Source organism: Mustela putorius, unplaced genomic scaffold (assembly GCF_011764305.1).
Source record: "Mustela putorius furo isolate JIRA1106 unplaced genomic scaffold, ASM1176430v1.1 tig00000238_pilon_pilon_pilon, whole genome shotgun sequence".
NCBI classification, from domain to species: Eukaryota; Metazoa; Chordata; class Mammalia; order Carnivora; family Mustelidae; genus Mustela; species Mustela putorius.
In genome coordinates, this window is record NW_025421324.1 from 1,324,494 (window position 1) to 1,396,582 (window position 72,089).

The 72,089-nt window shown below is 39.0% G+C and overlaps 3 protein-coding genes across 3 annotated transcripts; 1 reads left to right on the forward strand and 2 right to left on the reverse strand.

The window, feature by feature from the left end:
• Positions 1 to 14,433: 14,433 nt before the first annotated feature.
• LOC106004698 (olfactory receptor 2D3-like) lies at positions 14,434 to 15,366 on the reverse strand. The gene has a single exon (XM_013050983.2). It carries the CDS (start codon positions 15,364 to 15,366, stop codon positions 14,434 to 14,436), a length of 933 nt encoding a protein of 310 aa, XP_012906437.2.
• Positions 15,367 to 24,928: 9,562 nt separating this feature from the next.
• On the reverse strand, positions 24,929 to 25,830 carry LOC123391548 (olfactory receptor 2D3-like). Its single transcript, XM_045078275.1, is given in 2 exon segments — positions 24,929 to 25,113; positions 25,116 to 25,830. Coding segments are annotated over 2 exon segments (900 nt in total).
• Positions 25,831 to 33,142: 7,312 nt separating this feature from the next.
• On the forward strand, positions 33,143 to 34,075 carry LOC123391549 (olfactory receptor 2AG1-like). Its single transcript, XM_045078276.1, has one exon. It carries the CDS (start codon positions 33,143 to 33,145, stop codon positions 34,073 to 34,075), a length of 933 nt encoding a protein of 310 aa, XP_044934211.1.
• The last annotated feature ends 38,014 nt before the right edge of the window (positions 34,076 to 72,089 follow it).

Here is a 72,089-nt window from a genome sequence, read left to right on the forward strand (position 1 = left end):
GTGTTTAAGGAGATATTTCATTATGAAATGCTCTTTTAAATCTTTTTCCATCTGGTTATTTATAAGAAAAATTATTCACAGTCTACTTAAAATTTTCTGTCTGTTTTCACATGTAGCTACTGAGTTAAATGAGCCCAGGTGCTTTTACAAGTTTTGGACTGACAGACCTCTGACTGGGGAGTCCATACTAGACCAACATATGAACCAAAGAAAAGAAAGTTTCAAATGGGAAGCCTAAGCAAGCCCCATGTCAGGGGAGCAGACCTTGAGATTTGCACTAATTTTAGACCAACTGACCCTGTTAAATGATCATGTAGGCAGTCTAATTAACTACTAATAGTTTATATGCATTTCTGTCATGTTCTCTCCTTTTTCCAAGCAGCCTTCACAGAAAACACCTGGATTTTCTGACAGGTGTTATTGTTTGTCTTTTTTTTTTTTAATTAACATATATTCTTTGTTCCAGGGTACAGGTCTGTGATTCATCAGTCTTACACAAGTCACAGCATTCACCATAGCACATACCCTCCCCAATGTCCATCACCCAGCCACCCTACCCTCTCACCCCCCTCTCCTCCAGCAACCCTCCATTTGTTTCCTGAGATAAAAGTTTCTTATGGTTTGTCTCCCTCTCTGCTTTCCTTTTGTTTCATTTTTTCCTCCATTCCCCTATGATCCTCTGTCTTGTTTCTCAAATTCCTCAAATCAGTGAGATCATAAATGATAATTGTCTCTCTCTGATTGACTTATTTCACTTAGTACAATACCCTCTAGTTCCATCCACCATGTTGCAAATGGCAAGATTTATTTTGTTTGATGGCTGCATAATATTCCGTTGTATATACCACATCTTCTTTATCCGTTCATCTGTTGATGCACATCTAGGCTCTTTCCATAGTTTAGCTATTTTGGAAATTGCAGCTATAAATATTCTGGTGCAAGTGCCCCTTCAGATCCCTACATTTGAATCTTTATGGTAAATACCCAGTGTCATATGGTAAACACGCAGTGTCCATTGCTGTGTCATAGGGTATCGCCATTTTCAACTATTTTGAGGAACCTGCATAATGTTTTCTAGAGTGACTGCACCAGCTTGCATTCTCGCCAACAGTATAGGAGGGTTCCCCTTTCTTTGATCCTTGACAACACCTGTCATTTCCTGACTTGTAAATTTTAGCCATTCTGACTGGTTTGAGGTGGTATCTCACAGGTTTTTTAAAATTAATTTTTATATAAACATATAATGTATTTTTAGCTCCAGGGTATAGGTCTGTGAATGAATCGCCAGGCTTACACACTTCACAGCACTCACCATAGCACATACCCTCCAAATGTCCATGACCCCACCACCCTCTCCTGACCCCCCTCCCCCAGCAACCCTCAGTGTATTTTATGAGATTAAGAGTCTCTTATGGTTTGTATCCCTCCCAATCCCATCTTGTTTCATTTATTCTTCTTCTACCCCCAAACCCATGTTGCATCTCCACTTCCTCATATCAGGGAGATCATATGATAGTTGTCTTTCTCTGATTGACTTATTTCGCTAAGCATGATACGCTCTAGTTCCATCCATGTTGTTGCAAATGGCAAGATTTCATTTCTTTTGATGGCTGCATAGTATTCCATTGTGTATATATACCACATCTTCTTGATCCATTCATCTGTTGATGGAGATCTTGGTTCTTTCCATAGTTTGGCTATTGTGGACATTGGGGTTATAAACATTTGGGTGCACGTGCCCCTTCAGATCACTATGTTTGTATCTTTAGGGAAAATACCCAGTAGTGCAATTGCTGGGACATAGGGTAGCTCTGTTTTCAACTTTTTGAGGAACCTCCATGCTGTTTTCCAGAGTGGTTGCACCAGCTTGCATTCCCACCAACAGTGTAGGAGGGGTCCCCTTTCTCCACATCCTCACCAGCATCTGTCATTTCCTAATTTGTTAATTCTAGCCATTCTGACTGGTGTGAGGTGGGATCTCATTGTGGTTTTGATTTGTATTTCCCTGATGCCAAGTGATGTGGAGCATTTTTTCATGTGTCTGTTGGCCATCTGGATGGCTTTTTTGCAGAAATGTCTGTTCATGTCCTCTGCCCATTTCGTGATTGGATTATTTGTTCTTTGGGTGTTGAGTTTGCTAAGCTCTTTACAGATTTTGGATACTAGTTCTTTATCTGATAGGTCATTTGCAAATATCTTCTCCCATTCTGTCAGTTGTCTTTTGGTTTTGCTAACTGTCTCCTTTGCTGTGCAAAAGCTTTTGATCTTGATGAAATCCCAATAGTTCATTTTTGCCCTTGCTTCCCTTGCATTTGGCGATGTTCCTCACTAGGTTTTGATTTGTATTTCTCTGATGCCGAGTGATGTGGAGCACTTTCCATGTGTCTGTTGGCCATCTTGATGTATACTTTGAAGAAATGTCTGTTCATGTCTTCTACCCATTTCTTGATTGGATTAATTGGCCTTTGGGTTTTGAGTTTGATTAGTTCTTTATAGATTTTAGACACTAGCCCTTTATCTGATATGTCACTTGCAAATATCTTCTCCCGTTATGTTTATTGTCTTTGTTTTCATTGGCTGTTTCCTTTGCTGTGCAAAAGCTTTTGATCTTGATGAAGTCCCACTAGTTCATTTGCCTTTGGTGATGTTTCTGGGAAGAAGTTGCTGTGGCTGAGATAAAAGAAGTTGCTGCCTGTGTTCTCCTCAAGGATTTTAATGGATTCCTGTGTCACATTGAGGTCTTTCATCCATTTTGTGTTTATTTTTGTGTGTGCTATAAGGAAATGGTCCAGTTTCATTCTTCTGCATGTGGCTGTCCAATTTTGCAACGCCATTTGTTGAAGATGCTGTCTTTTTTCCATTGGACATTCTTTCCTGCTTTGTCAAAGGTTAGCTGAACATAGAGTTGAGGGTTTATTTCTGGGCTCTCTATTCTGTTCCACTGATCTATGTGTCTGTTTCTGTACCCGTACCATACTGTCTTGATGATGACAGCTTCATAATAGAGCTTGAAGTCTGGAATTGTGATGCCGCCAACTTTGGCTTTCTTTTTTGACATTCTTCTGGCTCTTCATGGTCTTTTCTGGTTCCATATAAATTTTAGGATTATTTTTTCTGTTTTGTTGAGAAAATTGATGGTATTTTAATGGGGATTGCATTAAATGTGTAGATTGCTCTAGGTAGCATAGATGTTTTCATGATATTTGTTCTTCTGGTCCATGAACATGGAATGTTTTCCCATTTCTTTGTGTCTTCCTCAATTTTGTTCATGAATAATCTATAGTTTTCTGAGTACAGATTCTTTCCTCCTTTGGTTAGATTTATTTCAGGTATCTTATGATTTGGGTGCAATTGTAAATGGGATCAACTCCTTAATTTCTCTTTCTTCTGTCTTGTTGTTGGTGTATAGAAATGCAACTGATTTCTGTGCATTGATTTTATATCCTGACAATTTTGAATTCCTGCATGAGTTCTAGCAGTTTTGGAGTGGAGCCTTTAGGGTTTTCCACATATAGAATTATATCATCTTCAAAGAGTGAGAGTTTGATTTCTTTGCTAATTCAGATGGTAGGCATGCATTTTATTGAATTGATATATGCACGTAAAATAGAGCTTTTTTTTACTTATTAATACATAGTGAATTTCCCCCCTACATTATATGACAGCTATGTAGGGCAGTGACAAAGAGAGTCTGGGGTCACTTGTCAGAGTTCCAAGGTTTGAATCCAACATCCCCACTTACTTATATAACTTACAGCATGTTTCATTTTTACCTTTTTTATTTTATATTATTAGCCCCAGGGGTACAGGTCTGTGAATCATCAGGCTTACACATTTCACAACACTCATCATAGCACATACCCTCCCCAAAGTCCATAACCCGAGCACCCTCTCCCTACCCTCCTCCCCCCAGCAATCCTGTTTGTTTTGTGAGATTTAGAGCTCTTTATAATTTGTCTCCCTCCTGATCCCATCTTGTTTCATTGTTTCCTTTCCTACCCCCTACTTTGCTCCCCAATTCCTTATATCCTTATTATCATATGATAATTGTCTTTTTCTGATTGATTTATTTCTTTGACCACGTTTCTAAACCTCTCTGTACCAGTATGCACACAGGTGCAGACTGGAAGAGATGCTGAGTGAAATAAGTCAGGCAGAGAGAGTCAATTATCATATGGTTTCACTTATTTGTGGGGCACAAGAAATAACATGGAGGACAAGGGGAGACAGAGAGGAGAAGGGAGTTGAGGGAAATTGGAAGGGGAGGTGAACTATGAGAGACTATGGACTCTGAAAAACAATCTGAGAGGTTAGAAGTGGCCGGGGGTGGGAGGTTGGGGGGTTCAGGTGGTGGGTATTGGAGAGGGCACAGATTGCATGGAGCACTGGGTGTGGTGAAAAAATAACGAATCCTGTTTTTTCTGAAAATAAATAAATTAATTTAAAAAATAAAATAAAATAAAATTAGCAATGCTGGCCATTGGGTATATGACTGATTCTTTTTTTAAATTAAATTAATTAATGTATTTCCAGAAAACAGTACTCATTGTTTTTTCACCACACCCAGTGCTCCATGCAATCCGTGCCCTCTATAATACCCACCACCTGGACCCCAACCTCCCATCCCCCGCCCCTTCAAACCCCTCAGATTGTTTTTCAGAGTCCATAGTCTCTCATGATTCACCTCCCCTTCCAATTTACCCCAACTCCCTTCTCCTAACTCCCCATGTCCTCCAGGCTATTTGCATATGCTCCACAAATAAGTGAAACCATATGATAAGGGACTCTCTCTGCTTGACTTATTTCACTCAGCATAATCTCTTCCAGTCCCGTCCATATTGCTACAAAAGTTGGGTATTCAAATCTCAGTGTGCGATTGCTGCTTGGAACCTCTCTGGGGGTCTGGAGCTGCCCAGACAGCCACCACTGCCTTGACTTTGGGTACAAACAAAAGATCCTGCATCCCCAGGGATGGTGACTTGGAACCTGCTCTGCCAGTGGCCAGGAGGGAATTTACATAGGCTCTGCAGCCAGACTGAGACTTCTCTCTGAGAGGGAGGTCAGGGTGCGGTTTGTTTTCCTCTAAAACTACAAAAACCATCAAAAGTGGTCAAGGTGAGAGAGAAAAAGAAGTGAACAAACAAAAAAACCGCCTGAGATCAAAAGCCTGAAAAAAACCAGTTTCCTCAGAGCCCACCCCCTGGAGGGGGGCGGGAGGACTTAAGTCAGGGAACATCATTGACTGGAAACCTACGTGGCAGGCCCCTCCCCCAGAAAATAAACCAAGAAAGAAAAAAAAAAAGAGAGAGAGAAAAAATAAAGGACTACAACCACTACTTCATAGGAATTTTTTTTTTTTTTTTACTCATTCCCACTATTCTGGTTCATTTTTATTTATATATAGATTTTTTTAACCTATTTACCATCACAGCGAGCTGCCCAGTACATCAAATTCCATAATAACCTTCTAATCTGAACTTTTTGATACATACACCTATGTTTTTCTTTTGCATTTCTATTTTTTGAATTCCTTTTTTTTAAATTTTAGTTTAGTTTAGTCTAGTTTATTCCTTTTTATTTTTATTTTCTAATATTCATATAGAGTTAAACTTCAAAGTAATCCCCTTTCCCCAGTCAATACTACCCCTATAGATAAACCAATTTTTAATCCCCCTTTATCTTAGGAAAGTTGAGTCCTTTAACAAAGATACCAAGATATATCCAGGAAGAATCAAAACAATCTTCCTCACACACACTGGGAATTTATAACCACTCTCCCATCTTTTTCTTCCACCAGTGTTTCTGTGTTTTTGTGTTTGTCCTGATAGCATATAAATCTTACACTTGGGGTTCTTTTTGACGAAGTTCTTCCTTTGTTTGCATATATATATATATATATATATATATATATATATATATATATTTCTCTTGTCATATACTTTTACCAGTCTTTTTGTTTATCTGCGTTTGTTTGTTTACTTCATAAATCTTACCTTGGGGCCCATTTGGGCTGAACCTTCTCTATCATCTTTCCTTTCTTTCCTGTCTCTCTCTCTCTCTCTCTCTCTTTTTTCTTTTGTCTCATTTGGGCAGGGAATCCTGATGCTCAGAAGCGTTCCAGGGTGCACCTTGACTACACCATGGTCGATACATCCAGCTTCATCTGTTCAGCCATCTCTCACCAAAATGACTAGGAGGAGGAATGCCCAACAGAAGAAAATATATTTTTCTTTTTGAGTTGTTGTAGTTCCTTACAGATTAGGAACATTAATACTTTGTTATACTTGTGCTAATAACTTCATGAACTTTTATTTTTTAATATCTCCGTTCTAAAATCCATGGTAAGGATTTTTAAACAAAGTGCTGAAAATATTTATGTAGTGAAATCTATCTTTTCTTTCCTGTTTTCTTTAAAATTTATTTTTTATTTTCAGCATAACAGTATTCATTATTTTTGCACCACATTCAGTGCTCCATGCAATCCATGCCTTCTGTAATACCCACCACCTGGTACCCTGACCTCCCACCCCCCGCCCTGTCAAAACCCTCAGATTGTTTTTCAGAGTCCATAGTCTCTCATGGTTCACCTCCCCTTCCAATTTCCCCCAACTCCCTTCTCCATTCTAACTCTCCATGTCCTCCATGCTATTTGTTATGCTCCACAAATAAGTGAAACCATATGATAATTGACTTTCTCTGCTTGACTTATTTCAGTCAGCATCATCTCTTCCAGTCCTGTCCATGTTGCTACAAAAGTTGGGTATTTGTCCTTTCTGATGGAGGCATAATTTCTACTCTACTCTCTCTTTAGGTAACTACACACACACACACACACACACACATTTATATGTATATATTTTCTTCCTAATTTATAATTTGGATTTAACTTTTGGAATAAATTTCTAGGTGGTGGGTATTAGAGAGGGCACGGATTGCATGGAGAAGTGGGTGTGGTGCAAAAATAATGAATACTGTTACGTTGAAAATAAATAAAAATAAATTTTAAAAATTTCTAATTTATCTTTACATGGTGAAGTTTTAACTTTTTTTCAAAGTTGCCACCTTAGTTATATTTTAAAATAATTCTTCTCCATTGATTTCTTCTATTTTTAAAATCATATATTATGTCTCATTAATGTGGTATTAAGCTACATTTCTTGGCTATTCTGTTTGGTGTTAGCTTCTTCGCCCTTTACTCTTTCTGAAGATATTTGATTCTGTCATCTACACCTTTAAAACCCGCTGGTAATTTGATCATGAGTGTATTCAACTGGTAAAGTAATTTTTAGTTTAAGCATTGTTTTGCAATCCTCAGCCATGCCTTCCAGAATACAGTATACTGCAGCACCTTTTGAACCCAGTCTTATTTCCTTTCTGAAAATGACTATTTCACACCTTCAGTTTCAGCTGACAACTGTACCCCATATGTGCTCCACTTGGAACGGAAAATGAAGTATGTGGTAAGAAGGGCAAGGGAAGTGAGAAATGGTAGCCTCTTATATTCCCCTCTTCAAACCTCCCACCCACTTGTATGAATATGCACTTTCATTCAGATTTTCTCCTGTAGAACTGTCTATTAAAGGCTGACCCCTTCACTTGTACTCTGAATCCTGGTCTAACTCATCTACCAAAGATTTTGTTCCTGCAGAATCTCATTAATCTGAAACCATTTCCTTCTTCTCTTCTGGGTGATAACCAGAAGGATACAAATATGCTCTGATTATCCCAACATAAAGAACCCTTTACATGGCTCCATATCCCCTTCAGTTACTGATCCATTTTTTTTAAAGCTTCTCTTCAGGGGGAAAAAAAAAAGAGAATCTTAAATGGTGTGTCTATGCCCACTTCCTCTTCTGCTGACTTTCTGTTCACATATTAGCCCATTTCCAATCAAGCTCTGATTTCTTCCCATGGATCTGTTCTTTGTCAGAGTCATTATTGTTGTTTCAAATAAAGTGGTCATTTTTTTCTTTCCTTTAAAAAAAAAAAGAGATGTATTTGTTTATTTTAGAGAGTGAGAGAGTGCAAGTGGGAGGGGGAAAGGAAAGGAGAAGAGGCAAGGGGGAGATAACTTCAGGCAGACTCCCTACTGAGCGCACAACCCAACACACAGGGCTCAATCCCAGGACCCTGAGATCACAATCTGAGCTGAAATCAAGAGTGGGGAGCTTAAGTGAATGAGCCACCCAGGCAAACCTAAAGTGGTTATTTCTATATCTTCCTTTTTGAACTTTCAGCAACTTAGACACAGTTGACTATTTCCTTCTTCTTGAAACCATTTCTTCTCTTGGCTTCCAGATTCCACACACACTTGGTTTTTCTCCTTCTTCCCTTAACTCTCTTCGCCTGTTGAATTCCCTTGTCTTTCTGAATTTAGAACTTCCCCTGGGTAAAAACATGGACCTCTTTTTCTTCTCATTCAATAAGCTCTTCCTGAGTAATTAATCTATTTGCATCGGTTTAAATATCATCTACACACTGTTGATGGCCAAAGACCTGACTACTTCCATAAACCACAGGCTCATATATCTAATTGTCCATTTGCCATGTCTAATAGAAATTTCAAACTTAATCTAAAACATAACTCTAGATACATTCTCCTGGCAGCCTGTTCTTCCCTCATTCGTTTTTGTTTTTGTTTTTGTTTTTGTTTTTTGGTGCAGGAAAGCAGTGTTTTTAAGGATTTTATTCATTTATTTTTATTATTTTAAAATTTCTTTTCAGCGTAACAGTATTCATTGTTTTTGCAATACACCCAGTGCTCCATGCAATCCATGTCCCCTCTAATACCCACCAACTTGTTCCCCCAACCTCCCACCCCCCACCCCTTCCAGACTCTCAGGTTGTTTTTCAGAGTCCATAGTCTCTCATGGTTCATCTCCCCTTCCAATTTCCCTCAACTCCCTTCTCCTCTCAATCTCCCCATATCCTCCATGTTATTTCCTATGCTCCACAAATAAGTGAAACCATATGATAATTGACTCTCTCTGCTTGACTTATTTCACTCAGCACAATCTCTTCCAGTCCCATCAATGTTGCTACAAATGTTGGGTATTCATCCTTTCTGATGGAGGCATAATACTCCATAGTGTCTATGGGCCACATCTTCCTTATCCATTCGTCCGTTGAAGGGCATCTTGGTTCTTTCCATAGTTTGGCGACTGTGGCCATTGCTTCTATAAACATTGGGGTACAGATGGCCCTTCTTTTCACTACAATTGTATCTTTGTCCTCCCCCTTATTCTTATTCGATGCCTTCTTACCTTTTACATCCTACCACACGTTTACCTGATTAACTCTTTCATTCTTCAGTTTTCAACTCAAAATCACCTCTTCAGGAATTATTCTGTATGCTTTTTAAAAGTCTGCAACTATATGCAAATTCAGTAACTTTTTATCAAAATATACAAGTCTGAGACATTTGAGAAATCTTTCCCGGTAGGCCTCTCCTCTTGCCCCTTCTGACAACACATTTATTTAGCTTCTCTTTCTATTCCTCTGATTTTTGATCCTCTGGGCCTGATTTGCTACTCTTCATCCACCTTGACACATTGATAACTCCAAGGTTCCATCTCGTATTCTTTCCTACTGTCTCTGACACCATGTCTCATCCAGGACTGCACTTCAGAATTATCTTGGGATATTTTTGCAAGATGTAAGTATTGCTAAAACCCTTGGTGTGTCAAAACTTGCATTTATATGAAGTAAATTTCGAAATCTATTTCTCCAGCCCATATCTCTCTCCTAAACTCAAACTTTATTTATTAATTTAAAATTATATTTCTTGAGTAATAGCAATGGCTGGACTTTTTTTCTACAAGTATAATGCAGGATCAACAAATCAGTCACAGTCTTTATTGCCATGGAATTTACATGGTAATGGTGGAATCAGACATTAAGCAAAATAATCACACAATTCTTTTAAATAAAAGCCATCCCACTGCCTAAAAAGCAGCATATAATTTTATTGTGCTGAAGAATCACATGGGACTTGTTACAGATGGAGATTCCTGAGATTGACTAACCTACCCAATCCTATACTGAGAAATATTTTCAACTATCAACCCAGGGATGGCTTCAAGTCATGATACAAAGCAATGGTCTATATTATAAATGCCCTACGAAGGCATAAAGTAGGTGTTCCTGCCCTCCATTTTTTAACGTATCCTCATTTTTATTGCTGTCCCATGAATTCCCCAATCTTCATCATTCTAAGTATTACATATGGGGCAAATTCTTCAGTATTGAATTCAAAGCATTTCTCACTCTTTGGCTTTGCAGCTCACTATTTTCTTTTCTTTTTTTTTTAAATTTATTTTTTATTTATTTTCAGCATAACAGTATTTATTATTTTTGCATCACACCCAGTGTTCCATGCAATCTGTGCCCTCTATAATACCCACGACCTGGTACCCAGACCTCCCACCCCTCTCCTCTTCATAACCCTCAGGTTGTTTTTCAGAGTCCATAGTCTCTCATGGTTCACTTCCCCTTCCAATTTCCCCCAACTCTCTTCTCCTCTCTATCTCCCAATGTCCTCCATGTTATTTGTTATGCTTCACAAATAAGTGAAACCATATGATAATTGACTCTCTCTACTTGACTTATTTCACTCAGCATAATCTCTTCCAGTCCCGTCCATGTTGCTACAAAAGTTGGGTATTAGTCCTTTCTGATGGAGGCATAATACTCCATAGTGTATATGGACCACATCTTGCTTATCCATTCGTCTGTTGAAGGGCATCTTGGTTCGTTCCACAATTTGGCGACCATGGCCATTGCTGCTATAAATATTGGGGTACAGATGGCCTTTCTTTTCACGACATCTGTATCTTTGGGGTAAATACCCAGTAGTGCAATGGCAGGGTCATAGGGAAGTTATATTTTTAATTTCTTTTTTTTTTTTTACTCTTTTTAAATTTATTTTATTTAAATTCAATTAGTTAACATATAGTGTAACATTAATTTTCAATGTAGAGTTGTTATTCATCCATTGCATGACTTAATGTCTACTAAGTGCCCATTATATGAAGTACCCTCCTTAATGCCCATCACCCAGTTACCCCATCCCCTCACCCACCTCCCCTCCAGTAACCCTCAGTTTGTTTCCTAGAGTTAAGAATCTCATGGTTTTTCTCCCTCTCTGATTTCATCTTATTCTATTTTTCCCATCCTTCCCCTATGATCCTCTGTTTTGTTTCTTAAATTCCACATATGAGTGAAACCATATGATAATTGTCTTTCTCTGATTGACTTATTTCACTCAGCATAATTCCCTCCAGTTCCATCCACATCCATGTAAATGGTAAGATTTCATCTTTTTTGTTGGCTGGGTAATATTCCATTGTGTGTGTATGTGTGTGTGTGTATATACACACACACACATATATACCATCTCTTCTTTATCCATTCATCTGTCAATGGACATCTTGGCTCTCTACATAGTTGAGTTATTGTGGACATTGCTACTATAAACATTGGGGTGTGGGTCCCCCTTCAGATCACGATGTTTTTTTTTTTCTTTTGGGTAAATACCTAGTATTGCAATTGTTGGGTTGTAGGGTAGCTCTATTTTTAACTTCTGGAGGAACCTCTGTACTGCTTCCCATAGTGGCTGTACCAGCTCACATTCCCACCAACAGTGTAAGAGGGTTCCCCTTTCTCCACATCCTCACCAACATTGTTGTTTTCTGTTTTCTTAATTTTAGCCATTCTGACTGGTATGAGGTGGTATCTCATTGTGGTTTTGACTTGTATTACCCTGATGCCAAGTAATGTGGAGTAATTTTTCATGTCTTCATGGGAGAAGTGTCTGTTCATATCTTCTGCCCATTTTTTGATATGATTGTCTGTTTTGTGCGTGTTGAGTTTGAGGAGTTCTTTATAGAACTGGATATCAACCTTTTGTCTGTACTGCCATTTGCAAATCTCTTCTCCCATTCCATGGGTTGCTTCTTTGTTTTCTTGACTGTTTCCTTTGCTGTGCAGAAGCTTTTGATTTTGATGAAGTCCCAAAAGTTTATTTTCACTTTTGTTTCCTTTGCCTTTGGAGACCTATCTTGAAAGAAGTTTCTGTGGCTGATATCGAAGAGATTACTGCCTATGTTCTCCTCTAGGATTCTGATGGATTCCTGTCTCACATTGAGGTATTTTATCCATTTTGAGTTTATTTTTGTGTACGGTGTAAGAGAATGGTCGAATTTCATTCTTCTACATATAGCTGCCCAGTTTTCCCAGCACCATTAATTGAAGGTCCTCCCAATTGATGCAGAAAAAGCATTTGACAAAATCCAGCATCCGTTCCTGATTAAAACGCTTCAAAGTATTGGGATAGAGGGAACATTCCTGAGCTTCATCAAATCTATCTATGAAAGACCCACAGCAAATATCAGTCTCAATGGGAAAAAGCTTGCATCTTTCCCGTTGAGATCAGGAACACAACAAGGATGCCCACTCTCACCACTCTTGTTCAACATAGTATTAGAAGTCCTAGCAACAGCAATCAGACAACAAAGAGAAAAAAAAAGTATCCAAATTGGCAATGAAGAAGTCAAACTCTCTCTCTTCACAGATGACATGATTCTTTATATGGAAAACCCAAAATACTCCACTCCCAAACTACTAGAACTCATACAGCAATTCAACAACATGGCAGGATACAAAGTAAATGTACAGAAATCAGTGGCTTTCTTATACACTAACAATGAAAATACAGAAAGGGAAATTAGAGAATTGATTCCATTTACTACAGCACCAAGAACCATAAGATATCTGGGAATAAACCTAACCAAAGAGGTAAAGGATCTGTACTCGAGGAACTACAGAACACTCATGAAATAAATTGAAGAAGACACAAAAAGATGGAAGACCATTCCATATTCTTTGATCTGAAGAATAAACATTTTAAAAATGTCTATACTGCCTAGAGCAATCTATACTTTTAATGCCATTCTGATCAAAATTCCACCGGTATTCTTCAAAGAGCTGGAGCAAATAATCCAAAAATTTGTATGGAATCAGAAGAGACCCCGAATCGCTAAGGAAATGTTGAAAAACAAAAATAAAATAGGGGGCATCATGTTACCTGATTTCAAGCTTTACTACAAAGCTATGATCACCAAGACAACATGGTAATGGCATCAAAACAGACCCATAGACCAGTGGAACAGAGTAGACAGCCCAGATATGGACCCTCAACTCTATGGTCAAATAATATTCAACAAAACAGGAAAAAATATACAGTGGAAAAAAGACAGTCTCTTCAATAAATGGTGCTGTAGCTCACTACTTTCTTATATTACACATACTCTTAGAAAAATTCTACTATTCTTATTCCTTAAATGTACTTTATTTTACATCTCAGAAATTATTAAATTGAGAATTTAAGGCCATGTTAGAACTAAACATCATGAAGACCTTACTTTTCATGTCTATATACACAGCTTCTAGAAATGCTCCTCTTCAAAATATATTTGATGAATATATTCATCAAACACCCGGTGCTTATCACAAGTGCACTCCTTAATCCCCTAACCCTTTTCCCCACTGTCCTTCCCTTCTATACTTCTTGTCTGTGTCTATTAAGGTGTCTTACATTGACTAGGCCCTTTACTAAGTTTATTTTAGAAGAGACATAGGAAAAAAGGAGAAGGAAAAGAAGTGGAGGAATGGGATGAAAATGGGAAGTTTTACAAAAAACTCACTTCTCTCTACATCCTTAAAACTGTCATGATTAAAGATCCCCACCTTGCAAGTTGGTGCAGCCTCCTTGGAGAATAGTGTGGCTATTCCTCAAAAAATTAAAAATAGAACTTCCCTATGACACTGCCATTGCAATACTGGGTATTTACCCCAAAGATACAGATGTCGTGAAAAGAAGGGCCATCTGTACCCCAATGTTTATAGCAGCAATGGCCACGGTCGCCAAACTGTGGAAAGAACCAAGATGCCCTTCAATGGACGAATGAATAAGGAAGATGTGCTCCATATACACTATGGAGTATTATGCCTCCATCAGAAAGGATGAATACCCAACATTTTGTAGCAACATGGACGGGACTGGAAGAGATTATGTTGAGTGAAATAAGTCAAGTAGAGAGAGTCAATTATCATATGGCTTCACTTATTTGTGGAGCATTACAAATAGCCTGGAGAACATGGGGAGTTAGAGAGGAGAAGGCAATTGAGGGAAGTTGGAAGGGGAGGTGAAGCATTAGAGACTATGGACTCTGAAAAACAACCTGAGGGTTATGAAGAGGCGAGGGGTGGGAGGTGGGGGTAACAGATGGTGGGTATTATAGAGGGCACGGATTGCATGGAGCACTGGGTGTGGTGCAAAAATAATAAATACTGTTATGCTGAAAATAAAGAAAAAATAAATTAAAAAAAAATGACTTACTGAAAGCCAAAAAAAAAAAGAAAAGATTCCCACCTTCAAAAAGATGATCTTGCAGTCACTCTTCTGAGAGCCCCTTTGACATCCTTGTTTCTCAGACTGTAAATGATGGGGTTCAGCATGGGTGTCACTGCTGAGTAGAACACAGAGATCATTTTATCCCTTTCATTCATTATCTTGGAGTTTGGCCTCATGTAGGCAAATATTGCTGATCCATAGAAGAGGACAACAACAATGAGATGGGAGCCACAGGTAGAGAAAGCCTTGAACCTCCCCTCCCCAGAATGCATCTGGATTACTGTGGAGATAATATTCCAGTAGGAGACAAGGATCAGGCAGACAGGAGCTAAGAGGATGACCACACCCATTGTAAAGATGGCCATTTCTGTGCTGTAGGTATTTGTTGAAGCCAGCTTCAAGAGGGCAGGAGGTTCACAAAAAAAATGGTTGATAATATTGTTCCCTGTGTAGGGCAGACGCAGTGTGAATGTGGTGTCCACCAAAGACACAAACGCTCCGCTGACCCAGGACCCTGTGGCCAGTTGGACACATAACCAATGTGTCATGATGGTGGAGTAGTGCAGGGGCTTGCAGACAGCCACATAACGGTCATAGGACATCACCGCCAGCAATGCACATTCTGTACACCCAACTAGAAGTAAAACAAATATCTGTGTTGAGCATCCAGCAAAAGAAATGGTTTTCCTCTTTATGAGAAAGTGGACAAGCACCTGGGGCACTGTGGTCGTAGAAAAACAGAGATCAGCAAAGGACAAGTTTCTAAGGAAAAAGTACATGGGTGTGTGGAGTCTAGAGTCTATGTGAATGAGCAAAATGATAAGCAGATTTCCCAGTACTGTCAGCAGGTAGATGATCAGAAAAAGGAAAAAGAGCAGGACTTGTGTCTGTGGATCTTGTGAGAGGCCCAGGAAGACAAATTCAGTCACATAGGTTTGGTTTTCTTCTCCCATGAAAATTTATTACTGTTTATATGTCAGCACCAAGAAAAGAAACACATATTGTCCAGTTATAAAAATTATATCTGAGTAACTTAGGTATTAATAAGCATCAGAACTGGGCTGTTGATTTCCATCTCCTAACAGATTTCCTGTCAGAAGAGAGAATTCTCTTTTTACTTAGTATTTTTGACAGATGAAAGTCATTTCTGATTTGCTCTCCCTTTGAATCTTTCAGTTGCTCCAGAGGGCCAGAAATAATCCTGAATATGCTACATGACCAAACTTCAGCAGGACTACATATAGTCATGATAAGACTATAGTGCTGCTCACAGTGCATCCTTCATTTTATGTAGGTTTGGAAGCAAACAAATTGACGTTGCTTTAAACTAGTTAGGTTTTTATGCTGCAAACTATCTGATAAAACTATCTGATAACATTAAGAAAGCTGATTTTTTTGAATATTTTTGCAAAATAATCCTAAAGAAGCACTCTGAGCAAGAACTAGTAAATTAAAGGATGATGTAGTAGTCTGTGATCCTGGTCCTTAATTAAATTCTTCCTTTATCTGTTTTTAGTGTGAAGAGGATGTTGAGGAACATCAGTTAAGAAAAAAAAAAGCTGCCTCATTGATTGTTGCACTCAGAAGCATCCTTTAAACATGACTTAATCTGTCCTCCACACTTTATCTCTTTTTGCACAAGGTCCTTTGGCAATAATAATACTAATTTCCATGTGTTGGGCCCTCGTGCCAGAAATTGTTTGTGTACACTTATTTTTAACTTATTTTATCTTTACATAGATGATGAAACAAAGGTTCAGAAAAAATTTTGTTTTCTCAGTCTTTCTGTATCCTGCGATTCTTTTTCTTTCTTACTCAAAAACTCATAGTAGAGAAGGCTAAACTTTCACCCAGTTATATCTGTCTATTTCCCATATCCACTCTGAGAAGACCAATCCATCGACCTTCATTTTATGGGTTTTAAAGCTAATCCACTGTGGCAGAGCTATCTTTAGTCACAAAAACAATCAGGCATACATGCACAGATATTTTAAAATAATTTCGGGTGGTCTTGGCCAACAGACACATGAAAAAAATGCTCATTGGCATCAGGGAAACACAAATCAAAACCACAATAAGATACCACCTCACACCTGTTAGAATGGCTAAAATTAGCAAGTCAGGAAACACCAGATGTTGGCAAGGGATGAGAGAAAGGGGAACTCTCTTACACTGTTGGTGAGAATGCAATGTGGTACAGCCACTCTGGGAAACAGTATGGAGGTTCCTAAAAAGTCAAAAAGTTAAAAATAGTGCAATAGACTCAGAAGTTGCATTATTGGGTATTTACCCAAAGGATACAAACAGTGATTCAAAGGAACACTTGCACCCCAATGTTTATAGCAGCAATGTCCACAATTGCCAAACTATGAAAGGAGCTGAGATGTTCATCATCAGATGAATAGATAAAGAACATGTGATATATATATCTCAGTATCTATATAATGAAATATTGCTCAGACATCAAAAAAATGAAATCTTACCATTTGGAATGACGTGGTTGGAAATAGAGGGTATTATGCTAAGTGAAATAAGTCAATCAGAGGAAGACAATTATCATATGATTTCACATATGTGTTGAATTTAAGAAATAAAATGGAGGATCATAGGGGGAAGAGAGGGAAAAATAAAATAAGGTGAAACCAGAGAGGGAGACAAACTATAAGAGACTCTTAACTATAGGAAACAAACTGAGGGTTGCTGGAGGGAAAGTGGGGAAGGGGGAATGGGATAACTGGGTGATGGGCATTAAGAAGGGCACTTGATGTAAAGAGTTATATGCATTTGATGAAACACTAAATTGTACCTTTGAAACTAATAATAAACTAATAACAGTGTATGTCAACTACATTGAATTTAAATAAAAAAATTAAACAACCTAAGATAAAGTAAGTACGTTAAAGCTTATTTTAGACATTTATTGGGTGGTTAAATTCAGAGGGGCTAGAATGGTCCTGTGAAGGAATTTGAAGTTTATTTTGTTTTCCTTTTCTTTCTTTTTTCTTTCTTTCTTTCTTTCTTTCTTTCTTTCCTTCTTTCTTTCTTTTTCTTTCTTTCCATCTCCCTGACTGTTTTTTCTTCAAAACAGTAAAGCATATGTCACTTATCTTTATTATCTGTTTATTCCTACCATCTGAGACATAGCAGAGGTTGTCTGCTATGTGTTGGGAACGATGCCTGACTGGCTCAGTTGGTAGAGCATGTGACTCTTGATTTTGAGGTTGTGAGATTGAGCCTCATGTTGGATATAGAGATTACTTAAAAATGAAATATTAAAAAAAAGTTAAGTTGAATGGGTGAACAAAGCATGCTGACACTCCACACCAAAACATTTGCCATTAGCACACCAACATATTCCCTTTCGCAAGAGAAATGTAAGTTAGAAGAAAGGACTATGTTGGCAGTTGAGATGTTGAATTCTGATCTGGGATTAGGACAATCTTGGTTTAGAAGATCCCAGGACTGATCACCTGGCTAAAGAGAGTGAATGAACTGACCATTACCCACATCCAAACAAGGAAGGGTGAGTTCAATATGAGAGGGGGCAAGATACCTGGATTTGTGTATACCTGCACATTCAAATTAGCATACTCACACAGTCTTTTGTTTCATCCAGGGATGTCTGGCCACAAGAAGATTCTGCCTGTGTGCCTAGGACAGGTGGTCAAGGTCCCCTCCTGGTCCTGCCTACTCACACTGTCCAAACCCAGTGGCTAAATGGAACAAGGAGGGAATCCCTGAAAAGAGAATATTGAGACAACAAGAGGCCAAGGAGAATCTGGCAGATTAGCTTTTGGTGCAAAATGAGAGATAGGACGAGAGGAGAAAGGAGTTGGGGGAAAATAGAAGGGGAGGTGAACCATGAGAGACTATGGACTCTGAAAAGCGATCTGAGGTTTTTGGCAGGGAGGGGGGTGGGAGGTCATGGTACCAGGTGGTGAGTATTATAGAGGGCACGGATTGCAAGGAGCACTGGGTGTGGTGCAAAAGTAATGAATACTGTTATGCTGAAAATAAAAAATAAAGTTAAAAAAAAAAAAAAAGGAGAGACAGGGCTTATTCACAACCCTTGAAGTCACGCAGGTATCCTGGGTGAGTAGCTTAATCCTCTCCAGAGGAGTTGTAAAACAGGGTGAATGAGGCTATCACTCAAGACAATCAGTAAAAAAGAAGAGCATGTATTCTCTGTCGAAGCCAGATAAAAAAGAGATGGGAGTGAAAGGCGGAGTCCATCCCAATGACAGAATCAAAATTTCAGACTCTCTAAAAGGATTAAGTCCCCCTAATTACCTTATCTGCTCTCACCTGGTGGACTGGCAAGAGACAAACACAGGACATTGGGTGCAGTGATGAAGCAGAAGTTAATCAATGAAGGAAGTTATGGTTTCTGTAGTCTGTTAATCCATAGCCGAATAGGCAACTTCCATTGCTTTTACCACATATCTTGAAGGTTGGAACATCGTCTTGTCTACAAGTCCTGTTATACCCAAAGCCAATGAGAATGATTGTATTAAAATCCCCAATTCACCAAGAAACATGCCTTAAGGATTTTCCTGGGTTTAAGTCTTTAAGCCTGAGTTCCTAAGAGCTATTGTAAACAGGGAAGTCCCTGGAGCAATTTGTGCTATTAACTTTTTAAAACATTTCTACAATAAGAGATACCCTGGGGGCATTTTTCATTCTACTCATATACTGAAATATCTGAATCTTATCTGGTAATCAGGTGCTACTCTACTGTTTCTCAAACCAGTCTAAGGACCACTTGTGTCTCTAAATTGTTAGTATTTTTAAAATGGAGGTTTTAATAATGATGGTAACATAAAAGACAAAAGTACATTTTGCATCATTTGGTTGATGACTACCAAAATTACTGCTACCAAGGACTTCAGAACCCATGTGTGCAACTGTACTCAAAATGCTTTAATTAAAATCTTCAGCTAATGGAAATGGTGATGGGGTTGCGGCAAAGCTCTAAACTACAGATGGGTGATGCAGTTTAAGATATCAGGACTGTTTAAATGAAGGCTTTATTGTAGCTATTCAAATATAGAAGGGTGGTGTGAGAACAAAGTCAGCATATAACAAAGGGCCATGTAAAAAAGTCCAGAAGAGAATTCTTGGTTTCCTCAACCTCCCTTTTTGAGTCTCTCCCATCATCTACAGAATTGCTCAGGCCAAAGACTTAGGGATATTTCATTACTCACTTTTTAAATCTTGTATAAATGATCTACTCAGATATCTTACCATCACCTCTGGCTCCCCATTGCTACAACCCTAGCTAAGACCAGTATCTCTTTCCTGGGCTACTGCAATAAAACTCATTCTTATTGATTGTTTTTTTTTGTTTCCATACTTGTCCACTTATAATCCACTTCCCATACAATACTCAATGTGACCTTTAGAAGTATATTATCAAGATGGCTTTCTTTGAAAACTAAAATAAAATCAATTGCCTTTTCAGAACTTCCAAGCTTGCAATGGGTTGAATTGTAACCCCCAAAATATGTCCACTTGGAACCTCACAACACGATCATATTTGGTATAACGACCTTTGCCGCTGTAGTTATATTCAAAATGAAATCATCCTGGAGTAGGGTGAATGCTAACCAGTGACATATGTCTTCTTAAGAAAATGGGAAGAAGGGGCACATGGGTTAAGACTTCTTTTTTTTTTTAATTTTTTATTTTATATGAACATATATTTTTGTCCCCAGGGGTACAGGTCTGTGTATCACCAGGTTTACACACTTCACAGCACTCACCAAAGCACATACCCTCCCCAATGTCCATAATCCCACCCCCTTCTCCCAAACCCCCTCCCCCCAGCAACCCTCAGTTTGTTTTGTGAGATCAAGAGTCACTTATGGTTTGTCTCTCTCCCAATCCCATCTTGTTTCATTGATTCTTTTCCTACCCACTTAAGCCCCCATGTTGCATCACCACTTCCTCATATCAGGGAGATCATGATAGTTGTCTTTCTCTGCTTGACTTATTTCGCTAAGCATGATACGCTCTAGTTCCATCCATGTTGTCGCAAATGGCAAGATTTCATTTCTTTTGATGGCTTCTGCCTTCGGCTCAGGTCATGATCCCAGGGTCCTGGCATAGAGCCCTGCATTGGGCTCTCTGCTCAGCGGGGAGCCTGCTTTCCCTCCCCCCCCTCCCCCCCCCCCGCCCTGCATGCCTCTATGCCTACTTGTGATCACTTTCTGTCAAATAAATAAATAAAATATTTAACAAAAGCGAAAAGAAACTTTTGGGACTCCATCAAAATCAAAAGCTTCTGCACAGTAAAGGAAACAGTCAAGAAAACAAAGAGGCAACCCACGGAATGGGAGAAGATATTTGCAAATGACAGTACAGACAAAAGGTTGATATCCAGGATCTATAATGAACTCCTCAAACTCAGCACACATGAAACAGGCAAACATATCAAACAATGGGCAGAAGATATGAACAGACACTTCTCCAATCAAAACATACAAATGACTATCAGACACATGAAAAAATGTTCATCATCACTAGCCCTCAGGGAGATACAAATTAAAACCACATTGAGATATCACCTTACACCAGTTAGAATGGCCAAAATTAACAAAACAGGAAACAACATGTGTTGGAGAGGATGTGGAGAAAGGGAACCCTCTTCCACTGTTGGTGGGAATGCAAGTTGGTGCAGCCTCTTTGGAGAACAGTGTGGAGATTCCTCAAGAAATTAAAAAGAGAGCTTCCCTATGACCCTGCCATTGCACTACTGGGTATTTACCCCAAAGATAAAGATGTCGTGAAAAGAAGAGCCATCTGCACCCCAATGTTTATAGCAGCAATGGCCACTGTTGCCAAACTATGGAAAGAACCAAGATGCCCTTTAACGGACGAATGGATAAGGAAGATGTGGTCCATATACACTATGGAGTATTATGCCTCCATCAGAAAAGACTAATACCCAACATTTGTAGCAACATGGATGGGACTGGAAGAGATTATGCTGAGTGAAATAAGTCAAGCAGAGAGAGTCAATTATCATATGGTTTCACTTATTTGTGGAGCATAACAAATAGCATGGTGGACATGGGGAGTTAGGAGAAGGGAGTTGGGGTGAATTGGAAGGGGAGATGAATCATGAGAGACTATGGACTCTGAAAAACAATCTGAGGGGTTTGAAGTGGCAGGGGGATGGGAGGTTGGGGTACCAGGTGGTGGGTATTATAGAGGGCACAGATTGCATGGAGCACTGGGTATGGTGAAAAAATAATGAATACTGTTTTTCTGAAAATAATTAATAAAAATTAATTAATAAAAAAAGAAGAAAAGAAAAGGGGAATATAGGGACACCTGGGTGGCTCAGTTGTTTGAGCATCTAACTCTTTGTTTTAGCTCAGGTCATGATCTCTGGGTCATGAGATCAAGCACTAAGTTGGGCTCCATGCTCAACAGGGAGTTTGCTTGAAATTCTCTCTCCCTCCCACTCTGCCCCTCTCTTTGCTTGTGTGCTCTCTCTCTCTCAAATAAATAAATAAATAAATACTTAAAAAAAAAAGAAGTGGGACGGACACAGAGGGAGGGAAGGTCATATTAAGGCAGAGGCGGAGATTGGAATTATACTGCCACAAACTAGGGAACACTTCAGTGCCAAAAGCTTGAAGAAGCAAGGAAGGGTTCTCTCCCAGAGCCTTGGGAGGGAGTATAGTCTACAAGATGGAGCAAGTTAGACAAAACAAGACAAATACCATATGATTTTACCTATATGTGGAATTTAAGAAACAAAACAAATAAAATGAGAGAGAGACCGACTCATAAATACAGAGAAAAATCTAGTGATTGCCAAATGGAAGAGGGTAGGGGAGATGAAATTGGTGAAAGGGATAAAGAGGTACAAACATTCGGTTATAACATCACTAAGTCATGAAGTGTAAAGTACAGCATAGGAATCTAGCCAACAATACTATAATAACTGTCAGGTGGCAGATGATATCTACATTTATTATGGTAAGCATTATGTAATGTATATAAATATCAAATCATTATGTTGTACACCTGAAACTAATATAATATTGTATGTCATCTATACTTCAATTAAAAAATATAAATTATTTTATTTACATCATAGCCTCTCAAAGAATCTGTAGTACAAGATCAGTTTTTTGTTTCCTTGCATAAGATCATGTTGATACATATAATCTGAAAATAATACAACTCACAGCTGCCTAGTGAATCTATTATTGCATACATTTATTCTCCCATGCAGAGTCATTACGCACACAATGTATTCAATTCAGCAGGGACATCATGACACATAATGATGAGCAATGGATGCCCAGAACAAGCCAGGGACACTGAAGCTGGAGCAACCAGATCTCAGTGTGGCAAGCTTGATTTTCATCAAGATCTCCTCATTTTCTCTGGCTCCTGCCATACTTCATCCATAATAACTTTGTTTATAGATGGTCATGAAGTCATAGCAGAACTCCAAGTTGAAATTTTTCTTGGTAAAAGATAAAATTTTCTATATTCTTCTTGCTGTGTGAAAGGAGGGTTTGGCTATGGTCAGCAGCACTCTTCTATATGACAAGAATCCCTACAAGATGCTCCATGGAAGATGGGGTGTGACAATCAGGGGATATTTGTAAGTCTGGGAAATGAAGTACAAATGGTACATGTTTGTGACTTAGGACTTCTGCCATGAGAAAGAAAAAATCATGCGGGGGAAATGGACAGAACTTTGATGGTCCCCAGCTACGTTTTTTCATGGCTCACAGGCTCTGCAGCCAGGCATGGAAATTGGTAGTGTTTCTACATGCCAATGAAGAGTTGGGTCAATTCCACTTAATACTTGCAGGTAGAGATTTAGCTGAGGGTAAAGAACAACAGTGGATTTCCTTCTAAGGGAGTGGCAGTGCACACACTGACCATCAGTGAGTAGCCACAAGCATTACCAGTAGTGCTTTTGCCAAAAATTTTTGGCAAGTTGTGAAAAAGGATAATGGGGCCATTTAATCCCACAGAATAAGTTACATCTTCTGGGATTGCTTCTCATATGTCAGCCATCCTTTTCCACTTTCCAAAAAGGAGAACTTAATGGATACTGGCACAATCAAACCTGCAGAAGAGGGAGGAGCATGTCTGAGGAGGGAACAGCTGTGATGTATTAGTGTCACAGATGTTTCTGATAAGAGAGTTCTGATGTAGGCACATTGCTTCTTAATTCTCGTTCCTTCAACCCAACAATTGTTCTTGGAGAGAAGGAGTGTGTGATATGTGAAAATGTATGTTGGACTATGAGATCCCACACATTATTGTCTAAGCCAGTAGCTCCCCCATGTGTAGTTGAATTAACTATAGCAGTATTTTGGGACTCTACAGCAAAACAACACAACCCCTACAAACAAAACAAAATAAGAAAGAGGCTTCCATATCAGAGTTTTAAGGTAAAAAAATAATTGATATTTTTCACATGAAATTATAGAATTTAGCATATTTTTTTCATTTATTTATTTTCAGCATAACAGTATCATTATTTTTCCACCACACCCAGTGCTCCATGCAATCCATGCCCTCTATAATACCCACCACCTGGTACCCCGACCTCCCACCGCCCCCCCCACTTCAAACCCCTCACACTGTTTTTCAGAGTCCATAGTCTCTCATGATTCACCTCCCCTTCCAATTTACTCCAACCTCCTTCTCTCTAACTCCCCATGTCCTCCATGCTTTTTGTTATGCTCCACAAATAAGTGAAACCATATGATAATTGACTCTCTCTGCTTGACTTATTTCACTCAGCATAATCTCTTCCAGTCCCATCCATGTTGCTACAAAAGTTGGGTATATATGGACCACATCTTCCTTATCCATTCATCCGTTGAAGGGCATCTTGGTCCAGCATCTGTGGATGACTGTAGATGTTAGCATGGGATGAGGCTGACAACAAGCAATGGAGTTTAGAAGCAAAAGTATTATCTCTGGGTGAAAATGAATTAGTGACTTAGGAATGCAGTATAAATGAAGTTCCTCTTTGATGTATAAAAATATTAATATAATATGATATAAATATATAACTTATATTATATGTAATGCAGTAGCAAAAAAGCGGTTATGAGGCAAGTGAGCCATAACCACAGAGAAGAATCTTGGAACAACATGCAGGTGACAAACTTGAAAACATCCTTGATATACAAGCATTACCCTTATAGATGTATCAGCCTAGGGATAGTTCAGAGAGAAAGCTGTTAAAAATGTCAAATCAGGGGGTGCCTAGGTGGCTCAGTGGGTTAAAACCTCTGCTTCAACTCGGGTCATGATCCCAAGGTCCTGGGATCGAGCCCCATATCGGGTTCTCTCCTGTGCAGGGAACCTGCTTCCTCCCCTTTCTCTCTGCCTGCCTCTCTGCCCACTTGTGCTCTCTGTCTGTCAAATAAGTAAATAAAATCTTAAAAAAAAAATGTTGAATCAGTTTGGAATGTCTTCATTCCCAAAGCTGTATATCAATATAAAGATTCTTGCCTCTGAGAGGGTTTATCTTCCAAATATTTTCATAAATGCCTCCTTCACATCCTTGTTTGGGTTCATCATGGATGTTACAACTGAGTAGAACACAGAGATCACCTTATCCCCTTCACTTATGTTCTTGGAATTTGGACGCATGTAGGTAAATATTGTTGAGCCATAGAAGAAGACAACAACAGTGAGATGAGAACCCAAGTAGAAAAGACCTTGGGCCTCCCCTCTCCTAACTGTATCTGAATCACAGTGAATATAATATTCCAATAGGAGAAAAGGATGAGGGAAAGAGGACCAAGGAGAATTACCACACCTATTGCAAAGATGGCAATCTCAGCTTTGTAGGTTTCTTCTGAAGCCAACTTCAGGAGTGCAGGAGGTTCACAAAAATAATGATTAATTATGTTCTGTCCGTGGTATGACAGACATAAAGTAAATGTTGTGTCTACCAGAGATACAAATGCTCCAGTGGCCCAGGACCCTATGCTCAGCTGTATACACACCCTCTGGGTCATGAGCATGGAGTAGTGAAGGGGCTTACAGACAGCCACATAGCGGTCATAGGACATCACTGCTAGGAGGGAACTTTCTGTACACCCAGCTACTAGGAAAAAAATCATCTGAATTGAACACCCAGCAAAGGAAATGGTTTTTCTCATTACTAGCAAATGGAATAACATCTGGGGGATGATTGTTGTAGAGAAACAGAGATCAGTAAATGACAAGTTTTTAAGGAAGAAGTACATTGGTGTTTGAAGTCGAGAGTCGATATGAATTAGCATTATGATGAGATTTCCCAACAGAGTTATCAGGTAGATGATGAGAAACACCACAAACAGGAGGATCTGTATCTGCCGATCTGAAGAAAGGCCCAGCAAGATAAATTCAGTCACATAGGTTTGGTTTTCTGTGCCCATTGATGTTTATTTCTGCCTAAACATTAGCATAACTAGGGCAATCAGAAGTTGACTATAATGGAAAATCAAATCTTGAAAGCAAAGATCTCATTGCAAGAACAAAAGTATTTGATTGAAAACATTCTTGGAAGCATTTAAGACATTTGATTTTCTAAAAGTTCCATACCTAATTCTTTTTTTTTAATGATTTTTTTTAATTTTCAGCATAACAGTATTCATTATTTTTGCATTACACCCAGTGCTCCATGCAATCTGTGCCCTCTATAATACCCACCACCTGGTTCCCCCAACCTCCCACCCCCCCGCCACTTCTACTGTGTCAGCAATGTGGAAGACTAAGGCATAATGGGCCCACATCATTACTGAGCCAAGATGTTGGAGACAAGACCAGACTTGGGTAACACCACACACTTTGGAACAAAGGACAACCCTTTGTGGAGATAAAATGGCACCACAATAGCTGTCTGCACAATGGCAGTGTCTTTTCTGGTGCGACTAGTGTTTGAGCTCACTCATGCTGCTGTTTGTTTTATAATATTCAATGAGTTGTGTAGGTGCATCAGTAGGAAATCAGGTTCTGGTCCAATGCTTTGTAGTCAGGCAGAAATACTATTCAGTTTATATATTACTGTATATCAGGAATAAGCAAAGGATAACATGGCTGGGTGTAAGCTAATAGAAAAGGAAATTAGAGAATGTAGCTGGGGACATGGGCAAATGATTGGCACTTGTGGCTGGAGTCTTCTATCCTTGAGAAGGGTTATGGTCAAATAATCTTCAACAAAGCAGGAAAAAAATATCTGGTGGAAAAAAGTCTGTTCAATAAATGGTGCTGGGAAAATTGTACAGCTATATATAGAAGAATGAAACTCAACCATTCTCTCATACCATACATAGAGATAAACTCAAAATGGATGAAAGACCTCAATGTGAGGCATGGATCTATCAAAATCTGAGAGGAGAACATAAGCAGTAACCTCTTTGATATTGGCCACAGAAACATCTTTCAAGACACATCTCCAAAGGCAAAGGAAACAAGAGTGAAAATGAGCTTTTGGGACTTCATCAAGATCAAAAGCTTCTGCACAGAAAAGGTAACAGTCAAAAAAAACAAAGAGGAAATCCGTGGAATGGGAGAGAATATTCACAAATGACATTACAGAAAAAGGGCTGATATCCAAGATCTATAAAGAACCCCTCAAACTCAACACCCAAAAAACAGATAATCATGTTAAAAATGGGTAGAATACATAAACAGATACATCAGAAAAGACACATAGACAAGTGGAACAGAGTAGAGATCCCAGATATGGACCCTCAACTCTATGGTCAAATAATCTTCAACAAAACAAGAAAAAATATACAGTGGAAAAAAGACAGTCTCTTCAATAAATGGTGCAGGTAAAATGGGACAGCTATGTGTAGAAGAATGAAATGCAACCATTCTCTTACACTGTACACAAAGATAAGCTCAAAATGGATAAAAGACCTCAATGTGAGACAGGAATCCATCAGAATCCTGGAGGAGAACATAGGTAGTAACCTCTTCCATATCAGCCACGGCAACTTCTTTCAAGATATGAAAGGTATTTCAAGATTTCCAAAGGCAAAGGAAACAAAAGTGAAAATGAGCTTTTGGGACTTCATCAAGATCAAAAGCTTCTGCACAACAAAGGAAACAGTCAACAAAACAAAGAGGCAACGCACAGAATGGGAGAAGATATTTGCAAATGACAGTACAGACAAAAGGTTGATATCCAGGATCTATCAAACTCAACACACACAAAACAGACAATCATATCAAAAAATGGGCAGAAGATATGAAAAGACACTTCTCCAATGAAGACATACAAATGGCTATCAGACACATGAAAAAATGTTCATCATCACTAGCCATCAGGGTGATTCAAATTAAAACCACATTGAGATATCATCTTACACCAGTTAGAATGGCCAAAATTAGTAAGACAGGAAACAACGTGTGTTGGAGAGGATGTGGAGAAAGGGGAACCCTCTTCCACTGTTGGTGGGAATGCAAGTTGGTGCAGCCAATTTGGAAAACAGTGTGGAGATTCCTTAAGAAATTAAATTAAATTTAATTTCCTCAAGAAATTAAAAAATTAAAAATAGAGCTTCCCTATGACCCTGCAATTGCACTACTGGGTATTTACCCCAAAGATACAGATGTCGTGAAAAGAAGGGCCATCTGTACCCGAATGTTTATAGCAGCAACGGCCACGGTCACCAAACCGAGATGTCCTTGAACAGACGAATGGATAAGGAAGATGTGGTCCATATACACTATGGAGTATTATGCCTCCATCAGAAAGGATGAATACCCAACTTTTGTAGCAACATGGATGGGACTGGAAGAGATTATGCTGAGTGAATTAAGTCAAGCAGAGAGAGTCAATTATCATATGGTTTCACTTATTTGTGGTGCATCACAAATAGCATGGAGGATATGGGGAGTTAGAATGGAGAAGGGAGTTGGGGGAAATTGGAAGGGAGGTGAACCATGAGAGACTATGGACTCTGAAAAGCAATCTGAGGGTTATGAAGGGGCAGGGGGTGGGAGGTCGGGGTACCAGGTGGTGAGTATTAGAGAGGGCATGGATTGCATGGAGCACTGGGTGTGGTGCAAAAATAATGAATACTGTGATCCTGAAAACAAATAAAAAATAAATTTAAAACAAACAAAGAAACAAACAAAAAAATAAAATCTTTGTTAATTCAAAAAAAAATAATAAAAAAATAAAATTATATTGATGAACAACAACAAGAAATATATACTTATGCATATGTCTCCTCAGGGTAGGGAAACAGAAGCAAAAATAATCTACTGGTATTGTACCAAAATAAAAAGCTTCTGTACCATGGCAGAAACCATCAACAAAACAAAAGGCATCCTAGTGAATGGGAGACAATACCTGCAAATGATATATTCAGCAGGGGGGTTAATATAAAAGTTATATAAAGAACTTATACAGCTCAATACCAACCCCCCCCACACCCACACACACACAACCAAACAACCCTCTGATTAAAAAATGGACCAAGGACATGAAGAGACAATTTTTCATATATACTTTAGTTGTGATTTGAGAGGAGCTGTGGTGGACACTTCCATTCATATTTAGGAAACATTGATTGGGTTCAATCCCATGCAATTATCCTGCTAGAAGCTAGAAATGTGATTGAGAACAAAAAAGGCCTAGTTCCTGCCCTTCTGGACTTATATGTTAGTGTAGTATGCTACCAGATTATCCCAGAGATCAGAAGGAAAAAGAAATTATTCATGTTAATATAGAACAGACAAAGCTTAGAAGGAGGAATATGGGAATTTAGTGAGTTTAAAACAAACCGAGTAACATGATATAATAAGTACTATTGGATTTTACAAAGATGAGTTTGGAGATCTTGAGACAAAGTATGTCAGTTCAGCTAGGTACAGTACTTGGCAGGAGGTGATGTAAATGTGCTGAGGAATATAATGAAGAAGTGAAGTGTGCCACAAAGTGTGCCATGAAGTGAAGTCTGAGCCGTAAAAACACCCACACTTAGTGGAGTAGGATCTCTTTCCTTTCAGATTACCCAGAATGGAAAGGATTTTTGTCAATCTGAGTATCACCTATTGGAAATGTTGACTGGCTCCATCAATGGAAACACTCTGGGTCTCCACACCACCCCATACAGGAGAACAGTTAAAGACAACTCCCCAAAGAAGAAATATGCACTAAACTGTTAATAAGTGAGAAATACAATTTTATTGGGTTATGCTATTATTATTTTTGGGTTCTCTGATTAGGTTATGATACTGTTATTTCTGGGTTCTCTAATGTAGCAGGTGGCAAGTGTTATCTTCACGTATAATGAATGAGCAGTTGAGAGTAGAAGAAGACCCAGTTAATATAAATGCTTTTTGAAAAAGTTTATGGCAAAAATGCAGGGGACTTTGAGATACAGTCCATAAAGGAGAGAAAAACCAAATTATTGACTTTCTCTGCTTGACTTATTTCACTCAGCATAATCTCTTCCAGTCCCATCCATGTTGCTACAAAAGGTGGGCATTCATCCTTTCTGATGGAGGTATAATACTCCATAGTGTATATGGACCACATCTTCCTTATCCATTCATCCTTTGAAGGGCATCTTGGTTCTTTCCACAGTATGGCGACTGTGGCCATTGTTGCTATAAACATTGGGGTACAGATGGCTCTTCTTTTCACGACATCTGTATCTTTGGGGTAAATACCCAGTAGTGCAATTGCAGGGTCATAGGGAAGCTCTCTTTTTAATTTCTTGAGGAATCTCTACACTGTTCTCCAAAGAGGCTGCACCAACTTGCATTCCCACCAACAGTGGAAGAGGGTTTCCCTTTCTTCACATCCTCTCCAACACATGTTTTTTCCTGTCTTGCTAATTTTTGCCATTCTAACTGGTGTAAGGTGGTATCTCAATGGGGTTTTAATTTGAATCTCCCTGATGGCCAGTGATGATGAACATTTTTTCATGTGCCTGATAGCCATTTGTATGTCTTCATTGGAGAAGTGTCTGTTCATATCTTCTGCCCAAATAGCATGGAGGACAAGGGGAGATGGAGAGGAGAAGGGAGTTGAGGGAAATTGGAAGGGGAGGTGAACCGTGAGAGACTATGGACTCTGAAAAACAATCTGAGGGTTTTGAAGGGGCGGGGAGTGGGAGGTTAGGGGAACCAGGTGGTGGGTATTGGAGAGGGCACAGATTGCATGGAGCACTGGATGTGGTGCCAAAACAATGAATACTGTTATGCTGAAAAAAAAAATAAATTAATTAAAAAAAATACAGTGCAAAAACCAACCAAACAAACAAAAACATCCCCAAATTATTATTTGTTTGTTTTAATAGGGAAATATTTATCATATTTGGAAGCTGAATGAAGTTAGAGGGAGAGCATATAACATAAGAAAAACATGTAAATGACAGAACAAGTAGGACAGGGAATGAACCTGAGGATTTAGAATTTTGGTAATAACTACAAGGCCAACTCCTCCACCGAATACACTCTGGGATTATCCTACAGCTGACACGAAACCCACATTAACTTCCGGGGCAGAGCCTTCACCATGAAACGGACCCTTGTTTCCTAGTCAGCAATTTAGAAATGGGCCATTAGTGCCTCCTGAGGATAGGGTAGAAGTCTGGAGCATCTGTGCTCATTTATTGAGAGACCAGAGATGCCAGGCCAGGAATCATACCCAACAGGACTCATTAACATCCTGTTTTGTGGACCATCATTTCCAGGGGGAGGCCCTTTCAGCTGAGATGAGAAGTCCCTGGGAATGGTAGGCATGGAATAAAGCAGAGAGGGTGGAGTCATGGGATATGGAGCCAGAACAGCCTCCCGAAGGACAGGGCCCTGGTTCACTGTTCTCCCCAGGGAGAGTGAGGCTAGGCATGGCAGGGCCTCCCTTGGGCAGCTCTTCCAATATGTACTTCCCCCAGATTCCTGCTGCTTTCCTCTTTGCTCCCAGACCTTAACAAGAGTAAATGACAGTCTGAGCATCTGGACCCAAGAACTCAGTCTCACACCTTCTCCAGAGCTGGATGCTGGATAGGTTATCGACCTGGAGACCTGGGTGATAGAAGAAGCACCTACTAATTCTCCACAGGTGTGAGAACAGGAAATCCATCTCTGAAGTAAGAGCTTCACAAAAACTACGCAAGACTATTAGCCCTCTGTCTCTATTACATCTCTGTGAGGAATAGAGGACCAGAAGAAATGGCCCTGACATCTATGTTGGTCAATCTCCTCAGACTCTTAACCCAACTAGGCAAAATTTGAATCAGCTGGACACTCTTAGAAAAGCTTACTCTTTCTGCATTTCCACAGGAAAATCCTTGACTCTCAAACAACCCCTGAGGCAGGTTGCATGGTTTGGCAGCTTGGCTTCTCACTATCTGAGGTAAAGCCTTTATCTCTCTTTCAGGGAAGTGTGAAGCCTCTAGATATGTTGATTTTTGAAACAGAGCCCAAAGCAGACCCTAAGAGTTTAAGCTATACTGTCTTCCAGATTCTCTAGTGCTTTGGGCTCTGTACCTCATCCTAATGACCTCTATTCCTGGTTTTCTAAACATGAAATATCCATAAAAATGAAGAAAGAGTCTGTGCAACATCCCAGGTCTGAGTGACCACTTCCTGGTGGAAGTATCAATACCTGTCCATACAGCCCAGGCTTTGCTGGCCTCTGATATGGGATTTTTGCACCTATCTGGTAATAAATGTCTCCAAATCAAAGGGCCATCTAAGAGCCAATAATATTCCTGTCATATGCTTTAATGCTTTCCAGAACAGGAATTCATCCTGTCTATCCTGTGGCCATTTAATCCAATGTAGACGTTCTGGCCCTGCAGGAGGCAGATTGGGGATCTCAGTCAGGTGTAATAGAGGGCAGATAGAATTATTGAGCCTGATTACAACATACAACACATGCTCTTTTGTTGCCAGCAGCTTTCACCTTTTCTCCTAAACACAAACACTGTGATCTTTTTGGGCAGGGCCTCATTAGTTATCAGATCTTTGAGTTCTCCCAGGCTCCCATGTTTGCATAACCAGTAAAGAAACACCTATGTTGTAATTGATCTTAAAGGTTTAGCTCATAAAGGTAATACCATGTCAAAAACTCCATCCCCTAGTCTCAGAGAGAATGGAATCCCTTCTCCCTCAAACACATGGAGAGTATGGAGCTGATCCAGGGAAGTGACTAAGGTGGATGTATTTTAGCTCTTTCTATGAGACTTACAACTATAGCGTGAGTACTACAAAAAAATGTGGACAAAAGTTATATGGAAAATGTAGGGGAAGTGCTTTGTTGAGATCACACATCTGTACCAGCTTTATATTCAGAACAGGTCATTAGGACAGTAACCGGGTATTTAAATCATTAGACACACAGTATACTAAAAACAGGTACAAAAACAACCTAGGGTTTGGGTTCCAGGATATTGATTTCTAGAGAGAGGTGATTTAATTGTGGAAAGATACATGTCAAGTTTTGATGTCCTGAATAAGATTTTCATGTAGTGACATGTTAATGTTTAGCTACTGTGATGTCTGCTCTCCATTCAGATGGATCTTTCTTCAAGGTACAATTAAAAGTGTCAGAAACTGAGAAGTTAATAGGTAAAGTCCATTTCCAGTAGGAAAGACATTGCCTCATTGGATTCATGTTGGCCATCATCAGGAGCCTGTGATGTTACAAACTAGGGACCACCTTAGCAAAAATTCACTGAGAATGTATTTGATTCTAGGAAACTAAAGAAACAACACAGAATGGAGCACTGGAACTCCACCTTGGGAAGTGGCTTTATATTGATGGGGATTCTGAATGACAGTGGGTCTCCTGAACTGCTCTGTGCCACAATCACAGTCCTGTACATGTTGGCCCTGACCAGCAATGGCCTGCTGCTCTTGGTCATTACAGTGGATTCCCGGCTCCACGTGCCCATGTACTTCCTGCTCAGGCAGCTCTCACTCATGGATCTCCTCTTTACATCTGTTGTCACTCCCAAGGCTGTCATGGATTTTCTGCTCAATGAAAACACCATCTCCTTTGTGGGCTGTGCCCTTCAGATGTTTTTGGCATTGATGTTGGGTGGTGCAGAGGATCTGCTACTGGCCTTCATGGCCTATGACAGATATGTGGCCATTTGTCATCCTCTGAACTACATGGTCTTCATGAGGCCAAAGGTCTGCTGGTTCATGGTGGCCACAGCCTGGGTACTGGCATCCATAAGTGCCTTTGTTTATACTGTGTATACCATGCACTATCCCTTCTGCATGTCCCGGAAGATCAGGCACCTGCTCTGTGAGATCCCACCTTTGCTGAAGTTGGCCTGTGCAGATACCTCTAGATACGAACTGTTTGTGTATGTGATGAGTGTAACCTTCCTGATGCCCCCTCTTTTTACTATCATTTCCTCTTATGCACTAATCCTGTGTACTGTATTTCGGGTGCCTTCAAGTGAGGGGAAGCAGAAAGCCCTAGTCACCTGCTCTTCCCACCTGATGGTGGTTGGGATGTTCTACGGAGCTGCCACATTTATGTATGTCCTTCCCAGTTCACTCCATAGCCCTAAGCAAGACAACATCATCTCTCTTTTCTACACAGTTGTCACTCCAGCCCTGAACCCCCTTATCTACAGCCTGAGGAATAAGGATGTTATGAGAGCCTTGAAAAGAGTCCTGGGAAAATACATGCTGTGACACAGTCCAGCATCTAGGGAGAGCTTCTGGCTGTCCCTCAGAGTTCATTTCTCTTCAAAGATTTCTGCTAATGTCCCATGGTAAAAACACCGTAATGCAATGGCTACATTTTAATAGTTAAATGAAGGAATGTAATTTGTTTTTTTAATTTTTTTTATTTTCAGCATAACAGTATTCATTATTTTTGCACCACACCTATGGATCTATGCAATCTGTGCCCACTATAATACCCACCACCTGGTACCATGACCTCCCAGCCCCCGCCCCTTCAAAACCCTCAGATTGTTTTTCAGAGTCCATAGTCTCTCATGGCTCACCTTCCTTTCCAATTTCCCCCAACTCCCTTCTCTCTATCTCCCCATGTCCTCCATGCTATTTGTTATGCTCCATAAATAAGTGAAACCATATAATTGACTCTCTCTGCTTGACTTATTTCACTCAGCATAATCTCTTCCAGTCTCGTCCATGTTGCTACAAAAGTTGGGTATTCATCCTTTCTGATGGACGCATAATATTCCATAGTGTATATGGACCTTATCCATTTGTCCGTTGAAGGGCATCTTGGTTCTTTCCACAGTTTGGCGACTGTGGCCATTGCTGCTATAAACATTGGGGTACACTGGCCCTTCTTTTCACTACATCTGTATCTTTGGGGTAAATACCCAGCAGTGCATATTCAGGGTCATAGGGAAGATCTCTTTTTAATTTCTTGAGGAATCTCCACACTGTTCTCCAATAGGTTGCATCAACTTGGAAGAGGGTTCCCCCTTCTCCACATCCCCTCCAACACATGTTGTTTCCTGTCTTGCTAATTTTGGCCATTCTAACTGGTGTAAGGTGATATCTCAATGTGGTTTTAATTTGAATCCCTCTGATGGCTAGTGATGATGATCATTTTTTCATGTGTCTGATAGCCATTTGTATGTCTTCATGGGAGAAGTGTCTGTTTCTATGTTCTGCCCATTTTTTGATATGATTGTCTGTTTTGTGTGTGTTGAGTTTGAGGAGTTCATTACGGATCCTGGATATCAACCTTTTGTCTGTACTGTCATTTGCAAATATCTTCTCCCATTCCCTGGGTTGCCTCTTTTTTTTCTTGACTGTTTCCTTTCCTGTGTAGAAGCTTTTGCTTTTGATGAAGTCCCAAAAGTTCATCTTCTCTTTTGTTTCCTTTGCCTATGGAGACATATCTTGAAAGAAGTTGATGTGGCTGATATCGAAGAGATTACTGCCTATGTTCTCCTCTTGGATTCTGATGGATTCCTGTCTCACATTGAGGTCTTTTATCCATTTTGAGTTTATCTTTGTGTACAGTGTAAGAGAATGGCAAATAATCCTAAAATTTTTATGGAATCAGAAGAGACCCTGAATCACTAAGGAAATGTTGAAAAACAAAAATAGAACTGAGGGCATCACCTTACCTGATTTCAAGCTTTATTACAAAGCTGTGATCACCAAGACAGCATGGTACTGGCATCAAAACAGACACATAGACCAGTGGAACAGAGTAGAGAGTCCTGATATGGACCCTCAACTCTATGGTCAAATAATCTTCGACAAAACAGGAAAAAATATACAGTGGAAAAAAGACAGTCTCTTCGATATATCGTGCTGGGAAAACTGGGAAGCTATATGTAGAAGAATGAATGTAATTTCACTTGTCAAATGAATTAATGTGTCTGTATTTTTACCATTTTATTTTATTTTTTGAAGTACAGTTGACATAGAATCTTACATTAGTTTCAGGTATGCAGCATAGTGATTTGACTAGGTCCTTATTTTATGGGACGGTCACCACAAAATATAGCTACCATCTATTATTATACAACACTATGACAGTGTTACGGACTACTATGCCCTTTATCCCCACTGTACCTTTCATCCTGGTGACTTATTTATTCTATAACTGAAGTCTGTATCTCTCACTGCTCTTTAACCATTTCACCATCATTCAACCACCCCCTCCCTCAATGCTCTGTCAACCACCAGTTTATTCTCTGTATTTATGGTTTGCTTTTGTTGTCTCTTTATTCTTTTCTTTTGTTTAAAATTCCACATGTAGGTGAAAGCATATGGTATTTGTCTTTCTCTGACTTATTTCACTTAGGTTATACCCTCAAGGTCCAACCATATTGCCATAAATGGCAAGATTTCACACCTTTCTCTGGCTGATTAATATTCCACTATATAGTGGAATATATATATATTTATATAGTGGAATATATATATATTTATAATGAAATTATATATATATATATATATATATATATATATATACACACACACACATACACACACAACACACACACACACACACACACGCCACAATCAGCAGGTACTTGGGTTGCTTTCATTATCTTGGCTATTGTAAATAATGCAGGAATAAACACAGATATGTTTATATATTTATGAATTAGTGTTTTCATTTTCTTTGGATTAGTATCCTTTCGTGGAACTACTGAATCATATATTATTTCTGTTTCAATTTTTTGAGGAATCTCCATACTGTTTCCACCGTGGCTGCACCAATTTACATTCTCACCAACATTGCACAAAGTTTTCTTTTTCTCCACATTGACACCAGCACTTATTTCTTGTCTTTCTGATCCTGGCCATTCTGATGTGTTTAAAGTGATATTTCATTATCAAATGCTATTAAATCTTTTTTCCGTCAGGTAATTTATTAAAAAAAAAAATAGTCACAGTCTATTTAAACGTTGCTGTCCATTTTCCCACGTAGCTAATGAGTTAAATGAGCCCAGGTACTTTTACCAGTTTTGGACTGACAAACCTCTGACTGGGGAGTCCATACTAGACCAACATATGAACCAAAAAAAAAAAAGAAAGTTTCAAGTGGGAAGCCTAAGCAAACCCCACATCAGGGGAGCAGACCTTGAGATTTGCACAAATTTTAGACCAGCTGACCTTGTTAAATGATCATGTAGTCAGTCTAATTAACTACTAGTAGTTTATATGCATTTCTGTCATGTTCTCCCCTTTTTCCAAATAGTCTTTATAGAAAATGCCTGAGTCCTCTAACAGGTGTCATTGTTTGTCTTTTTTTTAAAAATTAACATATAATATATTCTTTGCTCCAGGGGTACCGGTCTGTGATTCCTCAGTTTTACACAACTCACAACATTCATCATAGCACGTACCCTCCCCAGTGTCCATCTCTCAGCCACCCCACCCTCTCACCCCCCGCTCCAGCAACTCCCCGTTTGTTTCCTGAAATTAAGAGTCTCTCATGGTTTGTCTCCCTCTATGCTTTCCTTTTGTTTCATTTTTCCCTCCATTCCCCTATGATCCTCTGTCTTGTTTATCAAATTCCTTATATCAGTGAGATCATATGATAATTGTCCCTCTCTGATTGACTTATTTCACTTAGCATAATACCCTCTACTTCCACCCACATTGTCGCAAATGGCAAGATTTATTATGTTTGTTGGCTGCATAATATCCCGTTGTATATACCACATCTTCTTTATCCATTCATTTGTTGATGGATATCTAGGCTCTTTCCATAGTTAAGCTATTGTGGACATTGCAGCTATAAATATTCTGGTGCCAGTGCCCCTTCAGATCACTAGGTTCAAATCTTTATGGTTAAATACCCAGTAGTTCAATTGCTGCATCATAGGGTAGCTCCATTTTCAACTTTTTGAGGAACCTTCATATTGTTTTTCAGAGTGGCTGTACCAGCTTTCATTCACACCAACAGTGTGGGAGGGTTCCCCTTTCTTTGATCCTTGACAATACCTGTCATTTCCTGACTTGTTAATTTTAGCCATTCTGACTGGTGTGAGGTGGTATCTCATTGTGGTTTTGATTTGTATTTCTCTGATGCTGAGTGATGTGGAGCACTTTTTCATGTGTCTGTTGGCCATCTGGATGTCTTCTTTGCAGAAATGTCTGTTCATGTCCTCTTCCCATTTCTTGACTGGGTTAATTGGCCTTTGGGAGTTGAATTTGATCAGTTATTTATAGATTTTGGACACTAGCCCTTTATCTGATATGTCATTTGCAAATATCTTCTCCCATTCTGTCCGTTGTCTTTTGTTTTCATTGACTGTTTCCTTTGCTGTGCAAAAGCTTTTGATCTTGATGAAGTCCCAATAGTTCATTTGCCTTTGGCGATGTTTCTAGGAAGAAGTTGCTGCAGCTGAGGTTGAAGAGGTTGCTGCCTGTGTTCTCCTTGAGGATTTTGATGGATTCCGGTCTCACATTAAGGTCTTTCATCCATTTTGCGTCTATTTTTATGTGTGTTATAAGAAAATAGTCCAGTTTCATTCTTCTGCATGTGGCTGTCCAATTTTCCCAACACCATTTGTCAAAGAGGCTGTCTTTTTTCCAATACACAATCTTTCCTGCTTTGTCAAAGATTAGCTGACCATAGAGTTGAGGGTCCATTTCTGGGCTATCTATTCTGTTCCATTGATCTATGCGTCTGTTTCTGTGCCAGTACCATACTGCCTTGTTGATGACAGCTTTGTAATAGAGCTTGAAGTCTGGAATTGTGATGCTGCCAACTTTGGCTTTCTTTCTCAACATTCCTCTGGCTATTTGGGGTCTTTTCTGGTTCCATATAAATTTTAGGATCATTTGTTCCATTTCATTGAAAAAAGTTGATGGTATTTTTTTTTGTAATTAAATTTATTTATTTTCAGCATAACAGTATTCATTATTTTTGCAACACACCCAGTGCTCCATGCAATCCGTGCCCTCTATAATACCCACCACCTGGTACCCCAACCTCCCACCCCCCCACCACTTCATTCCCCTCAGATTGTTTTTCAGAGTCATAGTCTCTCATGGTTCACCTCCACTTCCAATTTCCCCCAACTCCCTTCTCCTCTCCAATTCCCCATGTCCTCCATGATATTTGTTATGCTCCACAAGTAAGTGAAACCATATGATAATTGACTCTCTCTGCTTGACTTATTTCACTCAGCATAATCTTTTCCAGTCCCACCCATGTTGCTACAAAAGTTGGATATTCATCCTTTCTGATGGAGGCATAATACTTATTATGCCACATTTTCCTTATCCATTCGTCTGTTGAAGGGCAGAAAGATTCCCTTCATTTTTTTTTTTTAATAAACATATATTTTTATCCCCAGGGGTACAGGTCTGTGAATCACCAGGTTTACACACTTCACAACACTCACCAAAACACATACCCTCCCCAATGTTCATAATCCCACCCCCCTTCTACCAACCCCCCTCCCCGAGCAACCCTCAGTTTGTTTTGTAAGATTAAGAGTCACTTATGGTTTGTCTCCCTCCCAATCCCATCTTGTTTCATTTATTCTTCTCCTACCCACTTAAGCCCCCATGTTGCATCACCACTTCCTCATATCAGGGAGATCATATGATAGTTGTCTTTCTCTGCTTGACTTATTTCGCTAAGCATGATATGCTCTAGTTCCATCCATGTTGTTGCAAATGGCAAGATTTCATTTCTTTTGATGGCTGCATAGTATTCCATTGTGTATATATACCACATCTTCTTGATCCATTCATCTGTTGATGGGCATCTAGGTTCTTTCCATAGTTTGGCTATTGTGGACATTGCCACTATAAACATTCGGGTGCACGTGCCCCTTTGGATCACTACGTTTGTATCTTTAGGGTAAAAACCCAATAGTGCAATTGCTGGGTCATAGGGCAGTTCTATTTTCAACATTTTGAGGAACCTCCATGCTGTTTTCCAGAGTGGCTGCACCAGCTTGCATTCCCACCAACAGTGTAGGAGGGTTCCCCTTTCTCCGCATCCTCGCCAGCATCTGTCATTTCCTGACTTGTTGATTTTAGCCATTCTGACTGGTGTGAGGTGATATCTCATTGTGGTTTTGATTTGTATTTCCCTGATGCCGAGTGATATGGAGCACTTTTTCATGTGTCTGTTGGCCATCTGGATGTCTTCTTTGCAGAAATGTCTGTTCATGTCCTCTGCCCATTTCTTGATTGGATTATTTGTTCTTTGGGTGTTGAGTTTGCTAAGTTCTTTATAGATTCTGGACACTAGTCCTTTATCTGATATGTCGTTTACAAATATCTTCTCCCATTCTGTCAGTTGTCTTTTGATTTTGTTAACTGTTTCCTTTGCTGTGCAAAAGCTTTTGATCTTGATGAAATCCCAATAGTTCATTTTTGCCCTTGCTTCTCTTGCCTTTGGCGTTGTTCCTAGGAAGATGTTGCTGCGGCTGAGGTCGAAGAGGTTGCTGCCTGTGTTCTCCTCAAGGATTTTGATGGATTCCCTTCACACATTGAGGTCCTTGATCCATTTTGAGTCTATTTTTGTGTGTGGTGTAAGGAAATGGTCCAATTTCATTTTTCTGCATGTGGCTGTCCAATTTTCCCAGCACCATTTATTGAAGAGGCTGTCTTTTTTCCATTGGACATTCTTTCCTGCTTTGTCAATGATGAGTTGACTGTAGAGTTGAGGGTCTATTTCTGGGCTCTCTATTCTGTTCCATTGATCTATGTGCCTGTTTTTGTGCCAGTACCATGCTGTCTTGATGATGACAGCTTTATAATAGAGCTTGAAGTCCGGAATTGTGGTGCCACCAACGTTGGCTTTCTTTTTCAATATCCCTTTGGCTATTCGAGGTCTTTTCTGGTTCCCTATAAATTTTAGAATTATTTGTTCCATTTCTTTGAAAAAGATGGATGGCACTTTGATAGGAATTGCATTAAATGTGTAGATTGCTTTAGGTAGCATAGATATTTTCACAATATTTATTCTTCCAATCCAGGAGCATGGAACATTTTTCCATTTCTTTGTGTCTTCCTCAATTTCCTTCATGAGTACTCTATAGTTTTCTGTGTACAGATTCTTTGTCCCTTTGGTTACATTTATTTCTAGGTATCTTGTGATTTTGTGTGTAATTGTTAATGGGATCAACTGACTCCTTAATTTCTCTTTCTTCTGTCTTGTTGTTGATGTATAGAAATGCAACTGATTTCTGTGCATTGATTTTATATCCTGACAATTTATTGAATTCCTGTATGAGTTCTAGCAGTTTTAGAGTTCTAGCAGTCTTTTGGGTTTTTTACCTAAAGTATCAAATCATCTGGAAAGAGTGAGAGTTTGACTTCTTCTTTGCCAGTTCAGATGGCAGTCGTGCATTTTATAGAGTTGATATGTGCACATAAAATAGAACTTTTTTTCACTTATTAATATGTAGTAATTTTCTACTGTGCATTATATGGCAGCTATATTGTGCAGTGACAAAGAGAGTCTGGGGTCACTTGTCAGAGTACCGAGGTTTGAATTCAATACATTCCCACTTACTTATATAACTTTGAGCATGTTTCATTTTTTAATTTTATAACTTTGAGCATGTTTCATTTTTTAATTTTTTGATTTTTATGAACATATAATGTATTACTAGCCCCAGGGGTACAGGTCTGTGAATATCCAGGCTTACACATTTCACAGCACTCACCATAGCACATACCCTCTCCAAAGTCCATAACCCAACCACCCTCTCCCTAACCCCCTACCCCCAGCAACCCTCAGTTTGTTTTGTGACATTAGGAGTCTTTAATGGTTTGTCTTCCTCCCGATCCCATCTTGTTTAATTTTTTCTTCTCTACCCCCAAGCCCCTCATTTGACTCTCAAATTCCTCATATCAGTGAGATCATATGATAATTGTCTTTCTCTGATTGACTTATTTCATTGTGCATGTTTCTTAACTTCTCTGTAATTGTCTGCACATCTCTAAACTGTAAACTGGTAATAATAGTTAGATTACTCCATAGTCTTTGTTAGGATTAAATAAATTAGCAAATATAAATGTAAGGCATTTAGAATAGCACCTGGAATTTAATGAGTATTTAATAAATCTTAATTATTATGTGAATAAATAGCCTTAAAGATATTTTTGTGTGATGATATAATGTTATATCATATGGATGTTTTGTAACAGAATTGGCTATTTCATCACTGTTATACACTTAGTGTGTGCCTGTGTGTGTGTGTTTCCAAAAAGAACAATGTTGGGGATCCTGGGTGGCTTAGTCACTAGGCATCTGACTTTGGCTCAGGTCATGATTCCAGGGTTCTGGGACTGAGATACACATCGGCTCCCTGCTCAGCGGGAAGACTGCTTCTCCCTCTCCCACTCCCCAGCTTGTATCCCACCTCCCTGTCAAATAAATAAACAAAATCTTTAAAAAAATAAAATAAATAAAATTAAAAAATAGAATCGATTCTCTAATTTCCCTTTCTGTATTTTCATTGTTAGTGTATAAGAAAGCCACTGATTTCTGCACATTGACTTTGTATCCCGCCATGTTGCTGAATTGCTGTATGAGTTCTAGTAGTTTGGGGGTAGAGTCTTCTGTGTTTTCCATATAAAGAATCATGTCATCTGCAAAGAGAGAGTTTGACTTCTTCACTACCAATTTGGATACCTTTTATTTCTCTTTGTTGTCTGATTGCTGTTGCTAGGAATTCTAACACTATGTTAAACAAGAGTGGTGAAAGTGGACATCCTTGTCTTGTTCCTGATCTCAATGGGAAGGCTGCAAGCTTTTTCCCATTGAGGATGATATTTGCTGTGTGTCTTTCATAGATAGATTTGATGAAGTTCAGGAATGTTCCCTCTATCCCTATACTTTGAAGTGTTTTAATCAGGAATGGATGCTGGATTGTGTCAAATGCTTTTTCTGCATCTATTGAGAGGACCATGTGGTTCTTCTCTCTTCCCTTATTGATTTGTTCAATCACATGGATTGAATTGTGAATGTTGAACCATCCTTGTAGCCCAGGGTAGAATCCCACCTCGTCATGGTGGATAATCTTTTTACTGTGCTGTTGGATCCTGTTCGCTAGGATCTTGTTGAGAATCTTAGCATCCATATTCATCAGTGATATTGGTCTGAAATTCTCCTTTGTGGTAGGGTCTTTGCCTGGTTTGCGGATCCGGGTAATGCTGCCTTCATAGAAAATTCTGGAAGTTGTTCTTCTGCTTCAATTTTTTGAAACAGCTTCAGGAGAATAGGTGTTATTTCTTCTTTGAAAGTTTGGCGAATCACCTAACCAAAGAGGTAAAGGACCTATACTCGAGGAACTACAGAACACCCATGAAAGAAATTGAAGAAAACAGCAAAAGAAGGAAGACCATTCCATGCTCTAGGATCAGAAGAATAAACATTGTTAAAATGTCTATACTGCCTAGAGCAATCTATACTTTTAATGCCATTCCAATCAAAATTCCAACAGTATTCTTCAAAGAGTTGGAGCAAATAATCCAAAAATTTGTATGGAATCAGAAGAGACCCCGAATCGCTAAGGAAATACTGAAAAACAAAACAAAACAAAACAAAACTGGGGCATCATGCTACCTGATTTTAAGCTTTATTACAAAGCTGTGATCACCAAGACAGCATGGTACTGGCATCAAAACAGACACATAGACCAGTGGAACAGAGTAGAGAGTCCTGATATGGACCCTCAACTCTATGGTCAATTAATCTTTGACAAAGCAGGAAAAAATATACAGTGGAAAAAAGACAGTCTCTTCAATAAATGGTTTTGGGAAAACTGGACAGTTATATGTAGAAGAATGAAACTCGACCATTCTCTTACACCGTACACAAAGATAAATTCAAAATGGATTAAAGACAGGAATCCATCTGAATCCTAGAGGAGAACATAGGCAGTAATCTCTTCGATATCAGCCACAGCAACTTCTTTCAAGATATGTCTCCAAAGGCAAAGGAAACAAAAGCGAAAATGAACTTTTGGGACTTCATCAAAAGCAAAAGCTTCTGCACAACAAAGGAAACAGTCAACAAAACAAAGAGGCAACCCACGGAATGGGAGAAGATATTTGCAAATGACAGTACAGACAAAAGGTTGATATCCAGGATCTATAGTGAACTGCTCAAACTCAACACACACAAAACAGACAATCATATCAAAAAATGGGCAGAACATAGGAACAGACACTTCTCCCATGAAGACATACAAATGGCTGTCAGACATATGAAAAAATGTTCATCATCACTAGCCATCAGGGAGATTCAAATTAAAACCACATTGAGATACCACTTTACACTAGTTAAAATGGCCAAAATTAGCAAGACAGGAAACAACATGTGTTGGAGGGGATGTTGAGAAAGGGGAATCCTCTTCCACTGTTGGTGGGAATGCAAGTTGGTGCAGCCTCGTTGGAAAACAGTGTGGAGATTGCTCAAGAAATTAAAAAGGGAGCTTCCCTATGACCTTGCCATTGCACTCCTGGGTATTTACCCCAAAGATACAGATGTAGTGAAAAGAAGGGCTATCTGTACCCCAATGTTTACAGCAGCAATGGCCACGGTCGCCGAACTGTGGAAAGAACCAAGATGCCCTTCAACGGACGAATGGACAAGGAAGATGTGGTCCATATACACTATGGAGTATTATGCCTCCATCAGAAAGGATAAATACCCAACTTTTGTAGCAACATGGATGGGACTGGAAGAGATTATGCTGAGTGAAATAAGTCAAGCAGAGAGAGTCAATTATCATATGGTTTCACTTATTTATGGAGCATAACAAATAGCATGGAGGACAAGGGAAGATGGAGAGGAGAAGGGATTTGAGGGAAATTGGGTGGGGAGGTGATCCATGAGAGACTATGGACTCTGAAAAACAGTCTGAGGGTTTTGAAGGGGCGGGGTTGGGAGGTTGGGGTACCAGGTGGTGGGTATTACAGAGGGCATGGAATGCATGGAGCACTGGGTGTGGTGAAAAAAGAATGAATACTGTGAAGCTGAAAAAAAAAGTACATTTTCGGTTTTGTTTCCTTTGCCTTTGGAGACATATCTTGAAAGAAGTTGCTGTGGCTGATATCAAAGAGGTTACTGCCTATGTTCTCCTCTAGGATTCTGAAAGATTCCTGTCTCACATTGAGGTCTTTTATCCATTTTGAGTTTATCTTTGTGTATGGTGTAAGAGAATGGTTGAGTTTTATTCTTTTACATATAGCTGTCCAGTTTTCCCAGCACCATTTATTGACGAGACTGTCTTTTTTCCACTGTTTATTTTTCCCTGTTTTGTTGAAGATTATTTGCCCATAGAGTTGAGTGTCCATATCAAGGAAGTAGAAAATATCATAAGAAGTTATTATCAACAGTTATATGCCAATATACTAAGCAACCTAGATGAAATGAATGCATTCCTGGAAACCTATAAACTCCCAAATTTGAACCAGGAAGAAATTGACAACCTGAGTAGACCTATATCTAGTAACGATATTGAAGCAGTGATCAAAAACCTCCCAAAAAAAGAAGAGCCCAGAACCTGATGGATTCTTTGGGGAATTCTACCAAACCTTCAAAGAAGAAATAACACCTATCCTCCTGAAGCAGTTTCAAAAAATTGAAGCAGAGGGAAAACTTCCAGATTCTTTCTATGAAGCCAGCATTACCCTGATCCCCAAACCAGGCAAAGACACCACCAGAAAGGAGAATTTCAGACCAATATCACTGATGAATATGGATGCTAAGATTCTCAACAAGACCCTAGCAAACAGGATCGAACGACACATTAAAGAGATTATCCACCATGACCAGGTGGAATTCATCCCTGTGTTGGAAGGATGGTTCAACATTCACAAACCCATCAATGTGATAGAACAAATCAATAAGAGAAAACAGAAGAACCACATGGTCCTCTCAATTGATGCAGAAAAAGCATTTGACATAATCCAGAATCCTTCCTGATTAAAATTCTTCAAAGTATAGAAATAGAGGGAACATTCCTGAACCTCATCAAATCTATCAATGAAAAACCCACAGCAAATATCATCCTCAATGGGAAAAAGCTTGCAGCCTTCCCATTGAGATCAGGAACACGACAAGGAAGCCCACTCTTACACTTTCATTCAACATAGTATTAGAAGTCTTAACAACAGCAAAGTAATAAGACAACAAAGAGAAATAAAAAGTATCCAAATTGGCAATGAAGAAGTTAAACTCTCTCTCTTTGCAGATGACATGATTCTTTATATGGAAAGCCTAAAAGATTCCACCCCCAAAATACTAGAACTCATACAACAATTCAGCAAAGTGACAGGATAGAAAGTCAGTGTACAGAAATCAGTGGCTTTCTTATACACTAACAATGAAAATACAGAGAGGGAAATTAGAAAATCGATTCCATTTACTATAGCGCCAAGAACCATAAAATACCTGGGAATTAACCTAACCAAAGAGGTTAAGGATCTGTACTCGAGGAACTACAGAACACTCATGAAAGAAATTGAAGAAGACACAAAAAGTAGGAAGACCATACTGTGCTCTTGGATTGGAAAAATAAACATTGTTAAAATGTCTATACTGCCTAGAGCAATCTATACTTTTAATGCCATTCCAATCAAAATTACACTGGTATTTTTCAAAGACATGGAGCAAATAATCCAAAAATTTGTATGGAATCAGAAGAGACCCTGAATCACTAAGGAAATGTTGAAAAAGAAAAATAAAACTGGGGTCATCATGTTACCATATTTCAAGCTTTACTACAAAGCTGTGATCACCAAGACAGCATGGTACTGGCTTAAAAACAGACAGATAGACTACTGGAGGAATTTTGATTGGAATGGCATTAAGAGTATAGATTGCTCTAGGCTGTATAGACATTTTAACAATGTTTATTCTTCCAATCCAAGAGCACAGTATGGTCTTCAAGCTTTTTGTGTGTTCTTCAGCTTCTTTCATGAGTGTTCTGTAGTTCCTCGAGTACTGCTCCGTTACCTCTTTGGTTAGGTTAATTCCCAGGTATGTTATGGTTCTTAGCACTGTAGTAAATGGAATCAATTCTCTAACTTCCCTCTCTGTGTTTTCATTGTTATTGTATAAGGAAGCCACTGATTTCTGTACATTGACTTTGTATCCTGCCATGTTGATGAATTGTTGTATGAGTTCTAGTAGTTTGGGGGTGGAGTCTTCTGTGTTTTCCATATAAAGAATCATGTCATCTGCAAAGAGAGAGAGTTTGACTTCTTCATTGCCAATTTGGATACCTTTTATTTCTCTTTGTTGTCTGATTGCTGTTGCTAAGACTTCTAATACTATGTTGAACAAGAGTGGTGAGAGTGGGTTTCCTTATTGTGTTCCTGATCTCAACGGGAAGGCTGCAAGCTTTTTCCCATTGAGGATGATATTTGCTGTGGGTCTTTCTTAGATAGATTTGATGAAGTTCAGGAATGTTCCCTATACTTTCCCTATACTTTGAAGAATTTTAATCAGGAAGGATTCTGGATTATGTCAAATGCTTTTTCTGCATCAATTGAGAGGACCATGTGGATCTTCTGTCTTCTCTTATTGATTTGTTCTATCACATTGATGGGTTTGTGAATGTTGAACCATCCATCCAACCCAGAGATGAATCCTACCTGGTAATGGTGGATTATCTTTTTAATGTGTTGTTCGATCCTATTTGCTAGGGTCTTGTTGAGAATCTTAGCATCCATATTCATCAGTGATATTGGTCTGAAATTCTCCTTTCTGGTGGTGTCTTTGCCTGGTTTGGGGATCAGGGTAATGCTGGCTTCATAGAAAGAATCTGGAAGTTTTCCCTCTGCTTCAATTTTTTGAAACTGCTTCAGGAGGATAGGTGTTATTTCTTCTTTGAAGGTTTGGTAGAATTCCCCAAAGAATCCATCAGGTTCTGGGCTCTTCTTTTTTTGGGAGGTTTTTGATCACTGCTTCAATATCGTTACTAGATATAGGTCTACTCAGGTTGTCAATTTCTTCCTGGTTCAAATTTGGGAGTTTATAGGTTTCCAGGAATGCATTCATTTCATTTAGGTTGCTTAGTTTATTGGCATATAACTGTTGATAATAATTTCTGATGATTGTTTCTATTTCCTTGGTGTTAATCGTGATCTCTCCCTTTTCATTCCTAATTTTATGAATTTTAGCCCTCTCTCTTTTCTTTTGGATTATTTGGCCAATGGTTTATTTATTTTATTGATTCTTTCAGACAACCAGCTTCCAGTTTTATTGAGGCATTCTACTGTATATCTAGTTTCTATCTCATTGGTCACTGCTCTAATCTTGATTATTTCCCTTCTTGTGTGTGGAGTTGGCTTAATTTTGTTGTTGATTCTCCTGTTCCTTAAGGTGTACAGAGAGCTGAATTTTGGATTTTTGAATTTTTTTCAGGGAGGCTTGGGTGGTTATGTATTTCCTCCGTAGGTCTACTTTTGCTGTATCCCATAGATTTTGAATCAAAGTGTTTTTCCTCATTGGTTTCCATAAATTGCTTAAGTTCTTATTTGACCTCCTTTTTGATCCAAGCATTCTTAAGCAAGGTGGTCTTTAGCTTCAAGGTGCTTGAATTCCTTCCAAACTTTTCTTGTGGTTGAGCTCCAGTTTCAAAGCACTGTGACCTGAGAATATGCACGAAATAATCTCAATCTTTTGGTATCTGTTGAGCCCTGATTTGTGACACAGTATGTGGTTTATTCTGGAGAAGGTTCCATGTGCACTCGAGAGGAATGAGTATTCTGTTGGTTTAGGATAGGATGTTCTATATATATATCTATGAGGTCCATCTGGTCCAAAGTGTCATTCAATGCTCTTGTTTCTTTATTGATTTTCTGCTTGTATGATCTGTCTATTACTGAGAGTGGCAGGTTACGATCTCCTACTATTAATGTATTTATATCAATATGACTGTATATCTTTTTTTCTACTTTCTATGTTTTATTATTATTATTTTTTTTATTTTTTATTTTGTATAAATATATATTTTTATCCCCAGGGGTACAGGTCTGTGAATCGCCAGGTTTACACACTGCACAACACTCACCAAAGCACATACTCTCCCCAATGTCCATAACCCCATCCCCCTTCTCCCAACCTCCCTCCCCCCAGAAACCCTCAGTTTGTTTTGTGAGATTAAGAGTCACTTATGGTTTGTCTCCCTCCAAATCCCATCTTGTTTCATTGATTCTTCTCCTACCCACTTAAGGCCCCATGTTGCATCACCACTTCCTCATATCAGGAGATCATATGATAGTTGTCTTTCTCCGCTTGACTTATTTCGCTAAGCATGATATGCTCTAGTTCCATCCATGTTGTTGCAAATGGCAAGATTTCATTTCTTTTGATGGCTGCATAGTATTCCATTGTGTATATATACCACCTCTTCTTGATCCATTCATCTGTTGATTCACATCTAGGTTCTTTCCATAGTTTGGCTATTGTGGACATTGCTGCTATAAACATTTGGATAAACGTGCCCTTTTGGATCACTACGTTTGTATCTTTAGGGAAAATACCCAGTAGTGCAATTCTGTGTCATAGGGCAGTTCTATTTGCAACATTTTGAGGAACCTCCATGCTGTTTTCCAGAGTGGCTGCACCAGCTTGCATTCCCACCAACAGTGTAGGAGGGTTCCTCTTTCTCCGCATCCTCGCCAGCATCTGTCATTTCCTGACTTGTTGATTTTAGCCATTCTGACTGGTGTGAGGTGATATCTCATTGTGGTTTTGATTTGTATTTCCCTGATGCCGAGTGATGTGGAGCACTTTTTCATGTGTCTGTTGGCCATCTGGATGTCTTCTTTGCAGAAATGTCTGTTCATGTCCTCTGCCCATTTCTTGATTGGATTATTTGTTCTTTAGGTGTTGAGTTTGCTAAGTTCTTTATAGATTTTGGACACTAGTCCTTTTTCTGATATATCATTTGCAAATATCTTCTCCCATTCTGTCAGTTGTCTTTTGATTTTGTTAACTGTTTCCTTTGCTGTGCAAAAGCTTTTGATCTTGATGAAATCCCAATAGTTCATTTTTGCCCTTGCTTCTCTTGCCTTTGGCGTTGTTCCTAGGAAGATGTTGCTGCGGCTGAGGTCGAAGAGGTTGCTGCCTGTGTTCTCCTCAAGGATTTTGATGGATTCCCTTCACACATTGAGGTCCTTGATCCATTTTGAGTCTATTTTTGTGTGTGGTGTAAGGAAATGGTCCAATTTCATTTTTCTGCATGTGGCTGTCCAATTTTCCCAGCACCATTTATTGAAGAGGCTGTCTTTTTTCCATTGGACATTCTTTCCTGCTTTGTCAATGATGAGTTGACTGTAGAGTTGAGGGTCTATTTCTGGGCTCTCTATTCTGTTCCATTGATCTATGTGCCTGTTTTTGTGCCAGTACCATGCTGTCTTGATGATGACAGCTTTGTAATAGAGCTTGAAGTCCGGAATTGTGATGCCACCAACGTTGGCTTTCTTTTTCAATATCCCTTTGGCTATTCGAGGTCTTTTCTGGTTCCATATAAATTTTAGAATTATTTGTTCCATTTCTTTGAAAAAGATGGATGGTACTTTGATAGGAATTGCATTAAGTGTGTAGATTGCTTTAGGTAGCATAGGCATTTTCACAATATTTGTCCTTCCAATCCAGGAGCATGGAACATTTTTCCATTTCTTTGTGTCTTCCTCAATTTCTTTCTTGAGTACTTTATAGTTTTCTGAGTATAGTTTCTTAGCCTCTTTGGTTAGGTTTATTCCTAGGTATCTTATGGTTTTGGGTGCAGTTGTAAATGTGATAGACTCCTTAATTTCTCTTTCTTCTGTCTTGTTGTTGGTGTAGAGAAATGCAACGGATTTCTGTGCATTGATTTTATATCCTGACACTTTACTGAATTCCTGTACAAGTTATAGCAGTTTTGGAGTGGAGTCTTTGGGGTTTTCCACATATAATATCATATCATCTGTGAAGAGTGATAGTTTGACTTCTTCCTCGCCGATTTGGATGCCTTTAATTTCCTTTTGTTGTCTGATTGCTGAGGCTAGGACTTCTAGTACTATGTTGAATAGCAGTGGTGATAATGGACATCCCTGCAGCTAAGGACATTCCTTAGCGGAAAAGCTTTCAGTTTTTCTCCATTGAGAATGATATTTGTGGTGTGTTTTTCATAGATGGCTTTGATGATATTGAGGTATGTGCCCTCTATCCCTACACTTTGAAGAGTTTTGATCAGGACGGGATGCTGTACTTTGTCAAATGCTTTTTCAGCATCTATTGAGAGTATCATATGGTCCTTTTTTTTTCTTTTATTGATGTGTTTTATCACATTGACTGATTTGAGGATGTTGAAGCAACTTGCAGCTCTGGAATAAATCCCACTTGGTCGTGGTGAATAATCCTTTTAATGTACTGTTGAATCCTTTTGGCTAGTATTTTGGTGAGAATTTTCGCATCTGTGTTCATCAAGGATATTGGTCTATAGCTCTCTTTTTTGATGGGATCCTTGTCTCGTTTTGGGATCAAGGTGATGCTGGCCTCATCAAATGAGTTTGGAAGTTTTCCTTCCATTTCTATTTTTTGGATCAGTTTGAGTTCCAAAAATGAGCTTTGAAGTTTTCCTTCCATTTCTATTTTTTGGAACAGTTTCAGGAGAATAGGAATTAGTTCTTTTTTAAATGTTTGGTAGAATTCCCCCGGGAAGCCATCTGGCCCTGGGCTTTTGTTTGTTTGGAAATTTTAAATGACTGTTTCAATCTCCTTACTGGCTATGGGTCTGTTCAGGCTTTCTATTTCTTCCTGGTTCAGTTGTGGTAGTTTATATGTTTCTAGGAATGCATTCATTTCTTCCAGATTTTCAAATGTGTTGGCGTAGAGTTGCTCATAGTATGTTCTTATAATAGTTTGTATTTCTTTGGTGTTAGTTGTGACCTCTCCTCTTTCATTCATGATTTTATTTATTTGGGTCCTTTCTCTTTTCTTTTTGATAAGTCTGGCCAGGGGTTTATCAATTTTATTAATTCTTTCAAAGAACCATCTCCTAGTTTCATTGATTTGTTCTATTGTTTTTTTGGTTTCTATTTCATTGATTTCTGCTCTGATCTTTATGATTTCTCTTCTCCTGCTGGGCTTAGGGTTTCTTTCTTGTTCTTTCTCCAGCTCCTTTAGGTGTAGGGTTAGGTTGTGTACCTGAGACGTTTCTTGTTTCTTGAGAAAGGCTTGTACCGCTATATATTTTCCTCTCAGGACTGTCTTTGTTGTGTCCCACAGATTTTGAACTGTTGTATTTTCATTGTCATTTGTTTCCATGATTTTTTCAATTCTTTAATTTCCCGGGTGACCCATTCATTCTTTAGAAGGATGCTGTTTAGTCTCCATGTATTTGGGTTCTTTCCAACCTTCCTCTTGTGGTTGAGTTCTAGCTTCAGAGCATTGTGGTCTGAAAATATGCAGGGAATGATCCCAATCTTTTGATACTGGTTGAGTCCTGATTTAGGACCGAGGATGTGATCTATTCTGGAGAATGTTCCATGTGCACTAGAGAAGAATGTGTATTCTGTTGCTTTGGGATGAAATGTTCTGAATATATCTGTGATGTCCATCTGGTCCAGTGTGTTGTTTAAGGCCTTTATTTCCTTGCTAATCTTTTGCTTGGATGATCTGTCCATTTCAGTGAGGGGAGTGTTAAGGTCCCCTACTATTATTGTATTATTGTTGATGTGTTTCTTTGATTTTGTTATTAATTGGTTTATGTAGTTGGCTGCTCCCATGTTGGGGGTATAGATATTTAAAATTGTTAGATCTTCTTGTTGGACAGACCCTTTGAGTATGATATAGTGTCCTTCCTCATCTCTTTTTATAGTCTTTGGCTTAAAATCTAATTGATCTGATATAAGGATTGCCACTCCTGCTTTCTTCTGATGTCCATTAGCATGGTAAATTCTTTTCCACCCCCTCACTTTAAATCTGGAGGTGTCTTTGGGCTTAAAGTGAGTGTCTTGGAGGCAACATATAGATGGGTTTTGTTTTTTTATCCATTCTAATATCCTGTGTCTTTTGATTGGGGCATTTAGCCCATTAACATTCAGGGTAACTATTGAGATATATGAATTTAGTGACATTGTATTGCCTGTAAGGTGACTGTTACTGTATATTGTCTCTGTTCCTTACTGATCTACCACTTGTAGGCTCTCTCTTTGCTTAGAGGACCCCTTTCAAGATTTCCTGTAGAGCTGGTTTGGTGTTTGCAAATTCTTTCAGTTTTTGTTTGTCCTGGAAGCTTTTAATCTCTCCTTCTATTTTCAATGATAGCCTAGCTGGATATAGTATTCTTGGCTGCATGTTTTTCTCGTTTAGTGCTCTGAAAATATCATGCCAGCTCTTTCTGGCCTGCCAGGTCTCTGAGGATAAGTCAGCTGCCAATCTAATATTTTTACCATTATATGTTACAGACTTCTTTTCCCGGGCTGCTTTCAGGATTTTCTCTTTGTCACTAAGACTTGTAAATTTTACTATTAGGTGACGGGGTGTGGGCCTATTCTTATTGATTTTGAGGGGCGTTCTCTGAACCTCCTGAATTTTGATGCTCATTCCCTTTGTCATATTGGAGAAATTCTCCCCAATAATTCTCTCCAGTATACCTTCTGCTCCCCTCTCTCTTTCTCTTCTTCCGGAATCCCAATTATTCTAATGTTGTTTTGTCTTATGGTGTCACTTATCTCTCGAATTCTCCCCTAATGGTTCCGTAGCTGTTTGTCCCTCTTTTGCTCAGCTTCTTTATTCTCTGTCATTTGGTCTTCTATATCGCTAATTCTTTCTTCTGCCTCATTTATCCTAGCAGTGAGAGCCTCCATTTTTTATTGCACCTCATTAATAGCTTTTTTGATTTCAACTTGGTTAGATTTTAGTTCTTTTATTTCTCCAGAAAGGGCTTTTATATCTCCCGAGAGGGTTTCTCTAATGTCTTCCATGCCTTTTTCGAGCCCAGCTAGAACCTTGAGAATTGTCATTCTGAGCTCTAGATCTGACATATTACCAATGTCTGTATTGATTAGATCCCTAGCCTTCTGTACTGCCTCTTGTGGTGTTTTTGTGGTGAATTTTTCCGCCTTGTCATTTTGTCCAGATAAAAGTATATGAAGGAGAAATTAGAATACTAAAAGGGTGGCAACAACCCCAGGAAAATATGCTTTAACCAAATCAGAAGAGATCCCAAATCGTGAAGGGGGAGTAAGGGGATAAAAAGAGGTTCAAAAAGAAAGAAAGAAAAAAAAGAAAAAAAAAGAAAAGAAAAAAGAAAAGAATTTAAAAAAAGAAAACAAGTAAAGAAAAATATAGAAAAGAATATATATATATTAGATAAACTAGTTAAAAAAGTTTAAAAAAGGGTAAAAATTAAAAAAAATTTAGCAAAAGAAGAGAAATAAAATGAAAAAGAAAAAAAATTAGATTAACTGCAAGACTAAAAAAATCACAAGGAGAAAGCCATGAGTTCTTTGCTTTGCTTTCTCCTCTGGAATTCTGCTGTTCTTCTTGGTATTGAAACCACACTCCTTGATAGGTGAACTTGGTCTTGGCTGGATTTCTTGTTGATCTTCTGGGGAAGGGGCCTGGTGTAGTGATTCTCAAGTGTCTTTGCCCCAGGCAGAATTTCACCTCCCTTACCAGGGGCCAGGCTGAGTAATCCGCTCAGCTTTGCTTTCAGGAGCTTTTGTTCCCTGAGGGCTTTCCATAGAGTTCTTTCAGAAAGTGGTTGTTTTTCTGTTTCCAGAATTGCTGTTCTTCTTCTCTTCAATCTTCCAATTGATTTGCAGGTGTTTTCAATCTTTAGATAAGCTATCTAGCTGATCTCCTGCTAGTTGAGGTAGTCTCAGCCTGCTACTTCTCCGCCATCTTGACTCCTCCCCTGAATATGACTGTATATATTTTTTTAAAGATTTTATTTATTTATCAGGGGGGGGGGGGAGAGAGTAAGCACAGGCAGACAGAATGGCAGGTAGAGGCAGAGGGAGAAGCAGGCTCCCTGCCGTGCAAGTTGGCCGATGTGGGACTCGATCCCAGGACGCTGGGATCATGACCTGAGCCAAAGGCAGCTGCTTAACCAACTGGGCCACCCAGGCGTCCCATGACTGTATATCTTGATTAACAGTTTTCTTATGTAGTTGGCTGCTCCCATATTGGGGGTATACATATTTACAAATTGTTAGATCTTCTTGGTAGATAGACCTCTTAAGAAATATGTAGTCTCCTTCTGTATCTCTGACTAGAGTCTTTAGTTTATAATCTACTTTATCTGATATGAAAATCGCTACCCTGGCCTTCTTTTGAGGCCCATTGGTATGAAAGATGATTCTCCCATCCCTTTACTTTCAGCCTGGGTGTATCCTTAAGTCCAAAATGGGTCTCTTGTAGACAACATATGGATGGGTCTTGTCGTTTTATCCAATCTGCAACCCTGTGTCATTTAAATGGTGCATTTAGGCCATTCACGTTGAGAGTGATTATTGAGAGATACCTTTTTATTGACATAGTGTTACTTGTGAGGTCTATGTTCCTATAGATTGTCCCATATATTTTTGTTCAATGATATTCTTATGATTTTCCTTCTTTTATAGACCCCACCCCTTAATATTTCCTGCAGTGTCGGCTTGTGGTCTCATACTCTTTTAAATCTTGCCGGTCTTGGAAGCTCTTTATCTCTCCATCCATTTTGAATGTTAGTCTTACTGGATAAAGTATTCTTGGCTGCATGTTTTTCTCACTCAGTGCCCTGAATACGTCTCACCAGCCCTTTCTGGCTTGCCAGTTTTCTGTAGACAGGTCTGACATTATTCTTTTTTTTTTAAACTTATTTTTATTTATTTTCAGCATAACAGCATTCATTATTTTGCACCACAACCAATTTTCCATGCAATCTGTGCCCTCTATAATCCCACCACCTGGTACCCCTACCTCCTGCCCCCCGCCCCTTCAAAACCCTCAGATATTCTGATGGGCTTTCTCCTCTGCACGTAAGGAATTTCTTTGCCCTAGCTGCTTTCAAGAACTCTTGTCTACAATTATGATTCATCATTTTCACTATCATGTGTCTCATGGTCTTTCCAGATTCTATGACCTTGGGGAGAGACCTTTCTGCCTCTAGTACATGAACACTGGTTCCATTCTAGAGACTGGGAAAATTTTCATGGAGAATTTGTTCAACTATATCTTCTAGTCTTCTTTCTTTCTCCTCTTCCTCAGGGATTCCAATAATTCTGATGTTGGAACGTTTCATGGCATCATTTATTTCCCTAATTCTTGGATTCTAAGCTGTTTGTTTCAGGCTTCCTCTTGTTCCTTTTCCTTTATCTGTTTGTCCTCCAGATTACTAATTCTTCTGTCTCAGTTACCCTAGTTTTTAGAGAATTTAGATTAGATCAGAACTCATTGAGAGCATTTTGAACATCATCCCTGGTGGCTTTCACTTCGCCCTAATCAATTCCATTTTGTCATCCATGGCTTTTTCCAATCTAGCTATTTCCTGGATAATTGTTAGCATGAATTCCCTTTCTGATATATTGTCTATGTCCATATTCATTAGCTCTGTTTCAGAAGGCCCATTCTCTGAATTTTTCTTCTGTTGGGTATTCCTCCTCCTAGTCATTTTGGTGAGAGATGGTTGAATGGATATGTAGCTGAATGTATTGACTGTGGTGCAGGCAAGGTGTACCCTGGAATGCTTCTGAGCAATCAAATGTCCCCACCCAAAAGAAAGAAAAAAGAAAAGAGAGAGAGAGAGTGTGAGAGACAGGGGGGAAAAAAAAGGAAGATAAAATAAAAGAGAAGGCCTAGCCCAAATGGGCCCCAAGGTAAGATTTATGAAGTATACAAACAAAAACAGACAAACAAAAAGAGCAAAAAAGTAGATGATAAGAGAAAAATAAATAAATGAAAACAACAACAACAAAGAACCTCATCAGAAAGAACCCCAAGTATAAGATTTATATACTACCAGGACAAACACAAATACACAGAATCACTGGTGGAAGAAATAGATGGGAGAGTGATTATAAATTCTCAGTGTGGGTGAGGAAGGTTATTTTGATTCTTCCTGAATGTATCTTCATATCTTTGTTAAAGGACTCAAATTTCCTAAGATAAAGAAGGCTTAAAAAGTGGTTTACCAATAGGGGTAGCGTTGATTAGGGAAAGGGGGTTACCTTGAAGCTTAACTCTATATGAATATTTAAAAAAAAAAGAATAAACTAAACAAAAATAAAATTAAAAAATTAAAAAAATAGAAAAGCAAAAGAAAAACACAGGTATATGTATCAAAAAGTTCAGGTTAAAAGGTTATTATGGAATTTGATGTACTGGACATCTCACCATGATGGTAAATAGGTTAAAAAATATATATACATATGTATATATTTATTATATAAAATATAATTATAATTTAATATATATTATATATGTTATATTTAAATAATATATATATAAATTATATATATTTATATTATTTATATAAATTTATGTATAAATCATTTATATATAATAAATAAATATTTATTTATATATTATTATATATAATATATATTGTCCAATAATCTATATTGATGTCTAGTACATCAAATTCCATAATAACCTTTTATTATAAATATATATATTTCATTATAAATATATATTATTTTAATATATATTTTATATAAATATATATATTTCATTGTAAATATATATATATTTATTTATATTGAACCAGAATAGTGGGAACGAGTTAAAAATAAAAGTTGTATCTATGAAGTAGTGGTGGTTGTCCTCTTGTCGTTTTTTTTTTTTTTTGGTTGACTTTCTGGGGAAAGCGTCTGCTGTGTGGGTTTTCAGGCAATGTCCCTAGAGTTAAGTCCTCCTTCCCCCATCAAGAGGGTGGGCTCTGAGGAAACTGGTTTTTCAGGCTTTTGTTCTCTGGAGTGTTTTATTTGTTTGTTTGTTCGCTCATTTGTTTTCTCTCCCCTTGGCAGTTTTTTATGGTTTTTGGAGATTTAGAGGAAAGCAAACTCACCCAGGCCTCCTCTCAGAGAGAAGCCTCAGTCTGTTCCCCTCTGGGTGCTCCAGAGCACATGAATTCCCCCTCTGCCACTGGCAGAACACATTCCCAGTCACAGTCTTGGGTCACAGGCACTCCTGCTTGTACCCAAAACCATGATAGCCACAGCTCTCTGGGCAGCTCTGGACCTCCAGAGAGGCAGTGATAACACATTGAGATTTTCCCGCTGGCCCGGGCTGGGAGTGCTCAGACTCTCCGGGGTCTGAGAGAACACTGGCTGGCGCCTGCATGCACCTCTCTCAAGGGGGACAAGTGGGACATGACTCATACTCTGGTCGCGTGTGTGGAGAGTGCAAAAGGCTGTGGTTCTGTTGGCTGGCGAGGCTCCCTCACCCTCATGGGAGCCACCACCCAGACACTCTCAAGCATGCTGGTGGCTCAGGGACCAAGACCTGGCTTTTTCACAGCATTCTCTCTGGCTCAGCACCAGAGGTGGGTGTCCTGGGTGCGGGGACTTAAGCCCCTGTCCCTAACTGCCCGATTCCCAAAATTTTCCCCCATAATCCTTTGCTCTTTTTGAGTGCTTTCAGCCAGACTTCAAGTTAATGCTTGTCCCCAATCACAGGGCACTCACGTATTGGGGTATTACTTTCCAATGGGTTGCTTCTGGTGGCTCCCTCTCCCTTTTGTTTATCTTCCAATATCAGTCCGATATTCCCACTCTGCTTTACCAGCCCACTGGCATCTTCTGCCCCCAAGGAGATCCAGAAGTGTATAATTCTAATCTCAGTCTGATTTCATGGGTGATCAGAGTTCTTTGGTAGATAATCAGCTTACTTTAGGGTATAGGTTGAAACGGGGCCTCCTCCTACTTCCCCGCCCTCTTGTCTCCCCCTACCAGTAGTTTTGACAGATGAAAGTCATTTCTCATTTTCTCTCCCTTTGAATCTTTCAGTAGCATTAGAGGGCCAGATATCATCCTGAATATGCTACATGACCAACCTTCAGCAGGACTACAGATAGTCCTAATAAGACTATAGTACTCCTCACAGTGCATCCTTCATTTTATGTAGGTTTGGAAGCAAACAAATTTATATTGCTTCAAACTAGCTAAGTTTTTATGCTGTAAACTCTCAGATAACATTTATGACAGCTGATTTTTTTCCCATTATTTTTGCAAAATAATACTAAAGAAGCACTCTGTGTAAGAACTAGTAAATTAAAGGATAATGTAGTAGTCTGTGGTCCTGGTCTTTAAATAAATTCTTCCCTTATTTGTTTTTAGTGTGAAGAGGGTGCTGAGGAACATGAGTTTACAAAGGCTGCCTCATTGATTGTTGCACTCAGAAGCATCCTTTAAACGTGTCTTAATCTGTCCTCCACACTTTATCTCTCTTTGCACAAGGCCCTTTGGCAATAATAACACTAATTTTTATGTGTTGGGCCCTGGTGCCAGTCATTGTTTGTGTATACTTATTTTTAAGTCTTATGTTAATTTGAGGTAGTTATTATCATCCCCAGTACATAGATGATGAAACAAAGGTCCAGAAAAATTTTAAGTTTTCTCACTCTTTTTGTATCCTGAAATTATTTTTCTTTCTTTCTCAAAAGCTCATAGTTGGGAGGAGTCAAGATGGCGGAGAAGTAGCAAGCTGAGACTGCTTCAGCTAGCCGGAGATCAGCTAGATAGCTTATCTAAAGATTGCAAACACCTGAAAATCCATCGGCAGATCGAAGAGAAGAAGAACAGCAATTCTGGAAACAGAAAAACAACCACTTTCTGAAAGGTAGGACCGGCGGAGAAGTGAATCCAAAGCGACGGGAAGATAGACCCCGGGGGGAGGGGCCGGCTCCCGACAAGCGGCGGAGCAACCGCGCACAAAATCAGGATATTTAAAAGTCTGTTCCACTGAGGGACATCGCTCCAGAGGCTAAACCGGGGCGAAGCCCACGCGGGGTCAGCGTGGCCTCAGGTCCCGCAGGGTCACAGAAGGATCGGGGGTGTCTGAGTGTCGCAGAGCTTGCGGGTATTGGAACGGGAAAGCCGGCTACAGAGACAGAGCTGACAGTAAGCTCGCAGCTCGGGGTTACCTTGAACCGGTCGCAGGCTCGGTGAGCTCGGAGCGTGGCCGGAGGTCAGGCAGACGTGAGTAACTGGGCGCTGTTCTGTGAGGGCGCACTGAGGAGTGGGGCCCTGGGCTCTCGGCTCCTCCAGGCCGGAGACCAGGAGGCCGCCATTTGTATTCCCGTCCTCTGGAACTCTACGGAAAGCGCTCAGGGAACAAAAGCTCCTGAAAGCAAACCCGAGCGGATTACTCACCCCGGCCCCGGGTAAGGGTGGTGTAATTCCGCCTGGGGCAAAGACACTTGAGAATCACTACAACAGGCCCCTCCCCCAGAAGATCAACAAGAAATCCAGCCAAGACCAAGTTCACCTACCAAGGAGTGCGGTTTCAATACCAAGGAGAGCAGCAGAATTCCAGAGGAGGAGAAAGCCAAGCACGGAACTCATGGCTTTTTTCCTGTGATTTTTTTTAGTCTTGCAGTTAATTTAATTTTTTCTTTTTCATTTTTTTTTTTCTTTCTCGCCTTCGGGTAAAATTTTTTTTTAACTGTTACCTTTTTCTTTTTTAACGATTTTTTACTAGTTTATCTTATATATATATATTTTTTTTACATTTTTCTTAGGTGTTTTCTTTTTTTAAAAATTCTTTTCTTTTCTTTTCTTTTTTTTTTCTTTTTCTTTTCTTTTTGTTTTTTTTTTTTCTTTCTTCCTTTTTGAACCTCTTTTTATCCCCTTTCTCCCCACTCACGATTTTGGATCTCTTCTAATTTGGTTAAAGCATATTTTCCTGGGGTTGTTGCCACCCTTATAGTATTTTACTTGCCACTTCATTTACTCTTATCTGGACAAAATGACAAGACGTAAAAATTCAACACAAAAAAAAGAACAAGAGGCAGTACCGAAGGCTAGGGACCTAATCAATACAGACATCGGTAATATGTCAGATCTAGAGTTCAGAATGACAATTCTCAAGGTTCTAGCCGGGCTCGAAAAAGGCATGGAAGATATTAGAGAAACCCTCTCGAGAGATATAAAAGCCCTTTCTGGAGAAATAAAAGAACTAAAATCTAACCAAGGTGAAATCAAAAAAGCTATTAATGAGGTGCAATCAAAAATGGAGGCTCTAACTGCTAGGATAAATGAGGCAGAAAGAAAGAATTAGTGATATAGAAGACCAAATGACAGAGAATAAAGAAGCTGAGCAAAAGAGGGACAAACAGCTACTGGACCACGAGGGGAGAATTCGAGAGATAAGTGACACCATAAGACGAAACAACATTAGAATAATTGGGATTCCAGAAGAAGAAGAAAAGAGAGAGGGGAGCAGAAGGTATACTGGAGAGAATTATTGGGGAGAATTTCCCCAATATGGCAAAGGGAACGAGCATCAAAATTCAGGAAGTTCAGAGAATGCCCCTCAAAATCAATAAGAATAGGCCCACACCCCGTCACCTAATAGTAAAATTTACAAGTCTCAATGACAAAGAGAAAAATCCTGAAAGCAGCCCGGGAAAAGAAGTCTGTAACATACAATGGTAAAAATATTAGATTGGCAGCTGACTTATCCACAGAGACCTGGCAGGCCAGAAAGAGCTGGCATGATATTTTCAGAGCACTAAACGAGAAAAACATGCAGCCAAGAATACTATATCCAGCTAGGCTATCATTGAAAATAGAAGGAGAGATTAAAAGCTTCCAGGACAAACAACAACTGAAAGAATTTGCAAATACCAAACCAGCTCTACAGGAAATCTTGAAAGGGGTCCTCTAAGCAAAGAGAGAGCCTACAAGTGGTAGATCAGAAAGGAACAGAGACCATATACAGTAACAATCACCTTACAGGCAATACAATGGCACTAAATTCATATCTCTCAATAGTTACCCTGAATGTGAATGGGCTAAATGCCCCTGTCAAAAGACACAGGGTATCAGAATGGATAAAAAAACAAAACCCATCTATATGTTGCCTCCAAGAAACACATTTTAAGCCCAAAGACACCTCCAGATTTAAAGTGAGGGGGTGGAAAAGAATTTACCATGCTAATGGACATCAGAAGAAAGCAGGAGTGGCAATCCTTATATCAGATCAATTAGATTTTAAGCCAAAGACTATAATAAGAGATGAGGAAGGACACTATATCATACTCAAAGGGTCTGTCCAACAAGAAGATTTAACAATTTTAAATATCTTTCCCCCCAATATGGGAGCAGCCAACTATATAAACCAATTAATAACAAAATCAAAGAAACACATCAACAATAATACAATAATAGTAGGGGACTTTAATACTCCCCTCACTGAAATGGACAGGTCATCCAAGCAAAAGATCAGCAAGGAAATAAAGGCCCTAAATGACACACTGGACCAGATGGACATCACAGATATATTCAGAATATTTCATCCCAAAGCAACAGAATACACATTCTTCTCTAGTGCACATGGAACATTCTCCAGAATAGATCACATCCTCGGTCCTAAATCAGGACTCAACCGGTATCAAAAGATTGGGATCATTCCCTGCATATTTTCAGACCACAATGCTCTAAAGCTAGAACTCAACCACAAAAGGAAGTTTGGAAAGAACCCAAATACATGGAGACTAAACAGTATCCTTCTAAAGAATGAATGGGTCAACCGGGAAATTAAAGAAGAATTGAAAAAAATCATGGAAACAAATGATAATGAAAATACAACGGTTCAAAATCTGTGGGACACAACAAAGGCAGTCCTGAGAGGAAAATATATAGCGGTACAAGCCTTTCTCAAGAAACAAGAAAGGTCTCAGGTACACAACCTAACACTACACCTAAAGGAGCTGGAGAAAGAACAAGAAAGAAACCCTAAGCCCAGCAGGAGAAGAGAAATCATAAAGATCAGAGCAGAAATCAATGAAATAGAAACCAAAAAAACAATAGAACAAATCAACGAAACTAGGAGCTGGTTCTTTGAAAGAATTAATAAAATTGATAAACCCCTGGCCCGACTTATGAAAAAGAAAAGAGAAAGGACCCAAATAAATAAAATCATGAATGAAAGAGGAGAGATCACAACTAACACCAAAGAAATACAAACTATTATAAGAACATACTATGAGCAACTCTACGGCAATAAATTTGACAATCTGGAAGAAATGGATGCATTCCTAGAAACATATAAACTACCACAACTGAACCAGGAAGAAATAGAAAGCCTGAACAGACCCATAACCAGTAAGGAGATTGAAACAGTCATTAAAAATCTCCAAACAAACAAAAGCCCAGGGCCAGACGGCTTCCCGGGGGAATTCTACCAAACATTTAAAGAAGAACTAATTCCTATTCTCCTGAAACTGTTCCAAAAAATAGAAATGGAAGGAAAACTTCCAAACTCATTTTATGAGGCCAGCATCACCTTGATCCCAAAACCAGACAAGGATCCCACCAAAAAAGAGAGCTATAGACCGATATCCTTGATGAACACAGATGCGAAAATACTCAACAAAATACTAGCCAATAGGATTCAACAGTACATTAAAAAGATTATTCACCACGACCAAGTGGGATTTATTCCAGGGCTGCAAGGTTGGTTCAACATCCGCAAATCAGTCAATGTGATACAACACATCAATAAAAGAAAGAACAAGAACCATATGATACTCTCAATAGATGCTGAAAAAGCATTTGACAAAGTGCAGCATCCCTTCCTGATCAAAAGTCTTCAAAGTGTAGGGATAGAGGGCACATACCTCAATATCATCAAAGCCATCTATGAAAAACCCACCGCAAATATCATTCTCAATGGAGAAAAACTGAAAGCTTTTCCGCTAAGGTCAGGAACACGGCAGGGATGTCCATTATCACCACTGCTATTCAACATCGTACTAGAGGTCCTAGCCTCAGCAATCAGACAACAAAAGGAAATTAAAGGCATCCAAATCGGCAAAGAAGAAGTCAAATTATCACTCTTCGCAGATGATATGATACTATATGTGGAAAACCCAAAAGACTCCACTCCAAAACTGCTAGAACTTATACAGGAATTCAGTAAAGTGTCAGGATATAAAATCAATGCACAGAAATCAGTTGCATTTCTCTACACCAACAGCAAGACAGAAGAAAGAGATATTAAGGAGTCAATCCCATTTACAATTGCATCCAAAACCATAAGATACCTAGGAATAAACCTAACCAAAGAGACACAGAATCTATACTCAGAAAACTATAAAGTACTCATGAAAGAAATTGAGGAAGACACAAAGAAATGGAAAAATGTTCCATGCTCCTGGATTGGAAGAATAAATATTGTGAAAATGTCTATGCTACCTAAAGCAATCGACACATTTAATGCAATTCCTATCAAAGTACCATCCATCTTTTTCAAAGAAATGGAACAAATAATTCTAAAATTTATATGGAACCAGAAAAGACCTCGAATAGCCAAAGGGATATTGAAAAAGAAAGCCAACGTTGGTGGCATCACAATTCCGGACTTCAAGCTCTATTACAAAGCTGTCATCATCAAGACAGCATGGTACTGGCACAAAAACAGACACATAGATCAATGGAACAGAATAGAGAGCCCAGAAATAGACCCTCAAATCTATGGTCAACTAATCTTCGACAAAGCAGGAAAGAATGTCCAATGGAAAAAAAAGACAGCCTTTTCAATAAATGGTGCTGGGGAAAATTGGACAGCCACATGCAGAAAAAAATGAAATTGGACCATTTCCTTACACCACACACAAAAAATAGACTCAAAATGGATGAAGGACCTCAATGTACGAAAGGAATCCATCAAAATCCTTGAGGAGAACACGGGCAGCAACCTCTTCGACCTCTGCCGCAGCAACATCTTCCTAGGAATAACGCAAAAGGCAAGGGAAGCAAGGGGAAAAATGAACTACTGGGATTTCATCAAGATCAAAAGCTTTTGCACAGCAAAGGAAAACAGTTAACAAAATCAAAAGACAACTGACAGAATGGGAGAAGATATTTGCAAACGACATATCAGATAAAGGACTAGTGTCCAGAATCTATAAAGAACTTAGCAAACTCAACACCCAAAGAACAAATAATCCAATCAAGAAATGGGCAGAAGACATGAACAGACATTTCTGCAAAGAAGACATCCAGATGGCGAACAGACACATGAAAAAAGTGCTCCATATCACTCGGCATCAGGGAAATACAAATCAAAACCACAATGAGATATCACCTCACACCAGTCAGAATGGCTAAAAAATCAACAAGTCAGGAAATGACAGATGCTGGCGAGGATGCGGAGAAAGGGGAACCCTCCTACACTGTTGGTGGGAATGCAAGCTGGTGCAGCCACTCTGGAAAACAGCATGGAGGTTCCTCAAAATGTTGAAAATAGAACTGCCCTATGACCCAGCAATTGCACTATTGGGTATTTACCCTAAAGATACAAATGTAGTGGTCCAAAGGGACACATGCACCCGAATGTTTATAGCAGCAATGTCCACAATAGCCAAACTATGGAAAGAACCTAGATGTCCATCAACAGATGAATGGATGAAGAAGATGTGGTATATATACATACACAATGGAATACTATGCAGCCATCAAAAGAAATGAAGTCTTGCCATTTGCAACAACATGGATGGAACTAGAGCGTATCATGCTTAGCGAAATAAGTCAAGCAGAGAAAGACAACTATCATATGATCTCCCTGATATGAGGAAGTGGTGATGCAACATGGGGGCTTAAGTGGGTAGAAGAAGAATAAATGAAACAAGATGGGATTGGGAGGGAGACAAACCATAAGTGACTCTTGATCTCACAAAACAAACTGAGGTTGCCGGGGGGAGGGGGTTTGGGAGAAGGGGGTGGGATTATGGACATTGGGGAGGGTATGTGATTTGGTGAGTGCTGTGAAGTGTGTAAGCCTGGTGATTCACAGACCTGTACCCCAGGGGATAAAAATATATGTTTATAAAAAATAAAAAATTTAAAAAAAAAAAATTCGTAACATGAAAGAATGAATTTGAAACTATGTCAGGAAGGAAAGCTGACTAAACCTTACTGAGGTAATCATTTTGCAGTATATACATAGATCAAATCATTGTATTGTACACCTAACACTAATACAATGCTATATGTCCGTTATATCTCCATTAAAAAAAAAGAAAGCTACAAAAAAAAAAAAAAAAAAAAAAAAAAGCTCATAGTTGGGAAGGTTAAACTTTCACCTAATTATATCTGTTTATTTCCCACATCCACTTTGTGAAGACAAATCTATAGGCCTCCATTTTATGGGTTTTAAAGCTAATCCACTGTGGCAGATTATCTGTAGGCACAAAAACAATCAGGTGTACATGAACAAATATTTTAAAATAATTTTGGGTGGACTTAGCCAACAGACACATGAAAAAATGCTCATTGGCATCAGGGAAATACTGGTCAAAACCACACTGAGATACCACCTCACACCAGTCAGAATGGCTAAAATTAATAAGTCATGAAACAACAAATGTTGGCAAGAATGAGAGAAAGGGGAACCCTCCTGCAGTGCTGCTGAGAATAAAATGTGGTACAGCCACTCTGCAAAACAGTATGGAAGTTCCTCAGAAAGCTAAAAATATAGCTACCCTATGACTCAGCAATTACACTACTGGGTATTTACCCAAAGGATATAAACAGTGATTCAAAGGAGGAATTGCACCCCAATGTTTATAGCAGCAATGGAAACATTGTGAAACTATGAAACAAGCTGAAATGTTCATCATCAGATGAATGGATAAAGAAGATGTGATATAATGAAATATTGCTCAGCCATCAAAAAAATGAAATCTTACCATTTGCAATGATATGGTTGGAAATAGGGGATATTATGCTAAGTGAAATAAGTCAGTCAGAGGAAGACAATTTTATAATTTCACATATGTATGGAATTTAAGAAATAAAACAGAGGATTATAGGGGGAAAGGAGAGAAAAATAAGATAAAAGCAGAGAAGGAGACAAACTATAAAAGACTCTTAACTCTAGGAAATAAACTGTGGGTTGCTGGAGGGAAGGTGGGGGAGGGGGAATGGGGTAACTGGGTGATGGGCATTAAGAAGGGCACTTGATGTAAAGAGCACTGGGTGTTATATGCATTTGATGAATCACTAAATTCTACCCCTGAAACTAGTAATAAACTATTAACAGTGTATGTTAACTAAATTGAATTTAAATAAATTAAACAACCTAAGAGAAAGTAAGTACATTAAAGCTTACTCTAGACAATTTTGGGGTGGTTGAAGTCAGAGGGACCAGAATGGTCCTGTGAAGGAATTTGAAGTTTATTTTGTTTTCCTTTTCTTTCTTTCCGTCTCCCTGGACTATTTTTTTCTTCATGACAGTAAAGCATATGTCACTTATCTTTATTATCTGTTTATCAGTACCACCTGAGACATAGCAGAGGTTTAAAAGTGAGTGGGGAAGGATGTCTGGCTGGCTCAGTTGGTAGAGCATGTGACTCTTGATTTTGGGTGATGGGGTTGATGTTGGATGTAGAGATTACTTAAAAATGAAATCCTTAAAAAAAGAAGTTGAGTGGGTGAACAAAGTCATGCTGACACTCCACACAAACACATTTGCCATTAGCACACCAACATATTCCCTTTCTCAAGAGAAATGTAAGTTAGAAGAAGGGACTATGTTGACTGTTGAGATGTTGAGTTCTGATCTGCGATTAGGGCAATCTTGGTTTAGAAGATCCCAGGACTGATCACCTGGCTAAAGAGAGTGAATGAACTGACCATTACCCACATCCAAACAAAGAAGGGTGAGTTCAATATGAGAGGGGGCAAGATACCTGAATTTGTGTATACCTGCACATTCAAATTAGCATATTCACACAGTCTTTTGTTTCATCCAGGGATGTCTGGCCACACGAAGATTCTGTCTGTGTGCCCTAGGACAGGTGGTCAAGGTCCCCTCCTGGTCCTGCCTACTCACACTGTCCAAACCCAGTGGCTAAATGAAACAAGGAGGGAATCCCTGAAGAGAGAATATTGAGACAGCAAGTGGCAGAGGAGAATCTGGCAGATTAGCTTTTGGTGCAAAAAGAGAGACAGGGGGTATTCACAGCCCTTGCAGTCACTCAGGTATCCTGGGTGAGTAGTTTAATCCTCTCCAGAGGAGACGTAAAACAGTATGAATGAGGCTATCACTCAAGACAATCAGTGAAAAAGTAGAGCATGTATTCTCTGTCAAAGCCAGATAAACAGAGAGGGGAGTGAAAGGCAGAGTCCACCTAATGACAGGATCAAAATTTCAGACTCTCTAAAAGGATTAATTCCCCTGAATTACCTTATCTGCTCCCACCTGGTGGGCTGGCAAGAGATAAACACAGGACAATGGGTTCAGTGATGAAGCAGAAGTTAATCAATGAAGGAAATTATGGTTTCTGTAGCCTGTTAATCCATAGCCGAATAGGCAACTTCCATTGCTTTTACCACATATCTTGAAGGTTGGAACATCGTCTTGTCTACAAGTCCTGTTATACCCAAAGCCAATGAGAATGATTGTATTAAAATCCCCAATTCACCAAGAAACATGCCTTAAGGATTTTCCTGGGTTTAAGTCTTTAAGCCTGAGTTCCTAAGAGCTATTGTAAACAGGGAAGTCCCTGGAGCAATTTGTGCTATTAACTTTTTAAAACATTTCTACAATAAGAGATACCCTGGGGGCATTTTTCATTCTACTCATATACTGAAATATCTGAATCTTATCTGGTAATCAGGTGCTACTCTACTGTTTCTCAAACCAGTCTAAGGACCACTTGTGTCTCTAAATTGTTAGTATTTTTAAAATGGAGGTTTTAATAATGATGGTAACATAAAAGACAAAAGTACATTTTGCATCATTTGGTTGATGACTACCAAAATTACTGCTACCAAGGACTTCAGAACCCATGTGTGCAACTGTACTCAAAATGCTTTAATTAAAATCTTCAGCTAATGGAAATGGTGATGGGGTTGGGGCAAAGCTCTAAACTACAGATGGGTGATGCAGTTTAAGATATCAGGACTGTTTAAATGAAGGCTTTATTGTAGCTATTCAAATATAGAAGGGTGGTGTGAGAACAAAGTCAGCATATAACAAAGGGCCATGTAAAAAAGTCCAGAAGAGAATTCTTGTTTTCTTCAACCTCTCTTTTCAAGTCTCTCCCATGATCCACAGCATTGCTTAGGCCAAAGACTTAGGGATATTTCATTACTCACTTTTTAAATCTTGTATAAACTATCTACTCATATATCTAACCATCACCTCTGGCTCCCCATTGCTACAACCCTAGTTAAGACCAGCATCTCTCTCCTGGGATGCTGCAATAAAACTCATTCTTATTGATTGTTTTTCTTGTTTCCATACTTGTACACTTATAATTCACTCTCCATATAATACTCAAAGTGACCTTTTAGAAGTATAATATCAAGATGGCTTCTGTGGAAACTAAAATAAAATCAATTGCCTTTTTAGAACTTCTAAGCTTGTAATGGGTTGAGTTGTATCACCCCCCAAAATATGTCCACTTGGAACCTCACAACACAACCTTATTTGGTATAAAGATCTTTGCCACTGTAGTTATATTCAAGATGAAATCATCCTGGAGTAGGGTCAACCCTAACCAGTAACATATGTCTTCTTAAGAAAAGGGGAAGAAGGGGCACCTGGGTGGCTCAGTGGGTTAAAGCTTCTGCCTTCAGCTCAAGTCATGATCCCAGGGTCCTGGGATCGAGCCCCGCATTGGGGTCTCTGCTCAGTGGGGAGCCTCCTTCCCTCTCTTTCTCCACCTGCCTCTGCCAATATATTTGTGATCTCTGTCTATCAAATAAATAAATAAAATATTTTTAAAAAAGAAAAGAAAAGGGGAATATAGGGGCACCTGGGTGGCTCAGTTGTTTGAGCATCTGACTCTTAGTTTCAGGTCAGGTCATGATCTCAGGGTCATGAGATCAAGCACTAAGTTGGGCTCCACGCTCAACATGGAGTCTGCTTGAAATTCTCCCTCCTTCCCACTCTACCCCTCCCTTTGCTTGTGTGCTCTCTCTCTCTCAAAAAATAAATAAAATCTTAAAAAATAAAGAAGTGGGGTAGACACAGATGGAGGGACTATCATACGAAGACAGATGAAGAGATTGGAGTTATGCTGCCACAAACTAGAGAACACCTCGGTGCCAAAATCTTGAAGAAGCAAGGAAGAGTCCTCCCCCAGAGCCTCAGAACGGAGCATAGTCTACAAGATGGAGCAAGATGCCTTGATTCAAGACTCCAGAACTATGAATTTCTGTTGTTTTAAGCCACAAAGTTTTTGATACTTCGTTATGGCAGCTCAAAGAAACTAATAGAAAGCCCTACCAATCTTGCCTCTGACTGTTACTGTGATCTCATTCATTGACATTCTTCCTGTCAAACGTCAGTCTCCAATCACTCTGACTTTTCTTTTTTTTTTTTTTTTTTTTTTAAGATTTTATTTATTTATTTGACAGAGAGAGATCACAAGTAGGCAGAGAGGCAGGCAGAGAGAGAGGAGGAAACAGGCTCCCTGCTGAGCAGAGAGCCCGATGCGGAACTCGATCCCAGGACCCTGAGATCATGACCTGAGCCGAAGGCAGCGGCTTAACCCACTGAGCCACCCAGGCGCCCCCACTCTGACTTTTCTCTTCTGATCTCAAAAAAACTTATTCCCAAGTCATTCAGACTCTCCATTGTCTCTGACTGGACTCTCTTTTCCCAAAACAATGCCTTGGTTCTCTCTTCTCATCATTCTGGTGACAGCACAAATGTTAATTTCTCTAGGATGCAAGGTGTCCTTTAACTAAAATGTCATCTTCTCAAGAAAGGCCTTTGCTGAACTCCTGCTTAAAATTGCAACCAACTGTTCCTTGCTTTCATTCTCTCATAACAACTTGCTACCATCAGACATATGCTTTACTTATATTTTATCATCCTCTTCTAAAACGTAAGTTCTATGATAAGAGGAATTTTTTTCATTTATTTATTTTCAGCATAACAGTATCATTATTTTTTCACCACACCAGTGCTCCATGCAATCCATGCCCTCTATAATACCCACCACGTGGTATCCCGACCTCCCACCCCCCCGGCCACTTCAAACCCCTCAGATTGTTTTTCAGATAAGAGGAATTTTGAACTTTATTTATTGCTGTATATTCAGCACACAGAAGAGGTCACAATAAATATTAAGTTAACAAATTAGTTAGGTGTTCATTGAATAAGGAAATGCAAGCTGAGGTATTGAAATCAATGTGTGAGTTGATTATATATAGTATATATATGATAATATATATGTATATATACATGTATTATGTAATACATGTATTAATATATATAATATATATACATATATACATATACACATATACATATATAATATACATATTATATAATATATATAATATAACATATATAATACATATATATGTGTATGTGTATGTGTATATATATTAATGTATAGACACATTATTATACATGTATATACATATACATATATAATGTATATATATACACATTATATATATTATATATAATACATATATATATAATCAGCTCACACATTGATTTCAATACCTCAGCTTGCATTCCCTTATTAAATCAACTCACACATATAGATAATATATATTTTATATATTATTATATTATATATAATTATTATTATTATATATATTGATTTAATACAGAAGTAACAATCATATAACATGGAGGATGCTAGGAGAAGGAAAGGAAAAGTAAAGAGGGGGACATTGGAGGGGGAGAAAAAACCATGAGACTGTGGATTCCAAGAAAACAAACTGAGGGTTTTAGAGGGGGAGAGGAGTGGGGGGAATGGGTGAGCCTGGTGGTGGGTGTTAAGGAGGGGCATGAATTGCATGGAGCACTGCATGTTGTACATAAACAATGAATCTCGGAACACTCAGAAAAGACTAATGATGTATTTATGGTGACTAAACATAACACAAATAAAAAGTTAAAAAAAAAAAACAACAACCTGAAAAAACTATTTTCTGTAGAGGACAAGGGTAGTTCTCAGAATATGGTGGCTTTAGTAGCTTGTTAGTTTCTCACATGCTATTATTCGCCTAGCTGCTCCCACATAGCCATTGATAGTCTGGCATACAGCCAAAGACTGATGTTTTCATTTAAAAGTATATATCAGTATCTGTGTTTTCT

Bases quoted from the DNA above. Each gene is read 5' to 3' on its own strand.
- LOC106004698 (XM_013050983.2), bottom strand. From the start codon at position 15,366: ATGGGAGAAGAAAACCAAACCTATGTGACTGAATTTGTCTTCCTGGGC.
- LOC123391549 (XM_045078276.1), top strand. From the start codon at position 33,143: ATGGAGCACTGGAACTCCACCTTGGGAAGTGGCTTTATATTGATGGGG.